The following is a 67,368-nucleotide window of genomic DNA, read 5'->3' on the forward strand; positions in this document are numbered from 1 at the left end:
TTTTTCCCGTTTTATCCAAATTCAACCTTTTAAAAATTATAATTACTAAAAAGCGCTTCAAAAACATTTTTGCAACTATACAAAAACCCCGATTTTTATGACGGGGAGCTCATTGTCATTGATTTTTTGATGTTTTTCCTCAACCACTCTCCGACGACAGAGATTAGTTTTTCTGCCCATCGACTATTTTTAGGCAAATCAAGAATATATTCAAAGTACTCTCGCTGGTGGTCAAAGGGTAGCATAGGCCACAGGCATTATCTGTGTCATACATAAAAAGGAGATATCACATAGTGCAGCACTTGTAGAGGTACCACATTGTTGACTACCATCTATAAGATATTTTTTTCTATCTTGCTAGGTCGGATAACCCCATGCGTCCTGAATATCATTGGCCCATACGTCAGAAGGTTCACTCCAGGCAAATCAGCAACAGATCAGATTTTCTCTGTGCGGAAAGCGATAGAAAAACTGTTCGCATATGAACATCAGTTGGACCATCTTTTAATCGACTATAAGGCTGCCTATGATAGCATAGCCAGGGTAAAACTGTACATGGCCATGAGAGAATTCGTTACACCGAAGAAAGTAATAAGATTGACTTGGCTGACCCTGGCCAATGTGTGAGGCCAGATAAAAGCAACAGGATCACTCTCGAAACCATTCGACATCAACAACGGTCTAAGGCAGGGGATGCCCCATCATGCATTCTCTTTAATCTGGCCCTGGAAGAAGTGATCCGTGATCTCATGTAAATGCGAGAAACATCATCCTTATCAAATCCACCCAACTACTGGCCTAGGCTGACGATATTGACATAATGGGAAGAACAACCCAAGGAATACAATGTAGCTTCATACAGATTGAGTAGGCGGCAAGGTCCGCAATAAAAACCAAAGAACCAACAGTATCAAATCACACCGATAATTTCTTTTATCTAGAGTTGAAAATCACGATCGATAACAGCTATGACGATGAAATCTTCGCATAATTGTTGGCAGCCAACAGCACCTATTTCAGCTTACAAAAACTGATCCGTTCGAAACGACTCACCATAGGGTCAAAGCTCTTACCGTACAAGACTATGATCTTATCAGTCCTCATATATTTCTCGGAAACTTGGGTTCTTAGCAAGAAAAATTGTGAACTCTTGGCCGCGTTCGAGAGAAGAATCCTCAGAAGAATTTTTGTCCCCAACAAAAGGAAGAACAATTCCGTAACCTATATAACGGCAAAATCTATGAGCGTTATCATGACCATTTGGTTGTGGAAAAATAGGTTGCAGTGAGCGGGTCACTTAATCCGTATGTATGAGAATGATCCAGCCCGAAAATTCTATAAGGTCAATCTATGGTAGAAAAAGAATACGTGGCAGAATCTGCCTTAGATTGAGCGATGGCGTAGGCTAGGACTTGTTAGACCTCAGTGCAAAGCCGGAATGTCTGGGGTTCCTTACTAAGACAGGCCTAGACCGGATATCGATTGTTGTGCCGTGATGATGATGATGGTCCCGTTTGTTGTAAAAGGGTTAGAAATGGTGCGATTATTGCGGTCATTTAAGCTAGACATTGGGGGCGTATTACTTTCTCTCCTGGGTTACTGTGTATTCTGGCAAATCTAGTGGCACTAGACGCAAATGCGGTATCAGATCGCTGCTCATGGCTGCCACTAGGTGCACTCTCTTGACCTAGGAGCTGATTTCTGACAAGATCCTGACTGCAAGATTCCGGTTTAGGATAAGGAGTATCAGAATTGTGGAAATTTCCAATGTGGAGGAGAAGGATGGTTTCTCTGACCAATTATACATAGTTAATGAGTGCCTTTCTAAAGTTGAATACCAACTCAGGTTCTGACAACACGTTAGGGAGGAATTTACATGTTTTTTTTAGTCTGTAAGACTTGATCATCATCATCATCAACGGCGCAACAACCGGTATCCGGTCTAGGCCTGCCTTAATAAGGAACTCCAGACATCCCGGTTTTGCGCCGAGGTCCACCAATTCGATATCCCTAAAAGCTGTCTGGCGTCCTGGCCCACGCCATCGCTCCATCTTAGGCAGGGTCTGCCTCGTCTTCTTTTCCTACCATAGATATTGCCCTTATAGACTTTCCGGGTGGGATCATCTTCATCCATACGGATTAAGTGACCCGCCCACCGTAACCTATTGAGCCGGATTTTATCCACAACCGGACGGTCATGGTATCGCTCATAGATTTCGTCATTGTGTAGGCTACGGAATCGTCCATCCTCATGTAGGGGGCCAAAAATTCTTCGGAGGATTCTTCTCTCGAACGCCGCCAAGAGTTCGCAATTTTTCTTGCTAAGAACCCAAGTTTCCGAGGAATACATGAGGACTGGCAAGATCATAGTCTTGTACAGTAAGAGCTTTGACCCTATGGTGAGACGTTTCAAGCGGAACAGTCTTTGTAAGCTGAAGTAGGCTCTGTTGGCTGACAACAACCGTGCGCGGATTTCATCATCGTAGCTGTTATCGGTTGTGATTTTCGACCCTAGATAGGAGAAATTGTCAACGGTCTCAAAGTTGTATTCCCCTGTCCTTATTTTTGTTCGTGCTTGTGTTTGACCAGTGCGGTTTGATGTTGTTGGTTGATTCGTCTTCGGTGCTGACGTTGCCACCATGTATTTTGTCTTGCCTTCATTGATGTGCAGCCCAAGATCTCGCGCCGCCTGCTCGATCTGGATGAAGCAGTTTGAACGTCTCGGGTGGTTCTTCCCATGATGTCGATATCGTCAGCATAGGCCAGTAGTTGGCTGGACTTGAAGAGGATCGTACCTCTTGCATTCACCTCAGCATCACGGATCACCTTCTCGAGGGCCAGGTTAAAGAGGACGCATGATAGCGCATCCCCTTGTCGTAGACCGTTGTTGATGTCGAATGGTGTTGAGAGTGATCCTGCTGCTTTTATCTGGCCTCGCACATTGGTCAGGGTCAGCCTAGTCAGTCTTATTAATTTCGTCGGGATACCGAATTCTCTCATGGCCGTGTACAGTTTTACCCTGGCTATGCTATCATAGGCGGCTTTAAAGTCGATGAACAGATGGTGCAACTGTTGTCCATATTCCAACAGTTTTTCCATCGCCTGCCGCAGAGAGAAAATCTGATCTGTTGCTGATTTGCCTGGAGTGAAGCCTCTTTGGTATGGGCTAATGATGTTCTGCGCGTATGGGGCTCTCCAAATCTCACAAGATAGCGGAGAATATCTTGTAGATGGTACTCAGCAACAAGATACCTCTATAATTGCTGCACTGTGTGATATCTCCCTTTTTATGTATGAGACAGATAATGCCTCGCTGCCAATCGTCAGGCATTGATTCGCTGTCCCATACCTTGAGCACAAGTTGATAAACCACTTGGTGTAACTGGTCGCCTCCATATTTAACCAATTCGGCTGTAATTCCATCGGCTCCTGGCGACTTATGATTTTTTAGCCGATGAATTGCACGGACTGTTTCTCCTAAACTTGGTGTTGGCAGTATTTGTCCGTCGTCTTCAGTTGGCGGGACCTCCAACTCGCCGATGTTCTGGTTGTTCAGTAGCTCATCAAAGTACTCAACCCATCGCTCTTTTTTTTTTTTTTTAGTTTTTTTTAACATCCGTCCTATCCGAGGCTCCTGTTGTGGCTTCGTAACAGGTTGTTTTCCGTGTAGGGTTGTCAGCCCTACCCAACCCCCAACCTGGAGGACCAGTTGGTACAATTTGTCCCGTTTTTAGGCGCGGGAGACTCGCCTTCATCCTTCTCCGTCTGCAGCTTTTCGTCAAGAAAGAGCTCCCAGCGGTCACCACGTGGAGGTGGAGATAGGGTTTGGTAGTAGAGCTGTTGGTGTTGGTTCAGCAGGCATTTCCCAGGTTTTATGCTCCATCGTGGGTACTAATCCACGTTTCGCCCCGGGACCTATACTACCCTTTGACCACCTTGATCACTTAACAATAAATGTAAAAACAGAAGATAATAGACAAAGTTGTAAAAAAACGCTTTAGTCGAATAAACTCTGCAACTTTCAGCTTTAGCTAATCGGCAACGAACAACTAATCAGATCATATCGCGATCAGTAGGAGATCTAGTAGCAGTTATCTTCCAAACGTGTGTATCAAAAGAAGTGTTGATATCGGCCTCGAAAATGGACTGAATTGTCTAATGGCTCTCATCTTCACTTGGGAGTCGCTACTGGGTCGGTCTCCCAAATTCAATAGGGGCTGTTTCCACCGTAACGTCCAGCAGTTTAGAAACTTCCTTGCTGCACAAAGATAAACTTTAAACAAATCCCCTTGCCATTCCCCGGGATATTTGTAAGCGCAAGCCCGCAATTAAAAATGCCTTTGGTTTTGGTGCGAATCAAGTTGTCAACTACGTCCCAAAAGGAAATTACAAGACCTGACTGACTACAGAAACGTAAAGACAAACCCGGGTTTGACTCAGGTACTCATTTACAGCTTAGTCGACTGGTGCCCGACGTCAGTGAGATTCGAACCGCGATCTTCCGTACGATAGCCTTGTGCTCTAACCACTCAGCTATCCGGACAGAGTAATATATGATGACGCGAAATGTCATCAAGGTAAAGTTACAGAGGAATTCCACATCCAAAGCGGAGTCCGCTAGCTTATCACCGATACCTTTTTCCCATCATCTGTGACATTCTTCATGCTGCCTTGAGTAGAGTATCTAGAGGGGTTCAACTGACTACGTCATCTTTCCGCAAACATCTGGTATACGCTGGTGACATCTGTTTGCTCTCTCACAGAGTCATAGACTTTGGGCAAACGGATATGAACACCAACAAAAACAGATCAGCAGTTATCAATCTGACTGATCATCGCAGTCTTCCTGTTTGTATTAATGGACAGAACATCGAAAACATTTATCAATTTGTATATCTAGGAAGCTTGGTTTGTGCTGCCGGCGGTACCGAACTTGACATCGCTCGATTTAAGGATTTTTTTGTGTGTTACATAAACCATCCAGATTGGGATCGCAAACAGCTGGATATCACTCATCGTCTTGGCGGTTCAGCCTGTCCTTCCTTACGATTCCGAAGTATGGGCTGAATCCCTCAGTAAACAGATGTACCTCAAGCACCCAGCGTAAGTAAAACAGCAAAACCTTTTGCGAGTTGCGTCCACTTATCATACAGTCTCGGAGCAAGCAGAAATGATGATTGAAGGATATATTCGGATCGCTCTTCAAGCTGCTGAAAGAACACACACTTTCAGCGCATAGCAGCAAATGGAGGGGGGATCAAGGGGTGTGTGGACTGTACATCTCATCAAAGATGTGCTGCCGTGGTTCAATGGAAAGCACGATGGGGATGAATATTACTTGCTACTCAGCGGTCATGGGTATTTTCTAGTCAACTGAAAACGATAGATGAATACAACTTTGAGACCGTTGATAATTTCTCACGTCTTGGGTCGAAGATCACAACCGATAACACATAGAGGATGACGACGTGCATACCACGACCGTCTGGCAGTAGATAAAATCCAACGCAATAGGGTGTGGTGGATGGGTGAAGATGATCCAGCCCAGAGAGTCTACAATGGTGGAAGAGGGAGACGTGGCAGACAGTGCTTCAAATGAAACGGTAGTGTAAGCTAGAACGCCAGATAGCTTTCATGGATATCGAATTGATGGACCTCTTTGTTGAACTGGGAGGTCGGAATTCCTTATTGAGGCAGGTCTAGGCCGGATATCGGTTATTGTGTCGTTGATGATGATGATGTTATAAATATGTTTGAAAAATATACCAACTACACCAGAATAGAGTAAATTTGAATTAAAAATATTACATAAAAAAATAGTTGAGGTCAAGATCTCTCATTCATAGTCCTCAGTTATCGAAAAAATCATTATAGCTGTTATTAAAATTGTCACATTTTTATTTAGGAGATACTAACAATTTAAGAGTCACAACTTTATACAAAAATAGTCAATGATTAACTTAAAAATGTGTCCAAAAATTTTCTAACTTAGTGAAATTTCGAATATTGGTTACCTCCAATTCTAGTTCAAATTACTATCAAATATTCTGATCAATTGATCACGACATTCGCCTCGACAGTTTTTCATATAATATTGAAATATTTGTAAATAGCGAAACTTTATATCAATATTTGGTGCATAATATAGTAATCTGGTCCCATATGCCAGAAGTATGCCTGGGTAGAACTTGGAGTACGAGTTGATCATGCTGAAAGTAGAGTAAATAACAAATACAATTGCACATATCATCAAGTCGATACATACGCCGATTTTAATCGCGATACCATCAATTGAATTTTTTTTCTAGTGTCTAATTCAATATTTTCCCATGGGACATTTTGATATTTCCCTGTGTAACGAATGAGTAGTACACATAAGATACGTAAGACACGCTCGTGATCACGATGAAAACAGTTCAGAGACGCCCTGAAAGCATTTGAGGTTTTATGGTGGGTAAGTTTTAGTATAAAAGAAGTAATTTTACTTTGTGGCTACGAGAATCAGTGGTTCGAATACTTCAAAATTATTTATAATAAGTAGGAGCTTTTCGGCCATACGTAGTTCTAACCCATCGAAGAGTTCACATCTGTGATTCAGTAAAATTTTTCGGCTAATAAGCTAAGGAAGAAAATCAAAGATTTTGGGTAAATCATCTAATTATATCTGTAAGCAAAGACGTAGGACAACGTTCATGATCAACTCTAACCTCCCAAGATCCTTAATAGTAATAAATAAACTTCCGAAAAAAGTTACCGAACACAAGAATTGGCATTGCCGAACAGTTAAATGTGATATGCATCCTTTAATTGAAAGACGCATTGATGAGTTTCCAGTTAAAAGTGGCATAAGGAGTTCTTTCAATGCCGATCTTCCTAGTTTCGCCGATGACTGAACCATTTGTTCAAGACCTTTCCGAATAAATTCCATCATCTTGTCCGGATTGTCCCAACGTCTGAAACAGATCAACTTTTAGAATTTCGTTCAGACCAACGTTAGGAGAGTTTTTTCTTACGATCCTAATTCTAACAATATCTGAACCATTTTAGCGAACAATTGGTCAACTACGGTTTCATTCATTCGACGATTAATTACGTCTAAACGGAATAATGCTTTTTCGGCCCAAACTTGAAGTAGATTGTATTTCCACATGTAGTTTCGAGAATTCTGATCGATTCTTTTGAGATGTTTTGTAACATTTCTATAAAGATCCTGATGAAGAAAAAAATAGTAATATTCAAATGCAAACCAAATTGACTGAAAAAAATTATAAATATATACATAGATGACTGGAAAGATATTATAAAAGGGGCAACAAACGCTCTTTTCAATCTCAATGGTATAACAAGTCGGAATACCGGAAGCTCGCGCTTCGGGTATAAAGGTTTTGTGTTCATCTTATGTGAGAAACTTCAACGCACATTTTTCTGTCCGTATATAGCTACAAATCCAATATAATCCTTCATATTTTTCCAAACTACGAGACATACCTACATATTACAGCCGTAGATATTACGCTCACCCTAAACAAACAAACTGCCAATTTCCGAATACTGTACACATATATGCACGTATATAAATTGATCGTACCCATATTTCCGATTTACTTCTTATATCTATTTGAATTAGGCACTACCCGCAAAGTTCATTAGCACGCATCTATTATATACTTGCATACACACATGTCTGGCTGACAAATAACTAAAAAACTAAAACAAAATAATTCTCTGCGACCCAATTCATAAGAACTCATTTCGTTGTGGTATTGACGAATTGATATGTGATGATGACGTCATGCAGGTTGTAGAGTGCACGAAATTCACAAAAAATTGTAAAGTTTCACCCCCAATAACTTTGTTAATAATAGTTGGATTTTCTTCAAACTTGACCAAACTGTGCACTATATTCTTCGTTACACTCACGCCAAATTTTGTATTTCTGGGATGAACATAAGGGGGGGTGCCGGGTAAATTTCTAAAATGTGGAAATATACTATTATTAACTTTATTTGTGCAGATATCGGAACCGGATATATTTTGAGGCCTAGATTTCGTAGGGGTGCACCACTGTGATTTTTTCCAGATTTTTCGGTTGGATAGGTTCTGAGAACGAGACCTGTTACACTTTTTGTGGGTCATATTTTCAACCATTACTCCCCTATGTTTCATCTAATATCAAATATTGAACCAGATTCGAAAAGTACTAATTGAGACCTTTCATTTGATACCCTACTTGGCTACATTCTGTGAAAAAAAAATTTGCACCCTCCATTCACATGTACGGAGAGCCCCCCCTGAAACTTAACACAAGATGGCGCCACTTACTGCATGTAAAGGGATCACCAGATTACATACTCTCACCAATTTTCGTGACAATCGGTCTAGCCGTTTCCGAATAAATCGGGTGTGACAGACAGACAGACAGACAGACAGACAGACAGACAGACAGACAGACAGACGGACAGACGGACAGAGGAGTGGCCAGATCTCCCATCAGGCGCGACCCCAGGTGGCGGATAGGGGCATACCTATTGATGTGTAAATATGTGTTCATGCACTTTTCTTTTCTGACTGTGCATGGGCTAGTGTTTGCTCATCTCTGGTGCGTGGACCAAAATGGCTATGGGAAGGACACCCAGAAAATAAAACCAACATGGACGAATTGAGAAGGAGTAAAGTTACGGTGCAGGGGCTCGGAACCCCAGTACCGGCGGCTTTTGGGAGTGAGCAAGCGGGCTCCCGGCCGTCGATATCCCTCGACCGCAGTGCCTCGGTGGTGGACAACTTGGCCACCGTTGCATCTAATACTACAAGTGTTTTAGATTTGGAGAAGGAGGTGTTCAAACGAAGCACGACTCTGCCAAGAACACCAATTGCAAAGGCAAAGAATGATGGACTAAAAGGAGATAGCTGGCCAAAAAAGGCGATTTCGACACCCATCGGATCTGATCAAGAGGTACTCCAGCAGCACCAAATAGATCCATTCAGGAGAAGCTCATCAATTTTACGATCTCCTCCAATATCAAAGCCGGCGAAAGAGAAAGCTCATGGGAGCTCAGCAATTGAAAAATGTGAAGGAGCCAGTAAAAGGAGTAGTCTGGCCAGGACTCACCGAGAACAGAGCCCTGACCCAGAAGAACTACCTTTTATGCAGCTTGGGACTAAAATAGTTGAGCTGTCCGAATTCATCAAGGACAAGCACAACGTACACCAAGCCATCAAGAACATGGTGAGAGCCATCAGGGTGCTTTACAGTAGGTCCCAGGAAGAAGTAACAAAGCCTAAAGAAAAGCCGGACATTCCAGCCTCAACAGTGTCACAGGCGACCCAAGTGACACCAAAGCAGAAGGTCACCGATCCTCGATCAAGTAAGCGAGTGCGAGACAAAGAGGGCGAAGCTTTGGTGAATCAACAGGCACCAAAAAGGAAGAAAGGAGTCTCGACTAGTCCAACAAACGGAACTAAAAGTTCAGAAGGGCCCAAAGTGCCCAAAGTAGGAACGTCGGCTAGCGAAGCGAAACCGAGAGAAAATAAGAGCGGTGGTTGGACTAAGGTCGTGAACAAGAAAAGAGACAAGAAACCAAAGATGCGAATTCGCCCGGAGGCAATTGTAATCTCCAGCAAAGGACATCTAACGTATGCGGAGATACTAAAGAAGGTGAAATCTGACCCCGACCTAAAAGACCTAGGCGGAAATGTCAGCAAAATCCGGAGGACCCAGAAAGGGGATCTCATGTTTGAACTGAAAAAATCCAGCGTGGGGAAAACTGACGGCTTTCGTAACCAAGTTTTAAACTCACTTGGGGAAAATGTCGCGGTTCGTTCCCAAAAACATGAGATCTATATCCAGTGCAAGGATCTCGATGAGGTAACATCCAGAGAAGAGATCTGCACTGCCTTGAAGGAACAATTCAAGTTGGAGGAATTTGGGGAAGCATCTATCGTGAGCCTTAGAAAAGCTTATGGCGGTACTCAAACGGCCACACTGCGACTGCCAGTAGAGTCAGCGCAGAAGTTGTTGGCCGTGGGGAAGGTTCGGATTGGATGGGTTGTTTGCCGACTAAGGGAACAGATCTTTTTAAAAAGGTGCTTCAAATGCCTAATGTTTGGACACTTCGCGAAGGCATGCACTACCGGCATCGATCGGTCCGATCGATGTCGACGGTGTGGGGAAAAAGGACATATTGCCAAGGAGTGCAATAGAGACCCCAAATGCATTCTGTGCGAAGAAAAGGAGGGAAGGGATAACCGGCATATTGCCGGAAGTGGTAAATGCCCAGAATTTAGGAAGGCGTTAACTGCAGTGAAAAAATGAGGTTAATACAAATAAACCTAAATCATTGCAGGGTCGCACAAGATTTGCTTGCGCAGACCACTTACGAATCCGCGATGGAGGTTGCTATCATTAGTGAACCGTACAGAAATCTTGACGGTGGTGTATGGGTCACAGATGCGAGTGGTGGAGCGGCGATATGGGCGTGCGGTCGTCAAGCCATACAATATAGTATGCGTCAGGCGGCTAGTGGCTTTGTGTGGGCGAAAATAAGCGGTATATTCGTATACAGCTGCTACGCTCCACCGAGCCTCACACTTCCTGAGTTTGAAGAATTGTTAGATGATCTTGTCCATGACGCAAGGGGACGAGGTCCAAAGGTGATAGCCGGTGACTTTAATGCGTGGGCTATCGAGTGGGGCAGCAAAGAGACTAACGCAAGGGGGCGGTGCTTATTAGAAGCATTTGCCCAGTTAGATGTAGTTCTGGCCAACGAAGGCAATGTAAACACTTATCGGAAGGGGGGAACTGGTTCAATTGTAGATCTGACTTTTGTCAGCCCTGCGCTGGCACGTGGCATGTCCTGGCAAGTTAGCGAGGACTTCACGTACAGCGACCACCAGGCGATCACCTTTGAACTAAGGACCGAGCCACAAGGCAGGAGACCCGCACCCCGGGAGCCGAAATCCAGAGGAACACCAGGATGGTCTGCAAAAGCGATGGATGAGCCAACATTCATGGAAGTGTGGCTAGACCTGCCTAGCAAAGCCGGCACGTCCACGGATAGAGCTCTCCATGTTACACAAAGCGTCTCCAAGGCATGTGACGCGTCGATGCCTAGGAGATGCTCATTCTACACTAGAAGACCCAATTATTGGTGGAATAGTGAACTTGCCAGTCTTCGATCGATTTGCCACAGAGCCAGACGAACGGCTCAGAGGGCAATAGGTAGGATCGATCAAAGGCAAAAGGAGTATGCCTATAGGGAAGCCCGCAAGAACCTCAAGCTCGCCATCCAGCGGAGTAAGAAGAAATGTTTCAAGGAGCTCTGTTTAGAAGCGGACATAAATCCGTGGGGTAGCGCCTATAAAATCGTGACAGGGCGATTCAGAGGCCGATCATCACCGCAGATCACGTGCCCTATGCTCTTGTTGAAAATAATCCAGGGGTTATTTCCCCAGCAAGAGCGGGGTACTAACACTTTCCAGCGTCCCCTGAATGTGACGCCGTTTCCACCAGTCACCAGGGACGAGCTGCTGGAGATCTGCAGTCGAATAGGCGACAGCAAAGCCCCGGGTCTGGACGGCATACCGAATAAGGCGCTCAAACTTGCCGTCAAATGTAGACCGGATATGTTCGCGGAGCTGTTTGAAGCGTGCATGTCCGAGGGTATCTTTCCAGCGACGTGGAAGCGGCAGAAGCTGGTGTTGCTGCCTAAGGCTGGCAAACCGCCAGGGGAACCGTCCTCCTATAGACCCATATGTCTTCTAGACACTATGGGGAAAATGTTGGAGCGGGTTATTTATAATAGACTACTCCCAGTCGTCGAGAGCCAAGGCGGCCTTTCAGATAGGCAGTATGGGTTCCGCAAAGCCAGATCAACCATTGATGCCATCAAAATGGTTACTGGCTTGGCCGAAAATGCAATTCACGGAAGGGGTTCTACCAGCAAATATTGTGTGGTGGTCACCCTGGATGTGAGGAATGCTTTTAACTCGGCCAATTGGAACCTTATACGAAAGTCTCTGGCGACGATTGGTGTTCCCACCTACCTTGCCACTATCATAGATAGCTATTTGCACGAGCGAACATTGTGGTATAATACCGATGATGGACCCAAGGAGTACATTGTCTCCGCGGGTGTCCCACAGGGCTCTGTACTGGGCCCACTACTGTGGAACATCATGTACAATGATGTGCTTAACCTTCCGGTTCCGGAGGAGGCCACGGTGGTGGGTTACGCCGATGACATAGCACTGGTTGTGGTCGCAAAGCATCTCGAGGATGCTGAGTTGTACTCAAGCGAAGCAATCAGTGCTGTTAAGGCTTGGCTGGAAAGTGCTGGACTGGCACTCGCGGAGGAAAAGACGGAAGCGGTCCTCATCACTAAGCGCCGCAAAAGAAATTACGCCTGCGTCAGAATCGGGGATCGTATCATCACTTCCAAGCCGGCCATCAAATACTTGGGGGTGATGATAGACGGAAAACTCAATTTTAAGCAGCACATAGAGCATACTTGTAAAAAAGCATCCACCACGAGTATGGCTCTCGCAAGGATGATGCCGAACGTAGGAGGACCGCGGCATACTTGCAGGCTGCTCATAGCCAAGGTGGTGAGTTCTATCATGCTGTATGCAGTCCCAGTTTGGGGAAACGCGCTGCAGGTTTTAGGAAATGCATATAAACTGAGTAGGGTTTACAGAAGAACAGCCTTAAGGGTGTGTTCTGCCTTCAGGACCGTCTCAGACGATGCAGCGTTCATCATCTCGGGAATGATGCCAATTGACATCCTGGCAACCGAAATGATGAACATTTATAACACCAGGTCCATCTCTCCCTTATCGCAGGTGAAAAAATCCGAAAGAGAGAGATCCATAAGCAGGTGGCAACAGCGATGGAACCAGTCAGAAAAAGGTCGGTGGACTTACAGGTTGATCCCTTCCATCAGGGAGTGGCTGGAGAGAAAGCATGGGGAGATCAATTATAATCTCACCCAGTTTCTCACCGGCCATGGAGGATACCGTCAATACCTGTACAGGTTTAAATTGGACACCTCGCCTAATTGTCCAAACTGCGACGGGGTCCCGGAAGACCCAGCGCACGTATTCTTCCAATGTCCTAGGTTCGTGGAAGAAAGGAGGAACCTAGAGGAAACTCTAGGTGAAGTGCTATCACCGGAAAATTTTGTCCGGAGAATGGTAGCTTGCCAGGAAGACTGGGATGCGATCAATTTCATGATCGCAGTGATCCAGGGGAAACTGCGAAAAGCAGAAGAAGTGAGGAAGGCGCGGTTACGGACCCCGCGGGAAGACGGAAGGAGACCTAGCTAAAGTAAGCTAACTCCGCCCCGTGATGTAATACCTAAAGGTGGTTCCACGGGGTAGGGGGGGAGTCGGGGGTGGTTTTAGTGGGTAAAAATCCCACACGCTGGTGTGTCCAGACCAGTGTCTTTTGAAGATTTCCACCTCCTCAAAAAAAAAAAAAACAAAAAAAAAAAAAAAAAAAACAAAAAAAAAAAAAAAAAAAAGACGGACAGACAGACACCGTCACCATTCTAATAAGGTTTTGTTTCACACAAAACCTTAAAAATTATATATACTATATATGTAAATACCCCACCACATACCACCAAAGTATGATATGTATGTAAGCTGACATCGCAATAGTTATTATCTTATTATTAATCTTATTATCTGAGAAACTTATGGGCGGCGGCCCGAACTTCGTTCTTTGCTTTATAAATAAAAATAATGCATAAAATGTGTCCATGGTAGATTCAAGATTTATCGGAGAATGTGAGTTACTTCTGAGGGCCATCGGCTATTTAATTCTGCATAAGGCACCAAAATGAGATTTACCGGGCAGCGCGAAATTACCAACCAATTACTCTGAAACGCTAAACCGTTGAAGCGTTAACCGTAATTGTTTCTCTCAACAACAATGAGCATTAAGAATCATGTAGTCCTGTGTAAGCCTTTCACCTAACCATATGATACTTCAGATATTGTCCCTAGATAAAGATGAAACGAGAAAGTATTACATTCCAAGCGATACTGAACGGGACACCTTCAGAGATTTAGTAGAAGAAATTAATGAAATGTTATCAGAGATACTGGAGAAACTGTCAATTAACAACTCTAAAGCAAAATAGAAGAAACACATAAATAAGAACCTAAGATTTAGATAATTTGAATTAAAGATAGTTGAAAACGAAGGCATCTCCTTACCTTCTCTCCAACCATTAATTCTAAAAATACTTCCCGATTAATGGAACATAATATCTTCATCATCAAAAATTCAAAAGTACTAATCGATATCATTCGATTCATTTGGTACCCCACATGGCTACATGCGGTGAAAAAAAAATGTTGCACCTATCTTTTACGTGAATTTGACCCTTTAGGTTCAACGATGTAGTTGACTCTCTACCGAATTTCATGTCAGTAGATGTAACCGTTTCAGAGAAAACTGCGTGTGACAGACAGACCGATAGACAGGCAGTGACTCGATTTTAATAAGGTTTTGTTCGTAGGAAAATCTTCAAAATTGGACGAAAAAGGGCTTAATGCCAATATCACATTCCTTAAAAAAATGTAAGTATCCTCCACCAAAGCTGGTCCTTAGCTCGGGTGAACAGGGAAGAATAAACATTTCTTATTGTTTGAATGGCCGTGAATATTCTTTTTGCCAAAGTCAAGAGCTGCTGCTAAGTTAATAGCTAAATTAGTCATGGAACGCGTCAAGGAGCACTTCGAAAATGTGGTGCGCAAAGAGCAGGCTAGGACGAGAAAGTTGAGAGGTCCAATGTACAATATCCTCTCTTAGTCACTTCCAATACATCGATGACATCTGGTTAAATGGCACTGTATCTGGTTAAATGGCGTTAGAGAAGGAGTAATCGAAACCAACTGAAGGCAAATACAAACAGCAAATCTTTGTACTATAGTACTCCGATTTAAGCTGAGAAGGTTTGCAGTAATAAAGGTATGTTCAGTCTCATGCATGACAGTCAAAGGACGATTTCTATGGATAATTCAATCAAAGGTAAATTCTTTATAGGTAACATTATGATCTCAAAGGGGACGCCTTGTTCGTATTTTTAAAATTTTGCTTCTTTACTGGCAGCACATTGTAAGATCCCCCATCAAATGGCGCATTGAATTTCAAATAATTTGAAGACAATGGGCGTTTTCGACAGTACCGAAAATGATTATACATAGCCAAGGATTCATTCAACTTAATGTATTCCTCCAGCACCACTTTCTCTTTTCTGTCTCCGTATTCGAATTGTTTATTTTGTTTTCCACATTGGTGATAACCATTTTGAAAATTCTGTATTAAAAAATCTGCCATTAGTTCGCGTTTATTTAGGCTCTGTGTGCACACATATAGCCAATGGCGTGTAGTGTTCGCAGCTTCGCAACATTCGCATCATTTCGTTCGCTTTGCCCAACGACAAGCTCACGAAAAACTCATTTCCTAATATGCAACATATGTATTTCCTTCTTCTCCTCCTTAGGTTTCTTCTACACTTCCATTACACTTCTTTCAATTTTCAACTTCCCATTTCGACATTCACTTACTTTAAAATATTAATTTCAAAATGATCATTTTTATTTTCTTTTCGACAATTTCTTTCGCAAAACCCTCTCACATTTTAACTTCTCCCAAAACCTTAAAATCCATTTAAATATTTTCAGTTTTAATACAGAAGCACTCTAATATTTCAAAATGACCATTAACATTTTTTTGTTGATGCTTTCACTACGAATCGCATGGCATGGCCATAGACCGAGTTATCCTGTATATTGGAAATGTTTGTTTAGCGTTTACTTCCAGATGCAGGCGAAATATTATGCATGCGAATGGAAATGCTGAGATATGGCGAAATCCCCTGCAGCTCTGTGAAAATCGTGGGAAATACTATTATAAAATGACCGACCCCGTACATTTCCTAAGTGCAATATCCGATGAGTGTAGATTTTAGCGGACATCATCTGCGTGTCCAATAGCTCAGTTTTAAGCACGAGGCTGTTTATTGTACGGAAGGTCGCGGTTCAAATCTTACTGGCGGCAGTGGAGTTTCTATGGTGACTTGACGTCGGATACCAGTCACAGCTCAAATCAGGGTTAAATCACCGGCGAGCGCAATGCAGACCACATTGCCTCCTGTAGTGTACCGTTACGGTCTTGAATGAAGTGCTCTAATACCCTTAAATTCCCTCATCCAATTGGATTGTCACACAAACGATTATTATTATTATTTATCATCTGTTGAGGAAACCGTTATCCACATTTCCCGGCAGGAAGCGAAAAAACCAAACAGAAAATGATGGCATCGAACTTATAATCCTTCTGTGTCTACTCCTAAAATCCATTCTGCTTCACACGCATTCTATTTCAAGTTCTTTAATTGTGTCGAAATACTCGATTATCATGGTCTCGCCGATATCGTTCCAGGCCTTTCGAGGTCCGCAAACACACAGTCCTAGTTCTAAAATGGGAGTTACTTGCAAAAGAATGTCTGAAGAAAGACCATGCATGAATTATTGTTCTAAATTATCGAAGTTCATTGGATATTCTAAGAATCCTAAGAATGTATGATCAAAAGATGCTCGAGACCTAGTGACTACCTTAACAGTTGTGGTTGTTTCCAGTCGGTGTCCGTTTTTAACAAGTGATTTCGAAAGACTGCTTTGTTGTAATTCTGCGTAATTGTATCTTAAATAGAGTGACAAACTATTTTGTTTGGTTTTCTAGCGAGATTTCGATATTTTTCTGAAATTGTGGATTTAGACAAGAACACCCTCCCAGGCCATGCAGATCGAGATCGTCGAAGAGAATCTTCTACGATCTCATCTGTTCCCGCAAATCCTCGTATCCCTCCAGGCCCGTAACCTTCTTTTCGACCCCGACGGTAGAGTAATCTTCTACAACGGTAACTACTCCCCATCCCAGTTTACAAAACCTACCCATCCTTAGCGCCACTCCTAGCTTCCTTTCCCAAACCCCTCCCGCATGCCCCCCATCCCAGCCCGCATCCTAGTTCCTTCCCCGCCCGCCCGCTTTTAAAAAAAAATTTCAACTAATGGAGGTTTTTTTCGACTTTTCCTCCAAATATAATTTTACATTTTTGTGTACATATTTACTCTTTAGTGATAAGTTAATTTAAGCTATAGATTGTACCTTAGATTAAGCGTAGCTGTTAAGGTAGTACATAAGTTAGGTTAATTTAGAATTGTAATTTTATAGGTGAATAAAAAATTGTTGTTTTTCGTTTTAGACAAGAAGACATTGAAGTGACTTTTTTTTTGTTTCATTCTTTCTCCTAATATTTTCTTTTCCTTTCTTTTATTTATAGTTTGTTTCTCTTATAACTTTTCCTTAAATTTACTATTTTTCTTGCTCTTAAAATTTTGTTGTTGTTGTTTTGTCTGTCTGCCCGTTTGCCTGTCACACGCACTCTTTTCAGGAACGACTATACTGATTGGCACAACCTTTCCACCAACTTTTAACCCCCATATATGTGGTAAATTACATTGCTGCACGTTAAACTTAAGGAACTATGAACCCCTATATATGTGGTAAATTACAGTGTTGCACGTTGAACTTAAGAGGGAGGGGGGGATCCCATAACTAGAAGAGGAGAGTAATTTTTTTTCACGGAATATACTTATGTAGGGTATCAAATCAGTTTCTCATTCTGCTTCGATTAGAACATGCGGCTTTCGCTGTTATAATTCGTAGCCATTATAGGTTTATCAACATTAGGTGTGATGATAACGAAACTAAAGTCTCGTTGAAAATGAAATGTTTAAAACAAAAATAATACGCAAAAAGAGCCTCTCTGTTCATTTTTATTATATAACAAATATTTTAATAATCTGGTGATCTTTCAGGACGATTAATAGTTCGAAAATAGGGTTTCTCATGCAGCCAATGAGCTTTTGCGTAATTTAGAGCTCCGTAGTATTGCAGACTGCTATTATTGCTATTATCCTGAGCTTAGTTATGTCAATGCGTTAAAAACGCGGCAAACGATAATTGGCCAAAGGTTCTTCATTAGGTTTCTGCCTGGCAACAATTAGAGCAAGCAGGCCTGACGAGAGGCGGGTCGAAAGGGGGGATTCCCCTGGAGTCCGAAGTTTTCTCGGGGTCCGGAATAGAAATTTCAACTGGAAAAAACGGGTAATATGAACCCCACATAATTTCCACTCCACAACCGTATAATTTTCACCTCTGGGCTCATTTCTCTCCATAATTCTCACCCACCTTCGGTTTTTGTCTCTACGGTCCTGACAGCAAGGCAAAAGAATTTCAGTGACTAGTTACAGTTTGACGACTAGTTATAGTTTTACAACTTGACTGTCTTCTTGGAGTATGAATTGCTTTCGAGGAAAATAACAAAGCCCTCAAACTCTTCAAAGGACCATAAAACGATAAAATAAATCGCTTCAAGATACAATGTTAAATTTTTTAAATATGTAATATTATTATATAGAATGGAAATAACACAAAGGGTCGAATCGATTAGACTCCACTAGTTGCATCCTCGAACGAAAAAAAAAATCCGCGGTCCCTCTGTAATTATCGTAGAAAATACTACGAATTCATTTTATAATTCAGAAACATTCTAATATTGAAAAATAAAAATATACATCCCATTCTCATATTAAATCATAACTAAATTCATAATCTTCATTTATTTGATTTAATATTTAATGTTTTATACATTTTTGTAGTGACAATGCAGTCAACTTGTGGTTTACAATACTAATCCGCGCATGGAATAAGAATTATGAGTGCAATAAAAGATCGTAGAACACAAGTTTGTAATTGCAATGTGCTATAGTAATAAAACATGACAAACTAGGAAACAAGTTGATTTAATCCAGTTTCTCGATTACATATAATCAAATAAAATTATTCGTTGTCTTAATAAATCAGCAACATAGTATGCAGTCAACATTAGTGACCTTATACACATAAGTATGAATCCTAAGAAATCCTCAGAATGTATTCAAACTACTTTGTAAACAATGATAACTACTTCAAGTTTAACTTATTGTTGCACTTTGTTGCAAGCAGCATTTTTTCCCCTGCTTTAATCCTATTTGGAATAGATGACCTCCCCAACCCCAACCAAATCCAACTATCTCATATCAATTCTAATATTTCCAACTGTTTTTGGTAATTATTTCAATTACTTTTTCCATTGAATGATCTACCTTTCTAAATTTTGTGTAATACAAAACGATATTAAAATTGGTTTACTGTCTGTCTGTCACACGAATTTTTCTCAGAAACGGTTGACCTCAAATTTAGTGGGAACGGTGGACGCCCATGCATACATTGAATACCGTCATTCTACGTCGAATGTAAGGGGGTCTCCAAACATGCGAAACGGGGATGCAAAAATTTTTTCACCGGATATGATCACGTGGCATACCCTCCATACCGATATTTATTTAAATCAAATCAGCATATTAGCATAATTTTTAATAATTGACGGTAAACCAAAGCGTCAAATTTCGATTACAAATACGACATTTCTTTTTCCCCAATCCAATATATCTCCCTTTCATTAACAATTTCGCTTCATGCTGCTTTTTCGGTTAATCCATTACGGGAACCTCTTCGATATGCACTGAAACCTGGTTTCAGACGAAATTCCGCCTATTGAGACTATGGTGTCTTGGGGTAATATAGGGCAACGCAGTTGAGAGTTCCTCCGATTCGGAAAAGGAAGTCGAAGACAAACTTCCTGAAAGCAGACTGCAAAAAATATGGATAATTTTGCATATATATAAGGCATCTCTAGTCTGCTTATAACTGATCAATTATCTAATTGAAGAGGTTGGCCATTGGTTTTTAATTCGCAATATGGATAAGTAAACTACGAGCACATCGCCAAGGGAATCAAAGCAAAAGTTTGATGGCTTTTCTTGCCTCCTGTCCAAAACGTTAGTTCAGTGAAAACAAAACTTTATTAAAATCAGTTTTTTTTTTATAGAGAGGAGACCAAAGGCAAATAAATTTTGGAAGTTTTTTGTAAACTGAATCCACCATGAGCAATCTTCTGCTAAGTTTGTGGATCGATTCTGAGAACTAAAAAGAATTAAACCATTTATTGGAAAAAAATTAGAAAATGGTAAAAATAAATAATAGTTATAAGGAGGTATAGCTGAGTGTGTGGTAAAACCTGCATTTACAACTCTTTTTAGTTTCGATTCTTTAATTCGCTGAGCAACAATTACGAGAAAAATATAAACAATTTTGATGAAATATAAACGTGTGTCCTCAAATAATTAAATGCAAAAATTTTCAAAAGCGGGATCAACTTCATTTTTAGGGACACTCACCTTTTACGATATCGACTGTAATTTTAATTTAATTTTGTAATTTTCATCTACGTAATGTTAATAGGTTTATTCTTCTATTAAGCGCGAATAGCACCAGCCCGTAAAGGCAATAAGGTAGCGGATGAGTTGGCCACGAAGGGAACAGATATTGCCACTAAATGGACCAGAACTCTTTTGTGGAATCTGACAGGCTCATGAGTGTGGCACTAAGGAAATTCGAGAACCGATTGAGGGAGCTAAACTCACGAGTAATGAAACAGTTATAATAAACCTGGGGGAGCGTTTAAAACCAGTATTTCGAAATGGTCAGAGTGTCCGGATACCCGACTGGTAAGAGCACAAAGCAGTTAGTTATACGAAAGGTTGCGATTCAAATCAAATCAATCAATCAGCTGTGAATGAGTACCTGAGTCAAATCAGGGTAATAATCTTGGGCGAGTGCCATGCTGACCACATTGCCTCCTACAGGGTACTGTAATCCTGTAGTGTACCGTTACGGTCTTGAGTGAAGTGCTTTAACACACTTCAAGGGTCTGATCTAATTGGATTGTTGCACCAACAATTATTATTGCCTGGCCTTACCATCCAACGTCACTTAGCTGAATATTTTCATTCTCGACCAACGGCTGAACAGATCATCACGAAAATTAGTAAGAGTGTGTGGTCTGTTGTTCCCTTTACATACAGTAAGTGGCGCTATTTTGTGTTAAGTTTAAGGGGGAGCTCCCCATACATGTGAGTGGAGGGTGCAATTTTTTGCATAAAATGTGGCCATGTATCAAATGAAAAAGCTCAATTAGTACTTTTCGAACCTGGCCCCATATTGGATATCAGGGGAAACATAAGGGGAGGGCTCAAAATATGACCCCAAAAAGTAAACAGGTCTCGTTCTTCTTCTATTCAACCAAAAAATCTAAAAAATCACAGTGGTGTATCTAAACGAAATCTAGGCCTCAAAATATATCCCGTTCCGATATCTGTACAAATAAAGTTAATAATATGATATTACACTATTTTAGAAATTTAGTCGGAAACCCTCCCTAAATTCGTGCTAGAACTACAAAATTTGGCACTTGCATAAGGAATAACATAAGGCATAGCTTTTGGAAGTTTGAAGAAAATCCAACTATTATTAACAAAGTTATAGAAGGTGAAACTTTTACATTTTGTATGAATGTCGTGCATTCTAAAACGTGTATGACGTCACCATAACATGTCAATTCGTCAAAACCACAACAAAATGAGCTCACTTGAATTGGACGTCGCATTTCGTTTTAGTTTTTTAGCCATTTATATATCAATATCAATTACCCCAGGCAGATATATATATGTAGTTTTATGGAATGTATATGTAAATGAAGCTTTGGGGGAGTGCCTAATTCAGATAGACATATTTGTACGTTAAACCAGCGTACTTCATAAGTACATATGTATGCTTTTGGGCAGGGAGTAAATCGAAAATATGTGTACGATCAATTTATATACATACTTGCATATACACATAAGCATAGTATTCGGTAATAGGTAATGTTTGTTTGTTTAGAGTGAGTATAATATCTACGTCTGTAATATGTACGTATTTCTTATAGTTTGAAAAAAATATGAATTAATATTAATATAATAATTTTTAGCCGTATACGAATGGACAAATGTGCGTAGGAAGTTTCTCACATAAGATGAACACAAAACCTTTATACCTAAAGCGCCAGCTTCTGGTATTCCGGCTTGTTGTATTTATGAGTTTGTTGAAATAAATTAACTTAGCATAAATTTCCCGACATTTAAATAACAAGAGATATCTATCTATCGGAGTGTTATCTTTTCAAAGCTAGCAATGAAGCTTCGTTCGCATTTTCGCGATCGGTAATTGTTTTCCCTACCAATTTCGTCATACTCCAGAACTCCTTGTCTTCACGCTCGCCACAGCATTTCCCTAAAGAAAACCTGAAAGCTGAAAACTCACAACGCGAATCCGAACAAAGAAAAACCCAACTTTCTTCCTCAGGCTCAGTCATCCTTCATCAAACCGGCCTCTACCCAACAACGAAAATCCTCGCAATATCTCAGCACTTGTATACATAACATTTTGTCTTAACTAGAAACAAATTCTAGCATAATCAGGTCTATGGCCCAGCCATGCAATGCACGGTGAAAGCAACAACAAAAGGAAAACGTTAATGACCATTTTGGCATATTAGAAAATTTCCATATTCCACAGGAATTCGGACAGAGTGCCCTTCAGATCACCAACTCGTTGAGTTGCAGAGTTTTTTTGCAGAATTCCTAAGTACTTGTAGAAGTCCAGTACCAGTATACAACTTGATGTGATCTAAGTATATCAAGTGTGTCAGCTCGCACTTAGCACGTACACCAGATGAGATTTAAAATAACACTCTCTAGTATCATTCAGTTGTTATAAAAAGGGTTTCAATGCCATACAGAACCAAAGAGGACTCAATGAATGGACTCTGAAGTGATGAATGCACTGTCAAGGTGGTATGCCACCCCTCCACGACTACCGGCAAAAACTTTATTAGTTTGGGTTCAATGCGATCAGATGTAGCACATCGATTAGTCAGGTGTGCGGGATGCTATCAAAAGTTTGAAGGAAGGCGGATGTAGGATGTAGGAACTAAAAAGGTTTCTTTAGCTTCGAGTTGTCTGTTCTAAACCTACCGAATCGATAATGAGTTGCTCTTTGCAACCCCTCAGCAAACGTTCTGCTGGGCTTGAGGTGTACATTGACCCTTCCACTAATAACGGACGTTATTAACTTGTAAAGGATTGGTAAGAAAGTAATCGGCCTTGTGTCTGGGCAGTTCTACACCTTGCCCTGTTAAGGGACAAGATAGGTAACTCCTGCAGAAAGGAAAGGAAATTCCTCCGGCCGACTAATAAGCTGGTTTATGTTGTGCGCTAACAGACTGTGCATACTGGTAAACTTTTTATGCCAGAAATTATGCACCCGATTCAGACCAGAGACCCTCCAGTTCTTCGAGTTGTTTATTGAATTTATTTGATTCTTATTTGAAACCGTTGGAGAAATTAAGCCTACTACGTATATTCGTATTGATATCGGCAGAATTCAAATCAAATTCCTTTTTTGTACGAAAGTGCGCCCTGTGAGTAGGAGCTTAGATGCACTCAATACTTTCTCTACTTTTCGTAAGAGGCGACTAAAAGGGATAGAAATTTGCGGGCTAGCAACCTTCAAATTTTGAAACCTTATTGCTATCGAAACGTCAATAACGTCTCGTATACGGACTGACCTCACAGCAACGACCCTTCGCTATCGATATATTGGTTTCTGGAATGTGCGCACGCTCCTCGACAACGATAGCGAAGGTCCTTAGAATGTGCCCTTTCTCCAGCTTGAGCGGGAACTCCAGCGATATAAACTGGATATTTTGCACCTAAGCGAAGTAAGATGGTAGGAGTCTGGAGAGCAATTCTCTTGCTCTGGCGGTAATGTGCTTTTGTACTCTGAAAAGCCAAATCATAGCAGACGGGAATCCGATGTCGGGTTGTTTTTGACGGCTACTGCAAGACGCGCTCTCTGGACTTGGGAACCTGGCAAACTTCTAACTGCTAAATTTCAGTGCAGGTTAAGGAGCATAACAATAGTACAATGCTGTGCACCAACGGGGACTTCTGATGTAGTGAAGGAAGATGCTGTGAGCAATTAAACGCGGTTCAGGGGAAGCTTCTTAAATGTGATATTGTGATCGTAATGGCAAGATGGGATCTGACAACACCTTGCTCGGACATGTGATGGGGAAGCACGGTCGTGGCGACCATAACGATAATGGTGGGAGGTTCGTGGATTTCTGGAACTTCCACCGCATCGTCATTGGTGGCACACTGTTTGAGCACAGAGCTTGCTATAAGGTCGACGCCGTACGGGTAATCAGATCGACCACTTTACGATCAGCAGTAAATTTAGGAGTATACTTCTAGATGTGCGTAACAAGAAAGCCGATGGCATCGGCCTGATGGTGGCTTACGTTCGCTTGCGTGTTCCGTTCCCCAGTTCTCGCAGGGTTGGGAAGCTACGGGCCACGGCTGAATGTAGTCTACTGACCGCTGCAAGTGATTTCAGAGCTCCTGTGAAGCACTTTAACGGTCGATTTCTCACCCACGATGATGAGCAACTGAAGAGATTGAAAGAACACTTCACCGTATTACATCCGATGAGGTTCCTCGTCTTGTGGATAAAATGAGTAGTCACCGTAACATGCGGATACGGACTGCTCCTCCAAGCAGAAGAGAAATCATTTCGGCTATCAATGTACTCAAACGGAGTAAAGCCGCTCGGCTTGACGGTCTCCCCGCAGAGTTATTTATCGCTGCACCTGCAGTTACTGTAGATCTGCTGCTTTTACTCGTACGGGAGTCTTAAGAATCCGAGACTTTTCCAAAAAAGGGCACCTGTTTTGAGTGTGATAATTGGAGAGGAATCTCCGTGCTCCCTGCCGTCGCAAAGATAATAGCTAAAATAATCCTGGATGTCTTCGTCTCTATCTTGACCGACAAATTGCAGGCTGGTTTCCGCTTCGGATCCTCCTGCATCGACTACATCAACACCCTACGGGAGTCCGGAGAAACTAATAGCTATTATCAGAGCGACATATGATGGCACAAAATGTAACGTGTTGCGCCAAAGTAAAATCGCAGAGGATTTTGACCGTGACGTTCTTCATGCTGCCCTGTCCGGAGGACGTGGAGGAATTAAATGAACGATGACATCTTTCTTCAAACACCTCGACTACGCTAACGACATCTGTTTGCCTTCTCACCGGGTCATGGACATTGGCAAAATGGCTCTGGATTTGGAAAGAGAGGCAAGTAGAGCCGGACTGAAGATAAACACAATAAAAATGAAGGTGCTTTATCTGGCGGGTTATCGCACTTTCCCTATCTGCATTAATGGGCAGAGCATCGAGGAGGTCTATTAATTTGTATGTTGGGGAGGTGTGGTATCTGCCGGTGGGGGTATTGCTTTCGCTGCCCTGTCTAAAACCTAGAAATGCAGTTATCTCAACACTAAAGGTAAGATTGTTCTCTGCTAGCATTCTTTCTGTGTTGCTATATGGGAGTAGCGACGTATCATCGGAGTACGCTGGCCTGACACTATTTCAAAGCAACAACTTGGTCGGCACATAGGCTTGGCACTCGTATGCGATGTGATAGAAAACCGGATGTGACAGCGGATTTATCACATATTATGGAGGGGCGACAATTGCATTGCGGGTTATGCCATGCAGTGGAATCCACTCTCCCAAGATGGCCGACGAGTGGGTCGCCCCAAGAGCACTTGGTGCAGAACAGTAGAAGTAGAGTGCGAGCGTCTCGGGAAGCTGTGGGGGAGCTGAAGCGCATTTCAGGTAGCCGCGGGCGATGGCGCTTAGTTGTGGTTGACGCGCTATACCCCACCAAGGGAAAGGGGGCCAACCATATATCTCAACAAAAAAAAATTCTCTTCACAAAAAGCCTAAAATTGTACTTCAAAAAGCATAGCAGAATCATCAGTTCATTGTAACCGTAACTTAGAATATTGATTTTTATCGCTCCTAAATATTCTGGAGAAACAGTCTTAACAGTCTTAAATATGAAGGAATTAGAAGGCATAATTTGCAGTGGATGGATCAAGACTTGGAATGCAGTGGAATAAACTTTCTCAAGAATAATAAATTGGGTACTCCAGTGAAAAGTTAAGGAGGGACATTTTGTCAAAATATATGCAATTGAACTCACAAAAAAGTTGTCTGCATATTTTCGTTCTACGTGCCCAAAAGTTTCTATCCAGTTTCTTAATATCTCCGTTGCGGTGCAAGTCGCTAAGACCGGAACAACTACTGAATTTTCCATTTTTCCGATTTCATTTAATTCTGCCCAAAGGTTGTAATACTCCACAATGTAGTCAGTATCATGTGAAAAGCTTGTAAAATAGTAGAAAATGCTCTGTGGAAAACGAAGAAAGAAATAGGATTTAGTAAAAAAATTATATTTTCAATTTTTTTCACCGTCAAATGATCTTCGAGGAAAGCTTCATCGAAATTCCGACTAATCGGTTCGCATTTTGGTGGAAATTTGATATCTGCCATTGTTGCAGCGTTTGTATTCAGGTGTTAAAATAAAAACTCTTCAAAAGTGATGAAAAATATATATTATGTAAGTTATTCTGAATATGCCCGAAGTTTTCTCACAGAGAGGAAAAAATTAAATGATTAATTCGTTTTCGGATACGGATATAGGCTTTGAACGTCAGTATAAGTCAGAGCCAGTATAAGTTTAAGTAGAAGAGTATTGATTCAATTAAGACCGTGACATTCAACTCTGTAAACAATTTCTCTTTCAGCCAGGCTGTTTGGAATGCTGTACTTCCCCCAAAAATCTCTAGTTTTGTGTTAATGAAAACGCCTTCGAATTGTTTCATATTTTTTCAGTGAAGTGTTCAAGATTTATCAAATTATTCGGATGCCTTCCCTGCAGGAAGCTGTAACTCCAATCGATTATCAAAATTGAATTCAACTCCAAACACCACCTCTGCATTGTTTATTCAATTTCTCGTATGCATTTGCGCTTTGGCTTGTATTTGTTTACATCTGGCTTGACAGCTGACGGCAAATGTCAGCGAATACGATTTTCGGCCGAGAACAAGGGAACACGCTGATTTTTATAGTTACGGAGATTGCCGTGCAATTTCGTGGACTCCAGTTCACAGTAACCATTCATCACATTCTATGAAGTGTATTTCGCAGGCGAAATGTGGATCCAACCGAAAGAATTGCTCTTGCCGATGGCTTTTTGGTAAGTGCAGTGTCAATTACGTCACAAAATATTTCTCAACAACAATTTTCGCCTTGGAGCATTCTGCATTTAATTGTTTTCGGTTGTTTGCAGGGTCAACGAAATAACATCCAAATACTTTGTGTTGCAGCGCCGTCTGGGACATGATCAATCGCGGGGATTCTCGTCTTTATTGGTCGGAACAATAGACAGCGTTGCGAATAGAAAGCCGCCCCCGTTTCGAATCTTGCATACTCCCTCGGCAGAAATATACTATGGCAAGTACCTAACTTACTTTAAAACCCATTGTTTAGAAGATGCATAGCATCTATCGCTGTGCAAAATCAAGTTTTACGCTGTTTGGTCGTTATCAGTTGAAGCCAAATATCTATGAATCAGCTGCAGCGGCACAGCACATTGCAACCAACAACCGCCGATTATCGGTCGGTTTATGTGCGAGTCAAGATAATGAAGCTATTATTGCGTTTGGAATCACAACTCTATCCCTCTGGAAATGGGTACAACAGGGAAATGTGACCATTCACGCGTAATAAGCTGAAGATGGAGATTATGCGGTGGCAAATCATTCGTGTGATTTACGTAGATATACATAGGCGCAGGGGTGATGATGGAGGTGAAATATGTAGCGCTTGGCGTTCGATGACTACGCTTTGTATCTTCAGCGAGTTCTTATCTCGGCAATTCAATGTTTACTACACTCGTTTGTGCTCGTGCTTGAAAAAGCAGAAGCGCTGGGCAGTGAACCATATACAGAAACTCTGAGCAGTAATTAGATAGACGTCGCGGATTTTTCTATCGCTAATGCTAATTGTTTCCCTATCAGGCTTATGTGTAAGATTAGCAACTCCTTTTTTCACAATTATATTATACAAATCGATCTCTTTTCGTTGACATGTTGCCCGTAATTGATAAATTTCATACAAAACTGTTCAACTGGATCACCTTTCTTGTTCTACGTTAATTCTGGCGAATTTCAGTTTCTCTTCATCTTGGCCGAAATTACATTGTTACGGTGACTTGATAATTCACCTACGACCACCATAGGAGATCATCATCACTGCTAGTATATAAGGACACAATTTGTAAGCGAATGTGTGCAGTCATCAAATATACATGTCCTTAATTTATTACTTATTACGCTAAAATTGATTAGTTTCAGGCAGTCTGTCTGTCAGCTGGGTACTCAAATAGTGCGACAATAACAGTGAAACTGTGAACGTTGCAGAAATCTTAAACCCTGTTATCCCAGGGTCATTGCAATTTCGGCAGACGCCGGATTGTGGTGGTCGTGGCTGGTGGTAGGTTACTGAAAAAAATCGTCGAAAACTCCCCGCAATATCGAGTATGATTTCAGAATGGTGTATTTCTGCATGGTTTGAACCAGACTGTGTGAGGATTCCAGAACATCAGGGGAAGCTGTGACGGATTTAGGTACAAAACCTTAGCTGACAATATTATAGAAACTGCAACCACGCCCTCGAGGCGCCAAATGTCTTTCATTTTCCGGGAAAGTGGTTGACCATCTTCTGCCCGTATTTCCTTTAAATGTTGCCATTTATGAGGATTAATAATAATCGCGGAGCGACCCGTCTTTTGCCAACTAAGACCAGGTCAGGGTTGTTATACGGTATCTGGCTATCAGTTGAACTTGCCGGTCCTAATATATGCAAAAAGGAATGACAGCAGCTCATACCAGTAAACCAAAAATGCTTCCGTGGTCAGCTTTTGCTTGTGTGGAATGTTCTGATGAATCACCGTACATACAACATTATGCCTGTCCGTGTACTGCACCAGTGCCATAACAGTGCAGCCAGAAATGAAATATTCCCACGTCTCTTATACCGAACCACATATCCTGCAATGGTCATTCTTCACCGGCTCTTTCACTATCAGCTTTTTATAAGCGCGGATGGCCACCACACTGTTCTGAATGGCACACATAAATCCCTCCGCCTGACTTCCCAGTACAAAGCCATCTGTTCGATAAGTGGAGATCGATAAACTGCTGACAGAGACAATTCATGTGTTTACAGTGCATCGCATTCAACTTCCATTCATTAAACCGTTCTTGGTCTGATTTCACCCCACTCAGTGGATTGAAAGATCGATCCTCCAGAACCTGCTTTAGTAAGAGGATAGCGAACGCATTCAGTGCGCATATTTTATTCTTCCCCGAGAGATATGATTCAGCACCAAAATCACACGTTACATGAATTCTTACAGCAGAGTATCGTTCAAATCACCAACTCGAGCATGAGTTCTTTGTAGAATTCCTAGATATTTAAAGAAGTCTGCCTCGGTGATAGCTTGGATCTAGAAGTCACCGATGCTACGCCCGGCATGTGGCTTGGGATGACCTTTGCGGATGGATATGTGAGAAAGCTCCGGCGCAATCGATATAGCAACTAAATATAATAGATTTCTTTGGTCTCTAGTTGCCTTTCCTACAATCATGGGGTCCATAATGAGTTGCTCCTTCCAACCCTTTTATGAAGCTCGGCATTGGTGCTGCGACTAATAATGGATGTTATGAATGTGTAGAGGACTGGCTGGCAAGTAATCGATCTTGTGACTGCGAAGTCCTGCAGCGTGTCCTTTTTAGGGACAAGGTAATCCTGGTTTATACTTTGTGCCAACCGACCATGTATACTTGTAAACTTTTTGTATCAGGATCTCTTGGAGCTGTTTATGGCTTGTCAAAACTCCTCTTAGGGAACTTCCGCAAAATGTATGGCCTGCATAGTGGCATGGCAGATGCCTTCGACGGTAATAGAAAGTATAACCCAATATTATTTTGCTTCCGCTACTGAAAACTGTACTGTCTGGACGCTCTGCTGGGATTCGTTGAGTGATCTGAAAAAGCTCCGTTGGTTACCCGCGCACGTTGAATTATGAACATGTCTGGAGTGACTTGCGTCATATCGTCGCAACCGATTGATGTATGGTGTATGGTTTATTGTGTCCAGAATTTCAACTATGGGTATCTTGCTGGGGCTCGCGTAACCAAGAAATGCTTCGTTGATCGGCAATTCTAGAGACTGCTAACTCAAAAATATCTCTTTCTATTAGTCGTCTTTTATGACAATCAGAGATTATTTGATGATTGATATATTTGTAAAGTCAACGATGAATGTGTTGTATCCTTTTGCCTATGTTTTGTGTCCTCGTACAGCTATTTGAAATTCCAACAAAAGCAAGTAGAGGAGGTAAACACTATTTAGCTTCAATGCAACAACTAATCCAAAGTATTTCCCTTTTAAACCGTTTTCCGTTCGGTAGCGATTTACCTGACCATACCATCAAAGACGCCTTTATCACAGTTTTTTATTACAATGGGTGCGATTCCATATTATTTTGAATATAATCATAGCGAGTTACTCCACTGATCCAATGAAACATCTTCGCCTCCATTACTCCGAAGCGCTGCTTATTGTCTTTTGTATTTGACCAGCACTCAAAACCATAGAAGGCACCAGAAAAAAAACGACGGGTAGGTAAGTAGGTATTATTGGCCGGTTCGAGAAGCCAATTAACGCTGCGATGCGCCATTTTGATGCCACAAAGTCCCAGGATCATGAATGCTGTGATAATAGCAAGGAGGTAGAGTCCAGTCGGCTCAAATGTTCAGCGCCTGCTCGAAGCATTTACGAAGGAAAGCAGCTCTCCCAACCTGCAGCTCGACATCTCTCAGTGGTCCTCAAAGAATATTTTACCTAGTGTCTATAGCATGGCTCTAGCTAGAGCTGGGGGCTGCAAAGGAAGGGCCTGAGGATTTCTTCTCCTTCTCCGCAGTTTCGGCCCTGTAGGCCAGCGCCCCGTACGAACTGCTGTAATTTCATATGTATTTGCACGCGTCTGGCACAAAAGCTCTCACGATCAGGTTTTGTTATAGGGAGGCCAAATCCTAATTGATTTGGCACAGGTAGCAAGCCTTCGTTATCTGAGGTACGCGGCTGCTAATAGATTCCACCCTTGACAGTCGCCACCGGGACACTGACTATACCCGCCCAAGAAATGTCAGCAGAGCCCCGCCTGGCCAGTCCTTCAGCCCGCTGAATTTTTTCTATGACCAGGAATCCAGGGGAGGGTGACCTTGAGCGTGCCGCCCACTGTTCAACGTACTTCTGCACTGCCCCACCAACCTGAAAAATGTCACCGCTGAGTACACGGCCGTAATGGCCCCTTGGCTGTCGGTTAGAAAGGCTATGTTACGCTCATGGGCCAGCTATCGACAGGCTTCGAGTCTCGCCAGTACTTCCGCTTGGAGTGCACTGGCGAAAACTGGGAGACCGTACGACTCGGATGCGTTGTGCTTATGCGAGAAAACTCTTGCACTGTATGCACAGACTTATTTTTATCTGTCGGTGAAGAATACTGTGTCATAGCCTTCCAACACGCCGCCGGTCTTCTACTCTGCCCTGGTTGGAAAATCCACATCAAAGTTTCTCGTAAAGTTCGGCTTGCATGTGACGTAGACCGTAGGGAATGCCCAGAGTTCCCGAGGTTCACTGGCCAGCGTCCGGACTCCCGTACGCCACAGTGTAATAAATGTGGAGGTCTAAGGAGAGGAGGTGCAGTAGTATATAGAGATTACCTACCTGATAGGACTCTAGAGCCGCGACTTTTTGCGCAAAGCCGTTATGTTAGGATGGGACGTCCCGCAGCTGCATACATTCAGAGAACCATCCTCGGCCGGAGATCCCATTTGTTTGCAAAGGTCCTCTTGCAGGTATAGAAGTTATACGGGCCTTCTTGACGCGCCATTTTATGTTCAATTTCCTATTTAGCTTCGGATCCAGCGATACACTTAGATACTTTACATTGGAGGAAAGAACCCATCATTGTTCATTCAGCCGCAAAAGGTGGAATTCGGGTACTTTCAGCTTGGTGGTGAATAGCATCAGTTGTTCTAAGTGTAATTATGCGGTATTTCTAGCGATTAAATAATTTGAAATAATTAAGACTTGCTTTTTTCTATTCGCTAGTGTTATTTATTGGTCTTGCAAATACCGATATTTCGATGTTAGCACTGACGAAGGAAAGAAGTGGTTCCCGAAATATCGCAAGACCAATAAATAACACTAGCGAATAGAAAAAAGTAAGTCTAAATTATTTCAAAAGTATCAGTTGGCTGGATTTATACCGAGTCCGCACCTTGCGGCCCTTCCTCTAGGTTGAAGGCCAGTAAATTAACCGAGACACACTTCGAGTGCTGCAGATTTATCTGCGCTTCCCTCTCGATTTTCTCCTTCTCCAATAGCTCGTTGGCGACGTCAACGAACAAACGACACTACTGCAAATTGTTTATTTGAAATGTTCTTTGAAATCGCGCTGATAGCCAATAGCATTGATCCGAGATATTTAAATTGGTCAGTTCTCAGTAGGTTTTTATCACTGACAGTGATAGTACCTTTTTCATTGAGGTAGTCGTTAAAAACTCTATTTTATTCAGATTTAGTTGGAGCCCGTGCTGCATAAGACCGTGTTTCTCAGCATAGGGCCGATCTGTTAGATAGTGGGTGCGTGGGCTGCCAAAGCAGAGAATTTTATCGCCATTTTTACGGACGAAGGAAATATAGAGTATGATCAAAGAATGTATGAAGTTGTCATATACCTCTACATGGGTCAAAGCGCATCAACCACACCCATAAGCCATCATTGTCGGTTTCTAATAATGTGCTTGAGCTCTCTCCAAGGGTTTCCGAGAATCTTATATTTTTCCTCTACTATTCTATAACGGGGGGTATAACCGACCCCGCTTGTGAACGGGACAAAGGCTCAAGAAAAAGAAGGGTATAACCCCTACCTGCCTTGTAGGCATAATCCCATTGTCCTTTTCATACACAGATTTCGCCGTGATTAGGACCGTGTAAGTAAGTAAATAGATATCATCAGCGTATTGTTCTGAGACATTTGAGAAAAAATGTCACGATCCATTACAACGGATCACCTGTTGCCTTTACTTGCCATATCATTCTTTATCCGGTGTATGTCAGCAAAAAAGTCGTCATTTGCAGCAGTTTCTGCATTTAATAAATTCCATTTGCTACCACGCACATTAGCCTGCACTGCTCACCCCCGCTCGCGTCGATCAACAGAGCTCTCGGTTGTAATAATCGTTGGCGCAACAATCCCTATTGGATCAGCGCCTTGAAGTATGTTAGAACACTTCATACAAGACCGTTACGGTACACTACAGTACACTGTAGGAGGCAATGTGGTCAGTATTGCGCTCGCCCGAGATTATTAACCCTGATTTGACTCAGATACTCATTCGCAGCTGAGTCGACTGGTATCCGACATACAGCCACGATAACAAATCTCCCTGCCACCAATGAGATTTGAACCGCCGCCTTCTGCTACGACAGGCCAGCGCTCTAACCACTTGCGTCATCCGGACACCACCACACCAGCTCTCGGTTGCTTTTGTTTATCGATCCGCTTCTGTATCTGCAGTCAGTGCGGCCGAAAACCACCCGCGTCACAGATAAAAGCAATTTTGATGGCATCCCATTGCTTATTAATGTTCTCGCGCGCGTTATGTCGTTTTCTCCACTACTTTACATTTTATTGAATTTTAGAGTCTGCTCCCCTTCAAGCAGACACAGCAGTAGGCAGCATTCCTTTTGTTATACACATTCAAAAGACGACTCCTAGGTCTATTACTGATCGCGTCTACTACCACCAACCTTGAAAGAGTACAAAAGCACAGTGCCGCAAGAGAGAAAAGAGCGTTTTGTAGTGTTCCACCGTCCTACTTATATTGCCGGAATTCTCGTTCAAGTTGGAGAAATCGAGCATTCTGGAAGTCATCGCTAACGTCTTCGAGAAGCATGCGTACATTTCAAAAATCAGTCAAAAATGTTTTCAATAGTTTACAGTCGTAGCCGTGGGGGGAATCCCTATTCGAGGCGCTATTGATGTTTCGATAGTATGATAGTATGTAGTAGGTTTCGAAATTTTCAGGCTGCTAGTCTACTGATTTCTATCCCTTTTTGTCACCTTTTAGAACAATACTTTGAGTGAATTTTTAAATTTCAACCCAAGAAGATCTGTGAAGGTTCTATCGTATAATTGCTTTTAAATGGTTGAGATTTAGTCGATGCGATGGAATTTCGAACAAAAAAAGGAGATTTTCTCTTTAATTATAATTACAAGCTCTACGGACGTCTCATCTATTTCCATAAGGGTAAAAGTTATTACACCCTTGTGTGATTTGTTGATTTAACTTTGGGCAAAATTTGTCCTAAATATAAGCTTTTAGGTTGCAAATACAGTACGTGTCAAAACTCCCAACGAACACTTCCATTAAAATATATTGTTAGCAAATTTGGTCATTTCCAGGCCATATCATTCACCATGAGCATTTCATCAAAGTTCATCACTTTGTTTTGGCAACTAAAAAATGATAACTTTTATTGAAGAACTGAATAATGAATAACTATCTACAGTTTGGATTTAACAATTTAAATCGATGCAAATTATCATCAGTTTAGACTAAGATTCAGATAGCATTCTATATTTTCAGAGAACTATAATACAATTTTTTGCGATACATTCAGTGTACAATGATATTTCCAAATGAAGCGCAAGTGAATCATGTGGGTGTTAAAAAGAGAACATGTGAATGGACCCATATCAGCGGCACATCACATATTAAACAATCAATGAATGAGTGATAGATTGATTTTATATTGATGATATTAAGTTATACATAGTCGTTGAGAGACGAGCTGTTATATTATTCCTTTGTTCACGAGCATTTAGATTGTAAATTATTACTCGACCCCAAATGACAGTTTTGCTTCTGAGATCGTAGTTGCTATTATTTGGTTTTGACGTATTTTTTATATGAGTAGCGATAATGTGAACGAATTTACACAATCCACTAGGAAATCGTTAAATTGGTTATCATGGAACTAGTGAGAGTAAACCCATTTAATGACTAAAATATTGAATAATGTGGAAGGAACTTTCTTTTAACAAGTTGGAATGCAGAGAGTATAACTTGTAAATAAAAGATTTTTACATTCTGCGCAGAACGATATTTTTTCAGTGCCTTCTATAATTGTATATAGTTTCTGTTTATATAATACTAGTACAATTTTCAATACCGCTGCCAACATTATTTTTTATGAGTCCCCCCGATTTGAAAAATCTAGTGAAACGCGTAAAATTTTGTGTTCACATCCCAACGAGAGGATCGTTCGGTAAAATTCAGATAGTAAGAAGATAGATATTTAGACATTTTTTCAACCTTAATCTTTTCAATATAGCATTTTTAAAATATTAGGAAATCATTTTAGCAAAAAAAACGATTTTTTTTTTAATTTTACATAGGCATAAACCCTCGCAATTTAGGGATTCTTGGTGAAATTCGGGTTATCGTCATTTCGTATCAACAAAGTGTTCGTCACTATATTACGGTAGTACTAACAAGCACTGCTGTCGGCTCCAACCGGTATATTAGTAATGCTTCCATTACAAGTACAAGCTGGTATGTGAAATTTTGAAGAATCCATTTATGGGCAATATTATGCCTCTTCGTGTATTGCACCGGCGACACGGATCCAATGCCTCTAATACGTGATCATATCTGGTTGTGTTTTACACTGATCAACTCCCACTCCTATAAAAGCGAGTGTCGGCGACGGCGTTCTGCAAGATATCAATCACTTCATTCCAGCAAATAGATCGTTGTGGATAAGTCGTTCGATCTACTAGAGGAATTTTAGGTGTTCTCTATAGATTCCTTTCGACTTTCATTTATTGATTGGGTTTCGATCTCATTGTGCTGCTATGTTCACCACTCTCATATTTCTAACCCCTAGAATGAAATGTACGAGGGCCTGGCTTGATGGGCGTACGGAAGGGGGTGATTCCTCCAGATTAAAAGTTTTTTGGGAGACCAACATAAAAATTTGAATATTGTAAAGAGATAATAGAAAGCGGGTTTCACACCGGGTTTTCCATAATATTTTCACTTAGTTGCAAAGTGTGCAAACTATTTCCAGAATGATTTCTTTTAATTTCATCAATTTTGTCAAAGTAGGGCGTTTTTTAACTAGAAATTTGAAGCTTCGATCAATCTGTCTATGTTATTTTTTCTGAAATTCTAGATAAACGTCTAATGACAGTGAAATGTTGTTCTATCTGAAAATTCTTAATCCTAGCACTGGATCCTACGCGACACTTTGAGAGTTGTCAACAGTTTCTAACTGGTCCAACCTTACATGGCTTCACACCTTTCAGTCAAAGAGGAAGACTTCCTCTGCCATGTTGCATTGAGTATGCTGAGTAGCGGCGGATAAAATTCAGGCTCAATACCAGACCGGACTATGAGAAAGAGTGCCAGCGGTCTTTTATCCTTATAAGTGTTTTCCGCTCGAGTACAGCAAAGAGACTTCCTTGTTTGTTTTCATGGCGTCAGCTCAAAGAGCCCCTTTCGATTTGCTTAGCCAAAGAAATTGAACTGCTACATGCTTCGTTCGGGAGTGCCTGCTCTTACTGGGATGAACAGCAGATGGTCAACGGATTCCTTCGGTAATCGCTAAAAAAAATTATTAACAAATCCCACTCAAATGAAGCTATTTCCCTGGTCATGGCTACGGATTATTAATTTGAAGTCTTTATGAATAGAAAGTTGATGGCAGTAGTAGATGGTCTGATAATAGTGTATCGCATTGTGTCAGCTTATTAAAGTGACATTCTTCTGCATACTCATCTGCGGGAGAGTATTGCATTTTTCGCATTATGCAGTTTTTCTTAAAAAAAAATGATGATAAAAAGTGAAGCAGGAATCTGAGCATAGTATCATTCGGTAACGCTTGCTTTGATTTCATACTCAAATCAGACGCTTTATAATACTATGTAGTGTTGGCCTGACCCCAACGAAATGCTCAACATTTGACGAGGAAAGGTTTTGTCAGTGTCTTCCAAACGTAGTCTTTGGAAGAAAATCCGCGTCCCCTCTCCCCAGTAAGTGTTAGATTAACGTCAGTCCCACGTAGATTATCTTCCATTATTTGCTACCGAAAAATCTCACCTTTAATCAAGAGTTCAGGTATATGGTCGTTGATGATTCCTCGATATTCAGCATAATAATAATAATAATTATCGTTGGCGCAACAATTCATTCAAGACCGTAACGGTACACTACAAGATTATAAGAGGCAATGTGGTCAGCATTGCGCTCCAGGATAGTTTGGTAGATAGATGATCTTCAGAGTAGTCACAATAAACAAGTTTATGTAATTTCAGGCAGCAGCTTAAATTTCCTTCAGTGGGAGATTTGCCATGCTTTCACTCAAGACTTTGCCATAGTGTGTCCATTTTTCAATGAAACTATAGTTTTTCAACTATTGACTGATTTGAAATTTAGTTTATTTATAGGCGTCCGTAAGCTGTCTCGGAATCCATCTGGCACAGATTCTTTTATATTTTGTAGCTTATTCGGAATAATGTTGCGTTGCGTTGTTTCTTCAGTTGCTAATTCAACAGTAGTACGCCTACTCTTGTGAATTAATGGGTTAATGCAAGATTCGAAGGACTTCAACTTACCGTCCACTTTGTTGCTCGTCACAGATGCTTACATGACAACTTGTTCTAATCAGTGAGCGTTGCTCAATAGCGGTGCAATGCTCGAGGGGACTCGTTACTTATTATAATTTGGGCAATGATTATGATCAGGATTTGAGCAACAGTTGCCCGAATTGTCCGGATAGCTGAGTGGTTAGAGCACAAGGCTATCATACGGAAGGTCGCAGTTCAAATCTCATTTTTTGGTAGTGGGATTTGTATCGTGATTTAACGTCGGATACCAGTTGACTCAGCTGTGAATGAGTACCTGAGTCAAATCAGGGTAATAATTTCGGGCGGGCGCACCACATTGCCTGCTGGGATATGTGGATTCCATTGTATAATCAGCCATGGAGTTGTTGCCCTGTCTTGATGTGTGACTTTTCCACTTCTGCCTTCTGATCAATACTTTCACGGGTATCTGCTCCAAAGGCCGATGAAGTTTATCTTCTGATAAAACACTGAAAAAGGGGACAGTTGGTTCCCGCAATACGTATTTGTTTGAATTACTACTTTTAGCCAATAAAAGGGAATCATATCTTCCAAGGCAATCTTTCATTTTAAGACTTCGGCTAACAAACAACCTCCTAATTCAAACCGATGAAGTTCTTTGTTTGAAGTTCGGTCGAGCCAGGATACCTCGATGACACGACGCAAACAAGTGTTGACGAAAGCTTGAAGTTTTCTAATAACAGTGCCGTGTGTTGCCCTAATATAGCAGCAGGGATAGAACATCTCTACGAAATGGTTTCAACTTAATGTTGATTTTGAGATAACTGCATTTCCAAATTTTGCACTAAAAAACGAAAGTGGATCTAGCGTTATTAATGTGGGCTCCGTTTCGGAATGGAATGGAATGCTTCTTCAACGTAAAGTACTCTAGATACACTTCTTATTGACGCTGTAATTGATGAAGAGCATGTGAAGCAGAGACCTAATCTCCGCACACTGTTTAACAATAATCCGAAGGGAGTTGATAGGGCAATTCCGCGGAGAGACCGTCAAGTCCAGCGTTTGAACACTTTCATGGCAGAGATGATTTCGCTGCAATTTAAATGAGCAGCATATCCGCATATTACTGTTGCAAAGTATTAGTTCTACCAGAAAGTGCTATCTGTTTTGGTTACAACAAGTTTCAATAGGTGTGTGATGCGTCTTCTGACGTATATTTGTTTCTTTCTTGTTATCACTGAATACATACTGACCTATCACTTGAACTAAAGAGAAGATGATTCATGTCAATTTTAAGTGAAACGCGATCGGGTAATAATGGCGAGATTGTATTTTATATGAATTTCAATAGGGGGGAAATGCTATAGAAGCATGTAAAAAATTGTTGAAAGAGTTTAGTGAAGGCAAAGTTCGTGATCGAACATGCAGAATATGGTTCGACAAATTTGAAGTAGGAGACCCTTCGCATAATTCACGCTCTAGCCGACCTCTTGCTGTCCTTGTCTGACAACATCGAGGATCGCGATACAACTCAGTTCGTCTCAACAAGCCATTTGTGATCACATCCGGAAACTAGGATTGGTGAGGAAATATTCGAAATGGGTGCTATACGAATTAAGTGAGAAAAATATGAATGATCGTGTCATCACATTAACATCTTGCACGGTGCAGAATTGAATCTTTCTTCGACCGAATCAAAACTAGAAATGAAAAGTGGGTTACCTTCGAAAACATCGTAGAGAGAAGGCCATATTGCCACTGCGGAAAACCTGTACTCTCCACCTATAAACTGAACTTAAGCTCGAGTAGCAGAATGTTGTGTATATGGTGGGACATTCGAGAACCCATACATTACGAGCTGTTGAAACCGGGCGTAAAGCTAAATTTGGAAAGGTACTGGATAATTTAAATACGACGCTGCAAGAAAAGGGGCTGGCCATGATCAATAGAAATGACATCGTATTTTTTTATGGAATCTTCGGAAACTGGAAGACCTAGGCTGGGAAATTCTGCTGTATCAAACATACTCTCCCGACGTAGCACCCTCTGACTACCATTGTGTCCTTGCAAAATTTTCCACAGGATAAAAAACTCAAAAACAAAGAGAATGTCAGGCAAGCACTAGCCCAATTTGTCGACTCCAATGGAGTGTACAAATTGCCGTTGCACTGACAAGAAGTCATAAATTATGAGGTGGAGCGAACCTTGATCAGACCACCGAAAGATTTGCTGTCATCTGCAAGTTTTTCCGGGATGCAGTATATGGTCCTATAATTGTTATTATTTGCGATAATCTCTTCTTTCCTGACCAACGGAATAGAAAATTCCCTTTACGGTGCTCGAAATTCGTAGGAAATTTGAGCTCCAATTCTGTGAGAACCAAATAATGATCCCTTTCTTGTTATGCACACCCAGAAGACAGCTCCTGAATCTATTGCTGGTCGCAATGTGGTTGATTTGTTTATTATTACGCAGTTGCAGGAATTCATATAACTTCTCAGCAAGGTGTTATCAGAGGCGCCTTTTTTTGGAAGTCTCTCCTGGATTGCATTCAGTTACTCATAGAATGCCTTCTTCTCTTCTGTATCGGAAGTCTCAGTAGATTGAAATATTCCTAATTCTGGACCGGAATCTCGCAGTCATTATCCTGTCGGAAACCGGGTCTTATATAATGAGGAACGCGCTTTGCGTTGTCGTTAGCATTAGCCCAACACCGGATTCATATTTACTTCCGTCAAGCTTTTCGCACAAAATAGTGCTCTCCAACACCCCAAAATGCACAATGACCGGTCCACTTGTAAATTATGACACCGACCCATTAGTTTGTACATTAAGAATAAGGCCAAGAATTTGTGAATAAAAGTCATTGCTTTTCCATCTGAGCTACAGCAGAGTTTCATTGCTACTTAAAGGAGGATTGCTTCTCAATTTCTCTAGCAAACAAGAAAGGAGAACAGCAGCTTTTCCAAATAAGACTAGTCAGGCCAGTACTATAGAGTCTACACTGCACTAGAAGCCATGTTGAATTTATTTAGCTGCTCGCCCCGATCCAGTCTTCAACGTCGCACCCAGCCAGAGCTATAGCGCTTCTCATTGCTCTAAGTATATAAGTCGTGGTATCCAGGCGCGGCTGAAATCAATCCTGTCGAGGATCGTATGCGCATTCAGTTCGCGTCTTTATATGATAGCTGAAGGTACGAAATAGTCGGGAAGGGTGCTCTATATAAACAAATTCACGTAAAATTCAGGAGCGGCTCCTTAAAGGTGATGGATGAGCTAAATGCAAAAATGGGCCTTGAAAAGACCTTTTTCAAGCATATAATATTTCGACTTGGTCTCCTCGACCAAAACAATAACAGTGAAGGTTTATGAAGTTCCCCAATTTGCAGGGTCTCTTTATTAACGAACATTGTTTGAGTCGACCACTATCATATTATGAAAAAGCGTACATATGCCAATAGGGCTTTCAATGTTGCGGTGAAGAACATTAACCATGATGGGCTACTTAAGAGGTGGAAGGAATACATCATCACGATTCAAAATCGTATCTGATTCGGTAATGTTTAATTGATGATTTATAATACTGAATATATGAGATCTAAATTGTCAAAAATATTCTACTCAATCTATGTCAACTTCAGAACTGAATTTTTGAATTTCCCATGCATAGTACAATAATATAAACATGTTCTTTAGTTTTTTTTCAAAGTGCTCAAATAGGTGATCATTATTTTCAGAAATCGCAAACGCAATTACTCATGAAGAAATTGTCAAGGACTGGGAGTGGCTTAAATCTAATCTATTTAGAGTCCTCAATGAAATGGAAACAGAGGAAGAAATCACAAACTTCACAATTTGCAAAATCCAATCCCTCTATGAATATACGACTAACTCCAAAGGCAACGAGGAAACAATAGATTCATCAAACTTGAAAATTGCTGCAGCTAAATTTCGACAAGAATTTCACATGCCCGAAGATGAAAACCTGGTGAATTATTACTCCTGCAGGTAAGGGGAAGTCAATTAGTATGTTAGATACTTTTCTTTTTCCTAACCCGTTAATCAAATATGTTTGACGTTTGTTTATAGTTATGTGAAAAATAAGATACCACGTCAAGGATGTCTTTACATCTCAATGAACTATGTGTGCTTTTATTCGTTCATGCTTGGAACCGAGACCAAATTGGCAATCCGGTACATAGAAACTCTATTATGAAACCATACTAATGCATATAACTAATAAACTGTGTTCTTTGATACAGGTTTTCTGAAATAGTAGAAATTAAAAAGTCGAGTACGTGGATTTATATTCGTACTACTAACAATAACAATTACTCGTTTGGATTGTTTCCATTATATGTGAGTGAAGCACACAGACTTATCAATCAGCTCAATAAGATGGCTTTAGATGAGATGATGCAGGTACGTTTTGCTTGTTCTGAGCAAATCTCTTTAATTTTCATTGTTGGATATCCATCAGAACCCAGAAAGCCCTAAAGTGGAACATGAATTGTCAGGATTTCAAAACCAAACCCGGTTGACTTCGAAGAAGCCAGGATTACTACGTGATCTAAAAGCGCGGCTAAAGTCAGAGGACTATAAAATCTTTTTTCGTCTGCCTGCAAATGAGATTCTTGATGGAAAAATTAAAGGTAAATGACGGTAAATTGGAAGACGATTTGTTCTTAGAATTCATAAAATTTCTCGCTATGAAATAATTGATTGGCAAATTATTGAGCATTAATCGCAAATGGTACCAAGTTTCGAACATCAAATAATGAATTCACTTTTTAGCGGATCTGTGGACACCATATGCAAAAAGGTTTTCCAGTGGCAACATCTTTTTGTCACCGAATTTCTTATGTTTTCGAAGCGATGTTAAAGGCCTTGTTAATCTTGTAATACCATTGAGAATTATCCGTGTAAGTCATATCGTTGAACTTATTTGCCTGTTTTGCCTAATTGGCATCCTCAATTTTGATTTACAGAGTGCTGAGAAAAAGGATGATGGTCCCAGCCGTTTTGAAAACCAGATTATCGTCTCGACATCAGAAAGCACCTTTCTCTTCTCAAAGATATCTGAACGAGATTTTCTTCTAGAAAAAATTTCTTCACTCTTAGCTAATATTCATGTGTAGGTGAATGATTCTGTTAAATTGAAAGAATATATTGTCTACGATTTTTAACAGACCGGTAAGGAGTGAAAGAGAGAAATACGATATGTCGTGGAGTATACAAGCAGCCTTAATGAACACTTTTAAAATTGAATTGACAGATCAAATGATTGAAAAGCAAAACATCAAGGTAAGAAAGAAGTCGTAAAAAATATTAAAAACCCAATGGCATAGAGAATCTCTCGTTCGTACGTTGACTGTGAATATGACCCAAACCATTACTTGGCTCTTTCGCTTCCAGTTGAAGAAATGGGAGGACCATTTTCGCGAATATGGCAGAGGAATAACAATGTTTCGAACAACGGCAATTATCAATCTGGTTATTGAAGGCATTCCTGATGCACTGCGTCAGGAGTTGTGGATGTTACTTTCCGGAGCTATACATGAAAAAGAAACTAATCCTGGTTTATATGAGGATTTAGTCGAAAAGGTTAGGCAGTGGACAATAATTTCCCCCGAAAGTCCAATAAATGTAACTACTTGCATGTTTTCAGTCTGCCTCCAAACATACCTCTACACATGACGAAATAGAAAGAGATTTACATCGTTCGCTTCCCGAACATCCAGCATTCCAACATGCTGACGGTATTGGGGCCTTACGAAGAGTTCTACAAGCTTACGCACTTAGGAATCAAGCGGTGGGCTATTGTCAGGCAATGAATATTGTATCGTCGGCATTTTTGATATTCTGTGATGAAGAAGACGCATTTTGGCTTTTAGCTAGTCTCTGCGAAAATCTATTGCCTGACTATTACAATGATAAAATTGTTGGAGCACAGGTGAGGGTATCATTTAAAAGTTTATATAGCTGAATTCTTTCCAACGTATTTTTCATATTCCAGATTGACCAAGGTGTTTTGAATGAACTGATATCTGAACACTTACCAAATTTGCATGCACATTTAGAAGAATTAGGTGTTATTAAGATGATTTCGCTTTCATGGTTTTTATCAATATTTCTTAGCGTGATTCCTTATGAAAGTGCGCTTTACATAATTGACTGCTTTTTTTATGATGGCGCAAAAGTTATCTTCATTGTAAGTATCGGAAATTTTCCTTTAAACTGAGATCGAATATGAAATGATCTAAATTCAGATTGCACTAAAAATTTTGGAGTGGAATGAAGACAAACTGTTGGCCTGTCGGGATGATGGTGAGGCTATGCAAGTATTCAACGAGTATTTGAACGGAATCTATAACAATGAGTATCAACTATTGAAGAAAACGGAAATTGTAAAACAGGTTTGACCCCAAGCCTTCTTAAATTTAAATTGTGGCAAACTCCTGTTTTTGAATTCTTCTAGAGCCAATCAGTCCAAACTCTATTGCATGAGGCCTATTCCCGTTTCGGCGAGAATATCTCAACTCAAAAAATTGAAGAACTTCGAAATAAACATCGACGTCTTACTGTTCACCAATTCGATGCAGACAACGAAAATAGTATTGTAAAGAATTTCAAAGATAATATTTACTTCGAGCCAGAAGAACTACGATTACTCCTTGTCGCTATCCGTGAAGAAAAGAAAAATATTAAAAAAAATCAAAAGACTCTTGGTGAGTCTCCTATTCAATTGTCTCCACATCCAGAAAACGACGGGAGAATGCGGGAGAAAATCGAAGCATATAAAGTTGATTTTGATACATTCCGGGTATTATTCTGTGAGTTGACACCGTGGAGTCGATGTCATTCGGTTGATCTCTCTGAGAAACTATTTAGGGTGAGTATAACAACAAGGAGTATAATATGGCATTATTTCATTCTCATATTCTCTATTCTTACCCTTTTCCTGTAGCTAACTGATAAAAAGTGCACTGGGAGTCTTGACCTCAATCAATTCGTTCGAGTATTAGGCATCGTCTGTTCAGATAAAGAAGTAGAAAAATTGAAACTTTTATATATATTGCATCTGCCACCTCTTTTGTCTCGCACTGAACTTGAAAATCCGGTCAAACCAGAAAAAGAAAAAGAAGGCCCTGAAGTCGCAGTTGAAGCCGAAGATTTTTTCAGGTAAGGGTTTAAACTGACATGTTTACTTCTCCAATTATGATATGCATAATTTTATTTTCAGCGATGATCCATCGGAGTCAATCGAAGCTTTACCATCACCAACGGATCATAACTTCATCGAGGGTTCGCGTCTAAGCACAGATCAAAGAAATGATGCAGCAAATGACACATCAAACTATTCCTTAAACTCACAAAATGCGCGAACTTCAACATTTTATGTAGATTTACCCGAGTTAAGTGCAAAGGATCGATTTGAGTCGATAGATACATTCTCTGACATCAGTGATTTAGGTGCGAAACCAGTAAATTTCGAAACAATCTCAAATCTTTCGCAAATTAGCGATCTCAATGTGATGAAATTGGAAAATCAACCATCGAGCACGTCATCATTCGATACTAAAAGTTTATCGAGTTTACGATTCATTTTCGATCAATCTGAATCTCAACAGCAAATTCCTGATATGAAACGAGCAAATTTTCATGCATTGTGGAAGAGTTTAACGGAAATTGTTGGTGCAAGTGATGCAGAAATGGAAAAAGCATGTAAGTAGATTGAGTATTGTGCTTATTATGCGGGACTTATCAAATTTATATGGCATCTCTTTCGGTATCTACTGTAGACACTGATTTGATAACAATAGGGGAAACCTACGCAAATAGTGACAAAGAAGAAAGTCTGGACAGTTTCACACAGTTGGGTATTCCTGGCTCATCAGATGAGGTAAGCATATCAGGTTTAAAATGATTTCGTAAAAAAAAATTTCTTCTAGCTATCAAGTACATATGAGGCATAAATCACGCTTGTTTGTGTCCATATAGCCAGGCCAGGCTTATCTGCCATTAATTATGTGTGTTACTCCGAGCCGGACTTTCTGAAAATTCATACGGTCGAACAGTTATGCTTCTTGTTGCATCATATGTTGGCGCTACCAGAAAGGTGGGCTTCATTGCATAAAATGGACAGCAACAGAAATTTAGTTCTTTCTTTATATCTGAGTGACCAACTGCTCCGCCTTGCCAACTGATCTCATATCTGATCTGTGCGTTGACGTTATTGTTTACCTGAAATTTATCATCAAGCTGCATTCCACGACAGCGCAAAAACCAAATCACAACGGAAATTATGATTTAAATTTATTGAGGTAGATTTTTATTCCCTTATCTGCAAACCTGCGAATATGTGAATCATGTTTTCTTTCTTGTCATATAAGCAGGAAAAATGAAGTAAGTCATCACTCACACAAGGATAATATATTCATTCCTATGTCACCCGGCCAAACTGCAAAAGTAACTTTGTTCGCTTTACGTGTTAACACTATAAATACCGCAATACGGGGTCATGAAAAAGTTTATAGAAGTTTTACAAATAAATGCAAAAAAAAACTTAATCAAATTCCTATTAAAGAAATAATCAACCTTCTTTGAACTACTACAAACGCCGTGGAAACAAAAATGTAGAAAATTCTCGAAATTAGCTCTATCAGTTGCAGGTGGCAATGGATAAGTCACATATTAAGCAGGGGGCGACAATTTCATTGCTGGCTACATCATACAGTCCAATCCAACGTTATATTCCATGGAAACGAGTGTTTTCCTAGTTTTCTTTTCTCATTGTTGAAAGACCATTTTTTTAGGTGAGCATTTAACGAGAAAATGCTTTTTGCTGTTAGTTTCTTGAAGCCTATTTCTCAAGTATAGGTAGAAAGATGATATGGAGAAACAGGGAACACACCTATCGAAAGTCGTGGAAGCAAGCTCCGAAACAGTGGAACTATCGAAACTAACTGAAACCACACCTACCCCACAATGGGCATAGTTGAAAGCTCGGTTGATGTCCCTCTATAGCTTGATGATGAAGGAATCTTCGGAGCAGGAACAATCCTCTTCCATCATACAAGGACATCCCACGGTAGCTGCTAGTTGCAGTCAAACCCTCCCGGCCTCATTGATAACCTTTACAGCCTCGCTGCCCCATTTCACGGTCCACGAATGTTCCATTCTAACAGCAAATCGATTAGCTCAGGTAATAAATTATTGAGAGTTAAAATTTGCTGGAACAAGATCCTTGTTGATAGACCGATTCTCGTACAGAATGAAACCCTAACCTATTTTACCTTGTAATCTCTATTTGCTGAGCGAACGTTATGCTTGCCAGAGGCGCCCCCAGCTTGTTCTGGGAGTTTTATCAGTCCCATCAATTGTGCAATATTGATCTCTGGGAGGAGAGTCGTACTCAAAAAAAAATACAATCGAAACATCGGCTTGATGGTCGCAAGACTACAGAAGAAACGAAGTTGGGCAAAGCACTGCGACAGAGCTTATGGCCCGATTTAATGAGGGCGCTGTCCCCCATTCAGTTCCCTTCTGTGATAGATTTTACGGTTGGTTTAAGAAGATAGGAGCCAACAGGATCGCCTGATCGCACGCAAGGTAGCTGTCAGTTCATCTGCAAGACGGCACGTATCCGAGTTGAACTCCGATAAGTTCGGGCGAATTAAGTTGTTTGTAACGTACCAGAAATTTTGGAAGCTATAAGTTCTTTCCAACGCTGGAATTGTTGGCAGTCGGCGTATGGCTATCAAGCGTATCTGAAAGAGATGAGGATCCGTTGTTACGGGGATGAGGTTCCGAATGTATTCAAGATCCTATGCAAAAGGTGTATCGATTCAAGGAACTTCGCTGGGCGAAGACCACGAACGATCGAGTAATCCCAACGCTTGTGTCTTCTGAGCACCAACCATGTAACTCCCTCGGTAGGCTATTAGGCCGTTTCATCTCTTCAGATCCAACATTGATGAAAGCTTGTTGTCATGTAGTATACGTCGGTCTTACAGCTTGCGAATCGTCCTCGCTTTTGCCGAGCTGGATGATTTTTTTTTTGGCGGGACCTCCAACTCGCCGATGATCTGGTTGTTCAGTAGCTCATCAAAGTACTCAACCCATCGCTCTAATATGCCCATTCTGTCGGAAATCAGATTTCCCTCTTTGTCTCGGTAGGATGAGAATCGCGGTGTATAAGGCTTCATCCTGCTGACTTGTTGGTAAAACTTCCGCGCCTGGTGCGGTTGCTCCCTGTACTTTTCTAGTTCACAGACTTGTTGGTTCTCCCAGGCTTCCTCTTTCCGTCTGTGAAGTCGCTTCTCCGCTCCGCTCGGCTTCGTGATAAGTCTCTGCGCGTGCCCGCCTTCTTTGAGAATGCAACATTACTCGGTATGCGGCATTCTTCCGTTCCATTGCTAGCTTACATTCATCGCCAAACCAGCCGTTCCGACTCATTTTGCGGCTGGGGCCAAGTATACTAATAATAGTATATTACCATATTTTTGGGGAAATTGGGTAAAAACCCCCCCTTAAATTTATCCCAGAGTTATAAAGTAGTAGTAGTATAGAATATAATAGGAAGCATGTTATCCCCAAGTTTGATCAAAATCATACTATTACTAACAAAGTTACACTAGCTCAAAGTTAACTTTGCCGTGTAAATTTACTACAACTAAATATGAATATCACACTGAAGTGAGTAGTCTGACATGCTAAATGCATGTACATAATGGGGTACGTACAAATGGGATAGTTCTGCACTCAAATATACTCACAGAAGAAGTAAGCAAAACCTTTCATACCTGAAGCGCCCAGCTTCCGGTTTCCCAACTTGTTTCTTGGTCTGTTAGTGATTTCTAGTCAATTCAAGATACAAAAGTAGCTGAGGAAAATTATATCCAACATGCAAATGAATATTGGTTAACGATGTTAGTATCGGCGGACATACTCCACCCAACGTGATAAGATTGGTTCATTTTCGAAGAAATAAATTACAATTCTCTCTCTCATTTTTTGCAACGAAATCCCGATTTCCTAAAATATTGGTGGTAAGTACGAAAATTAAAAACTAATTGATAACACAGTGCTACAATATTTTTGCTGATTCAACATCGTTGCCGGGCAGTGCGAATCATTTGTAAATCTTGTCGCTACGTTCATATTTCTTCTTCCCCAGTTACCGGGTCTTGTGAGTCCATCAAAATTACCCATGCAGAAAAGAAACGAGGTAGGGAGGGAACACCATAGGTCACCTTTTCCCGGCACCTGAAGCTAAAAATGCATCGGATGAGAATCTGTCTAGTCCCTAAGGTCTAAAATGAAATTTATAAGTCGTTAATGACATTTTGTGCCCGGATGGCTCAAGTGTTTAGAGTGCTGGGCTGTCGTAGCGGATGGTCGCCGTTCAAATCTCAATGGTGACAGAGATATTTGTTATCGTGACTGGATGCCGGATACCAGTTGACTCAGTTGTGAATGAGTACCTGAGTCAAGTCAGGGTAAAAATCTCGGGCGAGCACAATGCTGACCATATTGCCTCCTACAGTTTACTGTAGTGTACCGTTACAGTCTTGAACGAAGTGTTTTAACGCGCCAACGATTATTATAATGGCATTAGTGTTATTATTGTCTTTAGTGGCCTTTTATTATTCTTGATCCTCAACTCGCTGGCGAGTCACAATCTCAATGGGACATTATGTATGTTGTGGCTACCAATAATAATGCATGAAATTTTCTCACAATAGGTCAAATTGCTTAGCAAAACTCAATTAAGGATATGTCCCCATAAAATGCTTCGCTTTCTTGAGAAGAAAGGAAAACCTACCGATTGTTAGTACCTCAAATTGTTACTGATAATAATTATTAGTCAGTTTTTTGCCCTTCTGAGTCCTTTAATGGTTGCTCACGCTCCTGAGTCAATATATATTCCGATTAAACAACTAGAACTGATTACTTCTACTATTCGTAGCCTCTTGGTATCCATCTATCGAGTTTTCTTTAACGAAAGTTTCGATAGGTGACGAATTTCAAACTCCTCCCGACGCATCCTATAGTTAAAGTTATTATTAATCCAGTCCACCACCCATCGGGTTGTTTTTTTTTTTGTTTCGAAAATTAAAATGTGCTTAGTTCAATTTTGGATATCAACAACTACTACTCATTTTCGATCATATTCTCTTAATATCCCGAGTTACTTCTCAAGTATTAAATATTTGTTTAAATTTTCCGAAAAACCTTAGGAAAATTCTTGACTGATAGTTTCGTCCAGGGTAGAGACAACTCATCAGACGCTATCTCACCTCTGCCCTGGGAGCAGGGTGATCGATAGAAGTGACAGATGGTAATCGCTCCACTTATATATAATCGCAAACACGACATGATTGCAAATTATATTGAAGTGAAATCCGTCCTAATTTCAAACCTAGGCCAGGCCGAAGTGATTTTTTTTGTTGAGGATACTGGGAGTCCTGAGTCCGCATCCACTTGATAACGGCCTGGACTACTTGAGAAGCAACTTACTTCCTCTCTTGTGGTCCATGGGTCAAACACCCAAGTTTATCCAAAATCTTGACTAAAAAATAGACATTAAAGATGTAACAGCCTCATATAATATTTCTCAATCTAGATCAGTAATTCACAGCTCGTTGTGAGACTGCTTTGCAGGAAGTATGGGAATAGGTTCAATCTAACATCAATGGCATAACAGTTCACCACTGCATGGGATTAAGGAGTGCTCTTCCACTGTGAATGACGACCAGAATACTAGGTGGAGCCGAGATTTCTAGTGCACGGTTGTCGAAGTAACACACTCCAAAAATCGGTTTTTATTAGCTGCCATTATTCAAAACATTCAAACAACAAAAAAGTTCATTATTTTTTTTTCTTCAAGATGAGATCAAAATGGATTTAATAGTAATAATAAAATTGAATAAATACATATTTAATATATATAAATTGTGAAATGCCTTCAATGTATGTTTCCAGGCTGATAACAACGGCAACACAACACTTTCGCCTACAACAGAACCTAGTTCATCAATTGCATCATCCTGTTTTGCAGCCATCGAAACTCATAGGACTTCTGACGCGTCTGTTTCACAAGATAAATGGCAAATTCATATAAATCAATTTATTCCGACGGTAATTGCTGTTAAGTCTATATCCGACTGTTTCGGCAAGCATGTCTCGTTGAAAGAAAGTATTGAAAAAATGCAAAAGAATCGAAGAAAGTGCGTTCCAATGAAATATTAGAGCAAACATTTACACAGACTAAAAAATAAAAATAATAATCAAGATGGGTTTTGTATTAAAAATTATTATCATTATTTTACAATTATTATTGTTTTTATACGAAGATATATTTTACAAAAAATTTTAGTGAGAAATTTCTGTGCATGATATTATACTTCATGATGCCAAGAGTAAAAGTTTATTTTTTTCTATTATGCAATTTGTAATTGATTTTCATTTTTGCAAATATAAACCAAAAAATATTTTTCTATTAATATTCTGATTGCGCGAACACACTTGCTTCGAGCGTAATGTGTATTGTTAGTTGAATATACTATAAATGTCTATAAAATTGTAATAGTAAAATACAATATTTTAGATTATGAATAATTTTTGTTTTTGCTTGGTAGTATCGCTAAGACAGTCACACAACAAAATTCTGGGAACGTAGTGAAAGCACTAATAGTGTTTTTTTATACACCGAAAAGTGTAAGAAATGAGCACGCGGCTTAGCTACTCCTATCTGCAGCTATAGAAAAGTGGTTGGCGAAATTCAGGCCCACAGGATCTTTCTCTAATGGGCCGCGCTGTTTGCAAGTAGCACAAGTGGCCTGGCAGTGATTCTGTTTTGATAAATTCCATCTTTTTTCTAATACCGCAGTATTAAGTAGTTAAGAAAGTTTGGAAATCTACAACTTTGCGATAGTTATCTACCATTCGGCCTAAAATATATGTTAAATTATATGAAAGGCTTAACATTGTATTTCCGTTTAGTGTTGATAACACCATTTAAAAGTCGGGACCGATCTGAATGGTACTACTCCGCTAGTTTATTGTATTCAATTCGTCTGCTGCCAATAAAGCGACAGGCGTATATATCCACCTGGATATAGTCGTTGTTTTTCCGAGGTGTGGGCTCTTTCTGAAAACACTCTTGAATCTAATTCTCTTCCATGGCTGATACGTGAAGTTCATAATTCTAAAGGATCCTCAACTATTTTTCTTCCTGAATTTGTACCCTAGAGAATGTCTTTTCAAAGACAAATCTGATATATAAATCGCAAAGGGCCGCCATTGTTACTTGTAAGCACTTTGTTAACGCTTCTTTCTGTCGCTTCATGGCTCGACACAATTTCAGATGAAGGTACGGGCCAGTTACCTGTGGTTGATCGGAAGGCTGAAGTGACAATGAGCAGACCACACATTAAGAAAGGATACCAATGTCATTGCTGGCTCATGTAATCTAATCCATTATCCCAGAGGGCGCCCGAATTGAATCGCCCTGGAAACACATGGCGCAGAACAGTTGAGGAGGAGAATAAGTTTCTCGGGGATACCTGGAGGGAGCTGAAGCGCATTTCAGCGAACCAGCACCACGCCACATTTAGGGGACAACAACAATTAATCTATTCGAGTATCACGAAAGGCGTAGTTGTCTCCACTGGCACCCTCTTTACCAAAATTGAGTCTGGACTACTATATGATGCCTTCTTCAAAATCAATGATCCTAATGCGGTGAAGGTTACTATGTTTTACTTACCTCGGTCCTACAGCATCAGAGCAGCACAGAAATTCTGATATTGTTCCTGGATGTGGGGTTTTCACGATAGTGTTGAAGGCCAGATGTGCTATATATTAAACGGTTTGCATCAATTGAATTTCCTCACTCGACAAAGTGAAGAACTAGTTTTGCCTTTCTTATGTGTCCTCGAACTGGCCAATAATTAAAAGGATCAAATCGTTCAGAAACTATAACAAAGTCTCCTCTCGGTAACTGTATATTGCAGATCTTCTTTCAATTTAGTAATAGAAAAGTCTAATTGATCAATAGTGGATCAGTTCCATGCTGTCTTGCCATATCACAAATGACAGCCAACGAGGCACAGTTTAAAGTAGCCTCGATATCTGTGAATGCGCAAAGCGAATTTCTTTTCGGAAATAGACCTCTCAATCCTGCAGTTGGCTCACGTAGTGTCTTCTCGAACTTACTTTTTGAGAGAACAGAAATTAATTTAATCGTTCATGTATGTGGGTCTTCGAGGTTTTTAATCATACGCGGTTTATATGTTATTTTTTATAATCAGCTCCAGGATATTCATTGCCTTTATTACTTGGACCATAGTGATGCTATCTAGGTCCGCAAACTCGAATCTATACAAGTAACGCAATTCTGCATGGCAAGAAAAAGTCTATCTGGTTTTGAGTGCTTCCTAGAAAGTTCACTTCAAGCAGAAGATCAGGCTTTTCTTCATTCATGCTTCTCCACAAAACTGTTTATAGGCACGTCCTTAAGTCATCCTTTGATCTTTTTCAGAGCTTCCTGAACTTCTTTGTATCAACGACAGTCTTCAGGTTGACCCGGTCTTCAAAGCTAGGTTGGGAAATGCCTTTACCGTTCTCCTCTGATTTGCTAAATCTAAGTTCTACGACAGTTTATCTTCTCTAACATGTATTAAGAAGACATTTTTTCTCAGCTTTTTCGCTTGTGCCATGCTATGTTGCTTCTTCAATTTCAGTAATGGGTTTAATGCGCTTTTTAAGGATCGTGGCTCGAGAGCTAAGTGTAAGGTTATACATTGTCTAGTAGATCTTCCATGGATTTCGGAATAGAGTAGTTGGTGGCTCCAATAATGTGATATCATTTAGTATCCGGGATTCTCGGTCGATTGCTGACAAACTGCTGCCCTGTTTCTACCGGAAGTCTAGTGTTTTAGATCCTCGCAGGTTGATTCTAGAATTTTAAAACCAAAATAATGGACTTTAATCTCGGCATATTCTTGTCTCTGTATTTGCTTGATGACTCAAGGCAACCTGGAGGCCTTTCAAAATCACATGGTATAACATTGCCGATAGCATATATTGTAGTAAATCCGCCCATGGCGCGACTGTCAAATCACCAACCCCACCCTGGAATTGAGAGCCGACACCTGTTAGATTCTTTCTCGTACCCCCGGCTTATCAGCTCTTTTTCGCGGTCTACTGTCTACCAATTTTCGGAGAGTCTCGTTGACATTGTTCCGGATACCAGACTGGGCCAAACCCTCAACTCTACTCCGCTGCTCGTTAGGAAAGCAGATGAAACACTTTGAAAGGTGGTAACTTGGAAAACTTTTCAAGAGTTAAGGGCACAGCCTGGTAATATGGTACTGTCATCGGCATAATCTAGCCAAAGCGTATTAAAGTATATATCTGTCGACTTCAAGCAGAGCTTGACATCTTCAAACGATATAGTTCTCACAAATAAGAGGAATATCATTTGAACTGTTCGCACCACTCGATAGGTTGATGGGTTAGTATCGTCTTAAAAGATGTTTCGATTGATCTTGTTAACAGGTGGTCAGTAGCGTTAGTTTCCGCCTGCGGAGCCTTCTTTACTGCCAATGAGCTGGGGTAGTCATTCAATCTATCACCCACAATAAAGCCCACTTTAATGTATATATGCATCGTTTGGTGGTCGATGTTTTACTAGCAGCAAGGAGCTGCTGGCACATACTCATAGATTCAGTTGCATAAGTATTATTGGAACAATGAGAACTACGCCTTTGAGGCACTGCCCTAAATTTAGCCCCCATTAATTTCATTGGAGGTGAAATGGAAAGCAACTACCAAAGCATATAGGCTTGCCACCATTTACGCGCGGAAAGGCGGTTAATCGTCATTAAAGAACAACACCATATTAGGCCAGTTGCTGCTGAAACGCCGATTGCACATTTCTGACGCCAATGTCAGCGCACTCGAACATCGCTAGCAATAAGGAAGATAACAGGCTACCCAAGAACTTTAACAGAGCGAGCATTTGGTGCTAGGTCATCCATTGTCAAGGTTACTCTCTAGAGTGAAATCACAATGGTTAATGCATCCGCAGGCGAAACTCTTTGTGAAAGAACGCAGGGCCTTTAGAGCGATATCTTTATTGTTCCTTAAGAAGGGGGGACACGAAAAGCATAGTATGGCCTTTACCGAGACACTGCTTCCTCAAATACCACCTTGAAAAAATTGGGGCTGTGGTCTTGACTATATATAGCCAATGTGAGGAGAAGACGGTCCTGCATTGTTGAAAGGCTATCTTCAACGAAAAACTTGCGCAGGTAGAGCTCTGGAAGGTTTTCTCAGATTGGCAAAAGCATTCGATCGTTTCAGGTCGGAGGCTATTGAATAGATGATTTTGGACATAGCATAATTGGCCTAATTAAAGGCTTGTGTGCTTAGAGATATCGTTCCCCCAATCTCTTAACCTAAGCTTACCTCGGTTTATAACTGGTCACAAATGTTTTGAAGACTGCTAGAGTAGCGATTGCAGGGGTGCAATTTTGGTGTAGGTAACTTGGTCGAAAGCATTTGCCCTGTGAGTATTCAGCCCTCGGGAGTGAGGTGAAACTATAATTTGGGATTTTATTACCATTTCTTTGCATTCAAAGCACTATTCATCTAAAAGGAAATATTATATGAGCTGCACCGAGTACCGTTATCAAGATTGTGTAATGCAATAGGATGCTCTGGAATGGTCAAAAGCTGAGTTGGCTGGTGGTGGTTGATAAACACGAGGACAATACAGCAAATAGTAAAACTATAGGCCTGTCGTATCCACGCAAAGTTACTATAATCAGTCTGTTGTCTCTAAGATTTGTAACGGAAGTGCCATCAAATAAAATACATTAGTTTCTTTACTTCTAACTCTTACTTCGCTTGACTAAGACATTATTTGAATGTTTTTGTTACGCAAACGAATCGCCCGTTGTCAATCTTCTCTTAATGAGAGATTTCCTCTAAATTTAATTTTCTGTAGTCAATTCAAATGGCATGAATAGCAAGCTTGGTCTTATAACAAGCTTTTCGCAAAGATCGTATTTCGTTCTTAGATCAAGCAATACCAGAATGAACGTAATTTGTTACAAAATTTCATCTGTGATCTTTTGAGTAGGTGGCGCATTCTTCCATTTATGATTAGGATATATCGTTTTAACCGTCGAAATTGCAATGTTTCACAGACTTCCTAAGTTCAACTTACAAAAAGTGAATTTCGAAGATCTGAATTCAACCCTGGCAACTATCAGCTGGGATCTCATCTAAACTAGACTAAGCTCTCGTCTTCTTTTATACCAATTTATTTAACTTAGGTAGATGCCTGCGCTCTTACCCATTCTGGTTCACAATTCATACATAAAAGGTTCCCTCGGAAACTTCCAGCAAGGAAAAAATATGCCTTTCTGGAACCAGACTGACTGACTGATTTCCCACACTTTATTCATTCAATACACTCTAGAATCTTTAGTATAGTCACTGCTAGATAGATCCGGAAGAGAAGGACTCTCATTATCTCTATACACAAAAGTGACGGCCATACTTTCGCCGGGAACTACAGTCCTACTTCATTCCTCTGCTTCTGTTTCAATACCCTCCAGAGATATGTCAACGACTGGTTGAGCGCACAATTTGTTCACCTTAAGGCTGCAGAACAATATGGTATTATGAAACGCCGACCTATTAAACTTCAGTAGTTTCGTGACCAAGTGTCTTAATTTTCATCTTCTCATTCTAAATTCTCACTCATTAAATAGATCCTCCATACCTCCCCTTCTATCCCTCTAACTCTAACGATCCTGTAGCGCTGCTTTTCTCTTCTTTCCACTCCTTTGTGTAGTATAGGGAATCCACACCATCTCTTCTTTCTTATTGCTATTTATCCTCCCATTTTATTTTCACTGAAATTAGTTCATTTTCATTATCATAGGACTTTATATTGTGCAAGTGATAAGCCTTTAGCGTCCTCCATGATAACCAGGATTCGGGATTGAGACAACGACATTAAAAAGCAACCTTTAACCATCTCACCGTCAAGGGTGTACGAGAAGAATTCATTCTGGGCTCATTACTAATTTTTGTCTTCATCAAGGTGATCTCCTCTCTCCTCACTTGCCTTTCCTACTTTAAACCGATGACCGAAAGCTCTTTTCCTCCCAAACTTCCCCCGATAGACCTTGCATCTCTACAGTCAAACATAGACACTCTGATTTACTGGTGCTATTATAAAGTGGTTCTCGATTTGCTACTCTGTTAAATCCTTTTCTATTCCTCTTTTTATCACACCTGCGCTCCATCCAAAACCTCCGCTTCGACAGACACTGGATTGATAGAAGCAATCATGTTTTCAAAATGCCAGACAACATATTGGATAATTGCCCAACCTTTCTTATTATCATTCAACTCCCTCGTTTGAAGCATCCGTGAATATTGCTTCGGTACCTTCGAGCAACTCTCATTGTGTTTCCTTTGAAAAGGTTGGACACAATTTCACTCGATCCCTCTTTTTTTAGGAAGAACTTCTCCATTCAGACCAACCCGTCCGTCTACACTATTTTGACCTGTCTTACCTAAAACTACAAACAACCTTCTTCAATATGAGTACTTTTCTGAAAATCTTTACTGGTCTGCTGGACTCTTCCCCAGAGTATAGTCTGCTCCTGGAAGCAATATTTAACTAGATGGTCTCCGTATATTTAAAAAAATAAGCAGATAAATTTTACTAATATTTTGGAGGAATTTAAAATACCAAATAAATTTTTTAAGATTTTATTTTTTCACTAATAGTAATGTATTTTATGAGTAAAATTTTAGTGATTGAATTTGGTATCGGGTTTCAGTCTTTTTGAATCATTCCGAAAGACATCTTTTAGAAGACGAGAACATCTCAGATTTCGTAGTTCCAGAAATTACTTCATAATACATAATATAACAATATATTCACAACCAACCTGCACGATTTGTTTGTATGTACACATCTAGTTTGATCAATGAAGATGATACCTCCATTCACGTTTTCGTTGACTATGGGATCGTTAAAACGAGTTTGTAGCCATCTGAATATTACGTTTATCAGTGGAGATCATATTTATCGTTTTCCTTTGTTGTCTTGTGGTATTTAACCATGAATTCAATAATTTAAAAGAAGTTGAGTTTCTACCAGAACGTCTAACGATTTCCGTGTTTTCCCCCAGAAGGCCCTTTGCTGATTCCCTTCCACGCAAAAATATCAAAACCGATTTGAAAAACAGCATTTCTAATAATTTTTAATAAATAATCACATTTATTCAAAGGTAATATGTATATAGAAAAATCGTTTAATGAATAATTTATAAGGTTCTCGCCAAACAATTATGTTTGGTATATTTTCCCATGAGATTGAAAGCCGAACTCCACGCGTTTATTATGAATAATTCATGGTGTAAGCTATTATGTAACCGATTATCGAGCCAACGCCAATAGAAATTCAACTAATTCCATATATGAGAGCATTTCATTCCAATGTGCATATGGTATATGAAAAATATTTGGATATCTGCAATAATTGTTGACACTGAATCCAATAAACATTTATCAAATAAACTTCCGGGAAATTACTGAAGGAATTCGTTAAAGCAGATGCCAAAAGCGCGGACTACTTGCTAAATCTGGGGCATTTGCAACCGTACTGGACTGCGAATTATTCAGTTAGCAGTATCCCAGGAAATGGTTGTTGGAGGTACCTGGTTTGCGCGGAAAGCGGTCCACAAACATACGTGGGCCTGTTCTGACGAGACCACCTTCAACCAAATTGACCACGTGTTGATCGAACGAATAAGTGAAAAATTGATGCCTCAATAACCGCAGCTAACAGATGCAGATGAAGCATCAACAGATGATCTTTACAACCACCTGAAGAGGGTTATCGTTGTTACGGCCATAAACATACTTGGCCCCAGTCGCAAGAAAAGTCGGAACTAATGCTTTGACGATGAATGACAGCCGAATTGGTTTAATATGGAGGCGACCAGCTACACCAAGTGGTTCATCAACTAATGCTCAAGGTGTGGGACAGCGAATCAATTTCTGACGACTGGCAACTGCGCATTATCCTCCCCATACATAACAAGTCGGGAAACCGGAAGCTAGACGCTTCAGGTATGAAAGGTTTTGTGTATTTCTTTTATAAAGAGATTTGAGTGCGCATTTATTCCATTAGCATGTAGCACGTAAAATATGCATATGTTATGTGAAAATTTACACTTTTAAGTGATATTGACCTTCATAGTCTTGAATTTGCAGAGTAGCAACAGTTTTGATCCAGTATAACTTTGTTAGTAATGGTGTGATTTTCACCAAAGTTGGCAGAATCATGCTCTATGCTGTAGCCTACATTGCTGCAAAATTTTAGCATTCATAATTTTGTGATTCTAGGGTGAACTTAAGGAGGGTTTTCTTGTCAATTACTAAAAATTATAGTAATGTACTATTATTAACTTTATTTGAACAGGTATCGGTATGAAGGGTATTTCGGAGCCTAGGCACCATATAGTGGCAGCCCCCTGATTTTTTTCAGATTTTTTGGTTCGGTAGTTTCTGAGAATGGGTTCTTTGAAAAAATGATCACTTTCATCCCCTCGCACTCCCCACCTTTTCAACAAATGTCAGAACTAAGACCGGCTTCGAAAAGTACTAACCGAGACCTTTCATTTGATACCCCACATGCCTATATTTGATGAAAAAAAAATTTACACCCCCCCTTTTGTATGTTTGTGTGTGTTTTGTGTTTTGTGTTTACACAAAACCTTAAAAAGGGAGAGAATTATAGAGGTATCATGTTGTTGAGTACCATCTATAAGATATTCTCCACTATCTTGCCAGGGTTGGAGAGCCCCATACTCCCAGAACAAAGAGGCTTCACTCCAGGCAAATCAGCAAAAGATCAAGTTTTCTCTGTGCGGCAAGCGATGGAAAAACTTTTGGAATATGGACATCAGTTTTACCATCTTTTCATCGACTTTAAAGCCGTCTATGACAGCATAGACAGGGTAAAACTGTACACGGCCTTGAGAGAATTCGGTATCCCAACGAAATCGATAAGACTGACTAGGTTGACCAATGTGCGAGACCAGATAAAAGGAGCAGGATCATTCCTGAGACCATTCAACATCAACAACGGTCTACGACAAGGGGATGCCTTATTACGCGTCCTCTTCAACCTAGCCCTGGAAAAAGTGATTCGCGATGCAGACGTAAATGCTCTTCAAGTTGACGCATACTGGCCTACGTTGAGGATATAGACATTATGGGAGATGTACAGTCTACCTTCATCCAGATCGAGCAAGCGGCGCGAGATCTCAGGCTGCAGGCATTGAAAAGTACTAAGACCTTTCATTTGATACCAAACATGACTGTATTCGGTGAACAAAAATTTACATCACCTTTTGCATGTATGACGACCCCCCAACCATTTGGCTCTATCGAATGCCTGATCTGGGTGCAATCTTGAGGCTTTTAAATCCCCATCCAGCGTATCAAGACACCGTTGTTTCGGTCTGCCTTTTGGTCGTTTACCATCGACTTCGATGCTCAGACCAATCTTGGCAAGTGAATTCCCGCTTAAAAGCCGTAATGAACGTGAACTTGCTAAGGCAAGTCGATACAGATCTCTCTGATCATCCCGAGTGTCCAGTTTATCGTAAAGATTTTTGTGACAGTGGCTCGGGTGACAGCGACCGCTTTCTTTGCTTCCTGGTTGGCATTCTTATAAATTTGCTAATTAGCAGGCGTTTTATCGTCGAGAAATTTGTGGTAGAGGCGTTTCTTTTCACGGACCTTCATTTCAACATCCATCATTCCAGAGCCAGGTATCTCGGTTGATTTACCGCTTGCCCTGCTTGGTGACCTCGAGGGTTGCAGAAACCGCTTTGTGGATCGTGTCTTTCATTTGGTTCCACGATTCTTCCACATTCGTAATGCTCGGTAATCGTGTGAGTGAGATCATTTCTTCTTTCTTCTCATGAAATCGCCACCATTTAATGCGCCGCGGGCCAGTGCGTGCCTCACGCTGTTTTATCGGTGGTTTAATTTGTAGGACTACAATCAACGGCTGATGTTCAGATGCGATGGTCTCATAGGGAACGACTTTGCAATCAGTGACAGTGGTGAAATGTTGGCGTCTTATGGGAATATAGTTGATTTGCGTTTTACTGTTCCCACTATAAAATGTAGGAAGATGAGACAATCGTATGATAAACCATGTATTCATAAGTACAAGGTCATGGGTGTCCACAAAATCGATTATACGCTCGCCACCCTCATTGCGCGCTCCGAACCCCTTACCGTCTGCCTTTTCACCCACATGACCATTAAGATCGCCGGCAATGATAATATATTTATCAGCAGGCACGTGACAAGTATTTTCATCGAAAAGTTGCTAGAACCCATCTTTCTCGGCATCAGGTCCACCTGTCTGTGGTGCGTACGCGGTGAAGAAGGGAATAGTGAGATCAGCTGATATAATGGTGAGCTTCATCAACCTATCATTAAATCGTCCGACTTCTTTAATGGCATCACGGTAACCCTCTGAGATGGCAATGCCAACACAACATTGAGTGCGTGGGTTACCAAAATAGAGCAATTTATAGTCATTTTTACCGCGTTCGCGTTCAATGTCGCAGCTTTTGGCACCAAACCATCGGGTTTCTTGCAGAGCGCAGATATCAATGCGCCTTTTCCGAAGGGCGCTTGCGAGTTCCTCGGTTTTTCCAGTTAGGGTACCAACGTTTAGCGTGCAGACACGTATTTGTTTTGTTCGTTTTGATCGGACTAACTTGCTTGCATCCTGATGCCGTCCATGCGTCAAGAACCCTTGCCCATTTCTCCACAGCACCGGGGCCCATCCTGCCGCGTCGACTGAGGTGGACGCCCTAACACTTCTCCGAGGCTTGTGACTCAATCCGATCGTCATGTTTCTAACGACATTGTGTGCATTTGCTTGGTCGGCCTGTCGCGGGACCTGTCACCAAGAGAGATCAGGTAGGATTTAGCAACTATACTCTATTTATCTCTTTCCCGTATCCTTGGTGAAAAATTCGTATCTATATCTTTATCCAGTTCTTCATAAAAAAATTCCCAAAAAAACGGCCTTCACACGACCCCTTTAAAGCAGAAACCGTCAAAGAAGTGGTGCAGGCAAGCTTGACGCATTATACTTCAGGATCAGCGAAAAGTAGAAAAGCTTGTACATAGATTTCCAGGAAAAAAACGAAATAAGCTTGAGGAAAAAAAAACTTCCATTGTCGAAATCTACGGTCAATAAGCATGAATTGGTTTCATAGAATGGTAAAGGAATCCATCCTCAGAAGGTTTGAACTGTTATATCATTTCGAACAAATAGGGTCTGGAATTGTTTTACATACATATGCAGAGTACCTACCAAAACAACATATTATGATGTTGATCCCTGAGAGTCTTTGGGATATGGATCAAATCGCGTGCAGTCTTCAATACGTTTTACCTTCTTATTGCACTTCATATTATTGATTATTCCAAGTTATTAATATTCAATTTCCATTTCGTTGTATATATCATCCTAAAGTAGATATTTTTCGTACAATTCCATAAAAGCACGTGCATAAGTGAAGGTAGCATCATCCTGCGCGCAACACCTTGAAGGCCACATTTCAAAATTAAGTGCCCGCATAATTGCCCAAAATATTTAAATAGGTCCATAATTGAACCATTGATGAATGCACCAACGCACCTGGCTTCTGGGTATCGCCGTGCCTGCAGCTCCTTGTCTCGTGTTGTCTGAATACCAGTCGTAAAATTGAAATATATGTTGCCCACAAAAAGAAACGACTATTGACAACACGCCAATGCCTTAAGGGTAGGTTTTAAAGGGTTTCATATACGAAAGGACAAGCGGAGAGGTTGAGTTTTTATGTAGCTAGATATTGTCTATGCACGTAGATATTTGTTTGTATGTTCTCGGCAAGGAAGCTGACGCTACCATTATGAAGTCTAATAATTCAAATTAAAAGGACAATCGCTTTGTTTTAATCTCCAAATTATTAGGTCGGTGAGATGTTCCAATCTACTATCGGCTATGGTGTATCAATCAATTTTCCTTCAGCAAATACCATTCGGGTAGTCTGGCCATTATACAATTTCTGCTCGGGAAATTCCTGAACTTAAACTCAAACAGTTGGTCGTCATCATTTTCGGGAGCAGCTGTTACCATTTTCCTTTTTTTCAAATATGTTAAATGGGAATGAAAGAAAACGCAATTTCAGAATGGAATAACTCGTGCCAGCGCCAGCTCGCAAGGATTACGAATCATATTAAGGACCAAGGTGTTTACGGCAGGGTGCTTCACAGACGGGTCCGATCCTGAACCTTGGGAGAACTCCCTGTTTTTTCTCAGTTTCGACATTTCAACGTACCTGCCTACCGCTCGAGGCATTATTTGCGATTCAAGGAGCTGAAGATAATTCCTCCAGAAAATTATCCTCAAGTATTATAAGAAATCGGTAGCGTTTTTATTTACGTACTTGTAGTGTCTTGTCTCGTATGCTCTGTGTATATTGCATCTTGCAAGCTACTGCGATACGCAGCTATTACTTATGCTCAAAAGTATGTAGATAAACGTCGCCTTTTCGCACCCTACGTAGCAAATGTGGTGCTTGGAAGATTTCAAATGTTCCAAATATTGCTGGGCTCAGCCAAGTGAAATTAATCTCTTTCCATTTATTTAGAGAGGGTAAAATCGCGGAGATGCGGGCATCTTAGCAGCAAACTGGTTCAGAAGATACAGAAAACGCACGGAGAGATTATCGCTAGTAATGGAACCAATGATGATAGCGCAAATGAAATTATGAAAATTGACGGGAGTGTTGATTTTCCGAGTGCTTACATCGAGAATTCTGGTTTTGAGTGTCTGAAAAATTTGTTGGGTTGGTGGCAGATAGTATAGTAACATCATTATAATTGAAAATGATGGGAGTAAATTAGATATTAATTAGACTGGGTAACTGGTTGAAGGCTAATATGGGCATGCCCCAGAGCATTAATTACGTACACACAATGTAGGAGAAGTATGATCAAGAGATGATATCTTATTCCAAATTAGAAAACGGAATATAAGTGCTCACCATAACTGATTTTTCATACGCATACATCCTGTATTTAGTTCAATTCTTTTGGATGAATCAACCAACCAGAAAGATATCCGGATGAATGACCTTCCTTATTTTTTTATGCTCTCACGGGCGCTTGTCCTGGTTTTCATAAAAAATGATTAAATGGAAAAATCAATCTTAAATTTTCTCGAAAATACCTAAATCCACAGCGTTTTGTTAATAGGCTTCACCTTGTATAGGATGTCGTTATCATCATACACGGCCTTGGGAGATGGGCGACATGGCTCCTGGTGAGTCGCATATCAAGAGGAACAGTAGAGAGCAGCCCGCAAGGAGGGAATGCTCCCAAGAAATCCAAATCCGAACCCAAGAAAGAGCCAGCAGACTCGGCGTTAGCACTGCTAGTGCGGTGAATGGCACCCGATTCGCCATACTGCCTAAATCATTTCCAGAGTGAATACTCTTTCGTGCGGAGCAGAAATATATCATCGAAGGCCTTATTGTCAGGCAGATGTGTAAAGGATAGAGGGCTGAGCTCGTTTTCACCGGGATACCCTTTCGGCCAGATACTCCCTGATGGAGGATACGGTGGAATGACTGAGGACACACTGGCTGGAAGGGAGCAGAACGGTCGACATGTGCTAGGGACGATATACAGGAGCACACATGGTGACAATCTATCCTCCGAAAGATGCAGCCATGGAAATGGTGGAGCTTCTGGATCTCTTAATCGCCGGAAATTAGGGTCTTCACACACGAATGTGGGGAGTATTCAGAATTAATGTGGAGGTAAAGGCAAACTTCTCATAATCGGGGTAGATGAATGTCGCATCAATTATAGAATGAATAATCTTCTAAGAAAGCCGAAGAAAGATAATGCGGATGATATATCGGGTGAAAAATCTACCGAGTTCCATGAAGGAATCGAGGAGGTCATGCAGGTCAAAGGAGCAGGATCGAGCAGGGAAGTTCATGTGCAGCCTATTGAGTAGTAGAAGCTAGACGACCTAGACCTGGATATCTTAAGGCTTAAGGCGAAGAGTGAGAAAACGTTGGAGAAGAGCTCCTAACATTAATGGAGCCAATGACCAACCCTAAGATAACCTTTTCCTAGGAGACATCACCTGGACGCGACCGGAATTAATCGTTAGACTGGTGAAGTTTTGCAGTTGCGATGCCAATACGCATAATGAGATCTGGGGAAGCGGCGGAACAGTAACCTAGCTAAAATAAGAACAGAAGTCCGACGAAGTAAATCGGAAACTGATTAAGGTTACAGAAGGCACTGACAACATACAGCAATACTATCCGAGAAACAAAGCCAAACAGCTTTAGAAAAAATCTGTCAAGGAATTGAACGAAGCACGCATCTATGTTATTCATGGGGAAACTGCACGGTAATAGGAAATTTGCCGAGAATGAGAAGGGCAGGATATATCCGCTTTTCAAAACTGATTTGTTGGAGCCCAATCATACAGCGGAAGACAAAAACATTCTGCCTGACATCCCACAATGAGGAAAAGGCGGGAGGAGGAAAATCTGAAACTAGCAAAAGAAATATCATGTTGGGATTTCTCACAAGGGCCTGGAGATGGGCAAGAGTGATCTTCAACCCGAAAGCCTGCTTTTTACCCTAATTTTTTTAGAACAATTTGTCTGACATCGTTTACATTGAAAACATTGGAGAAGGTATTAGACAACAATATTAGGACTAATTCTTTACGTTCATGACAACATGCTTAGCGGGCGGGACAATCAACCAAGGTTGTCCTGTATCACCATTTTTGGATACCGAAGGAATTTTCGACAGCACATTGCATGCAGAGATATGAAATTTCATAATCTGCCAGGGAGTCGGTTCAACCCTAATCTTCGGGGTGGGCTAGATATTAGAGAGTAGGCAAGTAGAAGTGCCAACAAGTACTAATTCTAACGTCATGAACAAAAGCCTACCATGTCCATAGGGTCCCGAATTACTGATAGGAAGGGATAGCATGACAATCAAGTTTAATTTAAAAAAAAAAAATTGAACCACGATGAGGCATCCATCGAATGCAATAAAATTACTTATAACTCAGCTCTACAACTCTCGCGAAATGCTGCGAAATTGACTTTCTGGCGTAACATTTACCAACAGCCATATCCACCTTGCCATTGCATCGACCGTACAAAGGACACCCATTGGTGTCTAAAATACAGATAGGGTGATATGAGCAGGGTGCTGCAAATGGATTTTTGAGCTTCGGCAGGAGAACCAACCTCGGGCTCTTTCACTAAGCGGAAAACACTCCGTCTACCAGGCACAATTCAAATGTGCTTATGAACCATGTAGGCCTGATTTTAGTAGCCAACTTCAGGGTTTTGTTCGAAATTCCGTCAAATTTCAATACCGATACCTTGTTGTGCCCCATGGGTCACTTTCTTCCTGTTGTGAGAAAAGAGTTACGATTATTTTAAACAAGAGTCACGGCCATGTAACTTGGGGTAATTTTCACTCACGAATCTTATTCAATACAACCTTGTAAACAGCGACTCACGGGTTCGTATTTGCCTCAAGGCATAGCTGCCTATCTCAATAAAGATTACACATTCTTTCTCCATCTGCCGATGTTCTGGCTTCTCTTTTATCCTTTAACAAAGTCCTCTCACTCGCAGATACGAGATTTTCTGTTTCCGTCAGTAGATTGGTTTCGCACTGTGGTAGAAATGCCGCCGGCATCGTAGAGTCGTATGTCTCAGTTACCCACTAATACAGCTGATTCACTTTTTTCAACGCCGTTCCCTTCGGGTCGTGATCTCCTTCCAAACCCGCCAGGAATGTCTCCTCCTTGAAAGCTCCAGTGAACGCGCCAGCTATCCGGGGTTTCCCACTTCTGTTGGGCATTCGACTGTCCCCTCCTCCGTTTCTAGTGTCGAGCAATGCCTCGCCGTCACTGTGGGTGCAGTGCTCACTCGCGACAACGTTCACTAGTACAGCTCCGGAATGGTTCCAAGCAGGATTTGGCCCCTGTTGTTCGCCATTCGGCCCCCGAGTCCAAAGCCCACGCGTTAAAATCGCCGGCAATAATTGTATGGCTGTAGTATCTAGCGTTCAATACGAATCTGCCTAGCATCTCCTAATGGAGTGTTGTCCTACTATTGCAGTAGGAGTCGAGTTACAGCTGTAGTCAATGGACGTCGATGATTTTTGAGCCTATGAGGTCGGTTCCCGGGAATGTCATTGTTTCTTGTAGGACTTACCTTCCTCATGCCCTTATAGCTGTGTTTCCAGGTGAGCCTTCACCTATGTAGCACTATTGTCTTTTCGATAAAGTTCGTCGATTTCCGCCACATCCCACATTCCCCTCTCTAAAGGTTTAGGAAAGCATTACGATTCAACTCCCTCTTATATACCAGACATATGCCACCACCTGCATAGATTCCTCCATCACGAATTAAGCTCCTTTTCTCGAAATTCTCAAAGGCACGAGTGTTCAAAATTTTTCAAAAGATTCCCCTACTTTCTGGCCATTTTCCTAGC

The 67,368-nt window shown here is 40.9% G+C and overlaps 2 protein-coding genes across 2 annotated transcripts; one reads left to right on the forward strand and one right to left on the reverse strand.

Annotated features, from left to right (window-relative positions):
• Positions 1–5,868: 5,868 nt before the first annotated feature.
• Positions 5,869–26,610, reverse strand: LOC119648703. The gene is made up of 7 exons (XM_038050511.1): positions 26,376–26,610; positions 26,107–26,313; positions 7,014–7,210; positions 6,755–6,953; positions 6,486–6,619; positions 6,266–6,427; positions 5,869–6,209 (listed from the first exon to the last, which is right to left on the reverse strand). The coding sequence occupies exons 1-7, from the start codon at positions 26,454–26,456 to the stop codon at positions 6,023–6,025; spliced, it is 1,167 nt and encodes a 388-aa protein (XP_037906439.1). The 5' UTR covers positions 26,457–26,610; the 3' UTR covers positions 5,869–6,022.
• Positions 26,611–26,950: 340 nt separating this feature from the next.
• LOC119648702 (TBC1 domain family member 9) lies at positions 26,951–51,312 on the forward strand. Its single transcript, XM_038050510.1, has 18 exons — positions 26,951–27,162; positions 27,256–27,419; positions 41,430–41,700; positions 41,782–41,886; positions 41,955–42,114; positions 42,173–42,344; positions 42,487–42,614; positions 42,681–42,826; positions 42,882–42,996; positions 43,108–43,296; positions 43,361–43,645; positions 43,709–43,903; positions 43,962–44,108; positions 44,171–44,584; positions 44,660–44,874; positions 44,936–45,417; positions 45,495–45,595; positions 50,680–51,312. The coding sequence occupies exons 1-18, from the start codon at positions 27,119–27,121 to the stop codon at positions 50,944–50,946; spliced, it is 3,600 nt and encodes a 1,199-aa protein (XP_037906438.1). The 5' UTR covers positions 26,951–27,118; the 3' UTR covers positions 50,947–51,312.
• The last annotated feature ends 16,056 nt before the right edge of the window (positions 51,313–67,368 follow it).

The sequence above is a fragment of the Hermetia illucens genome, chromosome 2 (genome assembly GCF_905115235.1).
Source record: "Hermetia illucens chromosome 2, iHerIll2.2.curated.20191125, whole genome shotgun sequence".
In the NCBI taxonomy this organism is placed as follows: Eukaryota; Metazoa; Arthropoda; class Insecta; order Diptera; family Stratiomyidae; genus Hermetia; species Hermetia illucens.

Coding starts and splice junctions, on each gene's coding strand:
- LOC119648703 (XM_038050511.1), bottom strand. CDS start 26,456: ATGGCAGATATCAAATTTCCACCAAAATGCGAACCGATTAGTCGGAAT. Junction 26,314..26,375: donor TCCTCGAAGATCATTTGACG/GTGAAAAAAATT, acceptor CGTTTTCCACAG/AGCATTTTCTACTATTTTAC. Junction 6,954..7,013: donor ATATTGTTAGAATTAGGATC/GTAAGAAAAAAC, acceptor GATCTGTTTCAG/ACGTTGGGACAATCCGGACA.
- LOC119648702 (XM_038050510.1), top strand. CDS start 27,119: ATGTGGATCCAACCGAAAGAATTGCTCTTGCCGATGGCTTTTTG. Junction 44,585..44,659: donor TCTCTGAGAAACTATTTAGG/GTGAGTATAACA, acceptor CTTTTCCTGTAG/CTAACTGATAAAAAGTGCAC. Junction 45,596..50,679: donor TTCCTGGCTCATCAGATGAG/GTAAGCATATCA, acceptor GTATGTTTCCAG/GCTGATAACAACGGCAACAC.